Here is a 72,089-nt window from a genome sequence, read left to right as displayed (position 1 = left end):
GAATCAAAAAATTTCTGATTTCGCAAAAAATTTTATGAAATTTCAAATTTTTGAACAACAGGAAGACAAGAATTCCTCAACTTATCCTCGAATTATCAATCAAAACATTAATATGTAGTACCAAATAATGCTGAATTTTGAATCAATTGAAAATTCGAGAAAAATTTATCTGAATTCTTCTTATTTCTATTAAAGTTTTCTTTACTCAACTGATCCATTAAATGTCCATATTATTCGTATTCGTTTTATTAATTTTCATAAAATAATTGCACTATAATTTACAATTTGCATAGATTTTTCCATAAAATTTTGAATCTTTGATGACATATTCCTTAACCCTCTACGGATACACTGGGGTGGTTTATCATCCTACCAACATTGCTACATTCATCTTACACTAGAAATCCAATACCGAAGTGTTACACCTTTATCATATCCTCTTTTCATCAGATTTATACCCGCAGATGTGTGCGCAGTTCCATTCAACGACAAATTCAATTAAATATTAAGAAAAATGTCGAAAATTTGAAAAACGTCCTAGTGTCGGGTTTGGACGTGAAGTATTAATTTCCTTCAGATTCTCAAAAGGAGATGAATACGGAATTTCCCGGTATATCAGGAGTTTACTAAAAAAATTCGATTCTTCCACATTTTTCTATCATTACATACTTACGATTTTTTTTTATGACTCGTATCTGAAAAATGATGACTTCCGAATTTTTCAGTTTTTTGGATATGACCCGCTTTCTATTTAATCTATTCCAATCTCCAAGGAATAAAGTATATGTGTTTTTTCTACCTTGGTATATTTCTTTACCTGTTTTTTTTTCCATTTCCCAATTTTTGTTGAAAATTTACGACGATTTTGCTTATATCATTGAGTACCCTTCTGAAAAATACATGAAATTGTTGAATACATAATTTGCAGAAGTATAATTGATGTTATCTACAGAATTCCCGAAAATTTTCAATGAAAATATTGAATTCTTTAATTCACACATTTACGGAGGTGATTGGAAAGAATTAAATGAAAAACCTTACGATGAAAAAACAGAGAATTGCGTTATTTGAAATGATAGGGAAACTGATCGGGCTAAAAAAATATTGGACCACATCTCACACTATTGTAAAATGATTAGTACGAACAATGGCTGGATAGTCGAAAAGATAGCCGAATTTGCCATAATCCGATATGCGGCCTAAGGATTTTCCTATCCGTCAATTGATTTTCGGTGAGTCATTTTTTATAATCAAGTTCCTTAACTAACGCAAGAGTATGTTAGGTAGAACCTTCACACAGTTATTTTTCTTCTAACTACAAAAATACTTTTTTCTATTCATTTTCCAAAACAGAAACTGTGAACTCAGCAGACTGTTAATAGTAAGTTACGTTTAGTCAAATACATATCCCCTTCGTCTTGTTTGGCGTCAGAGGGGGGAAATAAAAATGAAACCAATAAGAATTTTATTATACGTTAGATCATTCCAGATTGTTTTATAGCCGTTTGGAATAACAACGAAGATTAAAGCCAAAAGAGGGTTGAATCTTCGGTGCTCTCCCTACATTTGCGTTTTGTCCGCGCATTGTATACAACACTGCCAACGATTCGTAGTTTATGACTCGATCGCGTCGTGTCGTACGACTTTCCACTGCGGCAAAATGCGAACAAACGTAACCAGCGTATGCCAAGAGAAGGCGGCTAGATCGCGCAGAGTAATGGGCTTGGTGAACGGGGTGACAGGAGATGAGGAAAGAGGGGTGCAATGGTTTGAAACTACCGGCTTAGCCCCTCATGCAGATACAATCATTTCACAAACCTCATGTGGGCCCGCACTAAAGTGCACCTAGGCTTTAAAACACTGTACACTGCTTGTTACTACTTCCTAGAAAGATACTTCAACTTCTCCCACTCCCATTGCCATACACGCCCATCCAGAGGAACTTACTTCCGGCTTCTATGCATTTTATTTGTCTCTGCGAAGCAACGTACCTGTAAAAATAAACGTTGTACTGAGCGGACATGCACGAGAAAATATTTCCACAATATTGATCCTTGCAAAAAATGAAGTGCAGTTTTTGTTTCGCGGGTAATTAGACGAGGGTGTCTTTAGTTCGCCTTCAACACGAGTAATTGGACCGACTTCGATGAGTTTTCGAGAAAGTTAGAGTGAGAATGAAAAAGAAAGAGAATGATTGGAGGGGAATAGGAGTGGTAGTTCCCTGACCTGGTTAGCCACTCATAATGAGCTCTTAGGGGGTGAGTCACTACGGAGTTTCTTTCCCTCGAGCCATTGCCGGTTTCATTAATGGCAATTGAGTATTTCCAATGAATAATTACGTAGACATTTTCTCTTGACGAACTTTGTATGCTTTATATCCTTTTCGTCTATACATTGAGAAGAGTTTTTGCATCACACTGTCCGTAAACGACGCTTTACGGACACTTCGTGTCCGTCAATAGTATATTTCGTCATTAGGCCGAAAAAAACTTTTCTGACGAATATGAGGTTTGCAGCACACTGAGAAAAAAATAAATTTTTGCCAAATATTCATTTACTTGAGAGAAGTATTTCTTTTTTCAAAATCGTATTTCTCCAATCGAGTCATTCCCAGGTGAGCCTCATTAGGTTTCAATTATAACAATAATGGTGCTTTAAAGGATGATTATGTTCCACATGACCTTGGAGGGACTCCCCTAATGATTATTCACTTTTCCTAAATTTCGTATTTTCTAGAGAGAAGAATTTCGATCAATTTTTTCATGTTGATAATTATTGAAGGAGGTCACTCAAGGTCATAACCAACAGGTTTATCTTCTAGAGCAATATAATTGACATAATTAAACATATAGAGAAATACGGTGTTGAAAAAATAAATTCTTCCCTCAAGTAAATGGATATTTGGTAAAAATATTTTTTTTTCTCAGTGCACGAGCCGAAAGCGAGGGCTGCAATCATATTCGTCAGAAAAGTTTTTTTTGGCCGTATAACGAACAATATTATTTGTCATGACGGCCGTAGGCAGAGATTCGGACGCTCCGCGTCCGTGAATCTCTGCCTACCACTGACGAAAAACCAAATAAACAACAGAGAAAAAAAATAGGAAAAAGAAAAACATTCGTACATTTTCTCAAGTTGAAGAAAGTCACAAGAAAGATCTAGCACTTTCATCAAAAAATCAACTGGATTTCTATTAAAACTCTATAAGTCTATTGGAGTTCTGTGAACAATCTATAAAATAATTGTATTGCAGATTATGCAACTTTGCCATGTCACATGATCGATGCACAATAAAAAATATAAGGAACAATTGACGAGCATAAGTAACAGGACGGAGGAATGAAGAACCGAGGCAATGTGAAATAGCTGACTGGAGGTCGGATATTTAACGAGTCTAGGAGCGTTAACACGCAACCTGAAGTCAGCTGTTTCTCTTTATCAAGTCCAGGGTTGGGTCGTCCACTGAAAATCGCGGTTTTCTACGGTATATAGTAGAATACTGGTAATTTATCTCTAAATGGTAAAAAAAGGTAAATAACTGGGAGAAAACCCCTGAACTTGGCTATCAGTGCAGTAACCTTTCATAAGGTCATACGTCACAAGGGTGAATACTCGCGAGGGTCAAATGTCGTACGGGTCATATTTCGCAAGGGTCCTGTTTCATGAGGGTTAAACGTCGCAACGGGCCAACCTTGCAAGGTTCACACGTCGCGAGAGTTATACCTTGCGAGGATCATGCCTCCCGTTAGACCCTTAAAAATTTTCCTTCCTGCTCATTTTGTTCGGCCATTATAATCGTTGAAACCTTGCGATTGTTCTTCCTGCCTCCCCGGTTGTCGCTTGTTGTCGTTTTATCTTTGAGATTGCCCTACCTACATCTATTGTTTGACTATTCCGATGTTTGACCCTTGCGATGTTTGATCCTCGCGCGGTATAATCATTGCGATGTTTGACCCTTGCGAGGCATGACCCTTACAAGACTTGCTCCCGACACGAGAGCTCAACCCCTCTGTCAATGGGGTTGTTCTTGCGCCAGAACAACTGTGTTGTCTTCAATTAAATACACATGCGGTCAAAAAGGTCTAAAACCTCCTTGATAAATTACTTGCTTTTTTACATGTAGAAAATTTGGTAAAATACCGGTGGTATTTTACTTGCCCAACCCTGATCAAGTCCATGGCTGCTAATCACCACCTATCGGCCGCAAAACAGGACGATAGGTGACAGTCAACGGGACTCAGGGACGATAACAGCTATTTTTTTCTCAAAACATTATTTACTATACTAGTTTCGAGGAAAGAACGTGTAGAAAATCGCATATATTTTGGATTTATCAATAAAACTATTGTTTAATTCCATATTCTGAATATTCGGAACGAACAGGCCAGCTCCTGGTCCAAAGTGAATTGGCAAAAATATATTCAGTGCTTGAATATACATCAAATTTAGAATTACTTGTCAACACTTTTGTCTTAATAAATTATAACAAAAAGGATAAATGTTTGTCAACAAGATACTTTTTCAGTTCATTTTCTCTCAAATTATTAAACACAGAATATCCCACAACTCATCCTACGAATCGTGAGCGTATCTCGGGAGGGTTGTTGGGAGACGAAAAGTCTAATAGAAGTTTTGTCTCCTGCACTTTGTTAAGGAAGTATTCGCCAACAAAGTAAAACACCACCGCAAATTACCTTCTTTTTAAAAATTCATATCTTCCTTCTCACTTGGGATGGAGGAATGAAAATGATGGCAATCGATTGGGTATTTAATGAACAATGATTTGGAAAAAAATGTTCTTCTATCATTGTAATAGGGTGAGGAACTCGCAAGGAATTTCACCGCGATATAAGACCTTTGGTTTCTACACGCAATGTGGACCTAAAACTCAGAATCAACATGAAAAATTCATATCTCCACTTTCATTTAATATCGATGAATGAAATTGATTGGAATCAATTGGGCGATTGATTGGATCAATAATGCCATCGTTTCTTCACCTTAAATGGAAGAAAAAATATCATTTCTCTATTGGGAAATTGCGTTTGATCAGCTGCCTTTTTTTCTTTGACTGCCCTTTTTTTAACCTTACGCTGTGTTTTGGGACACCTTGTATATATTTCCAGTGACGGTGGCACGACTTTTCAACTAGGCGACAATTCAACTATACGACTTGAAATGTCGTAGTTTAAACATCATAATGTTTAAACTACCACATTTCAACTGTTATTTTAAATCAGTACATTTTTAAGAATTAGCCAAAATTTTTCAATTTTCATTTCAATTTTTTATTTTTTGCTTTTTAACGGACACTGAAATCGAACTTAACTTAACCACTAAACTAGCACAACATTAATTAATAACATGCGAAGATTTAATTTTTTTCCTACTACCAATTGTAAGCGATCCATAATTTAATATTAATAATTTATGTAGCAATTTATTTCTGAAAATTTGATTTCAATTTTCAAAATCAATTTGCAATTAGCTCAGCTTAATCAAATTGAGTTTTAGTTAACTTAACCATTTTCATCGCACTTCGATTATTCTTTGGGCCCACACTAAATAAATAATACAGAATATATCAATCAGACGCATAATAATTAAATAATACAGAACTAGGGACAATTGTTGCTTTAATCAATAACTTAATAAACACATAAAGAAATAATAAAAATCACTCAATGATTAATTATCAAAATTTAGCAAAACAATTTACTTTTCATATAATTTCATAAGATCTCATGAGATTTCATAAATTTCATAACATTTCAATCTCATCTGTAAGCCAGATTTTATGAATGATTACCCCCTTAGTATCTACATTCTCATTTAATATCGGGAGATGAAATTGTTTGGAATCGATTGACCATTTAATGCCATCAGTTCTTCCCCCCAAATGGGAGAAGGGATATGATTTCTCTATCGGGAAATCGCGCTTGATCAGCTGCCCTTTTTTTTTCACGGCCCTTTTTTTACCCTTGTGATGAGTTTTGTCACACTCTGTATATATTTCCAGTATCAGCATAATAATACGCTATTCGACAAGAACAATCGTACTAAGCATAGTCATAGCAATTCTTGAATCCAGAAATTCTAATTCTCTCTTGAATTCTCTTATATATAACTCAAAGAATCTCGGACTTGGTAATTATCAATGAATAAATTTCTTGACGCAACTGAGATATACTTGTTTAAAGTTTCTTTTCTAAAGTTTCTTTTCTCTACCCAAAGAAAGAAAAGTTTTGATTTTCCGGAACAGGTAACTGAGTTTCAGGGATTCATCTGTAATTTTTAGTAATTCATCATCAAATTTCAGTGATAGAAATCCACTTCCAATGAGTGACTAATATCGCCAATAATTGGTGATAACTTCCTAAAAATTGTAATATGTTCTTGAGGATAAAATTTTTATTTTTCTCTGTGCAGTGTGGCCTCTTTGACTCTTCGTTTTTACGATATTTCCATCGTGTTCAATAATAATTGCCAACGAAAGTTTAGCTTAACTCGTTTCACGTGTCGCTAACGATTGGCTTCACCCAGGATATATTGTCAATTCTAAAGCATTATCAGGGATACGAGTTACATCCTCGTGATCCAGTATCTTGTCTTAATTATCTGCCAGTCCCTAGGGTGCCTCTGCGGTAGACTCGGCGTCTAACACTGTACTGGCATTCGTCGAACTATCGGATACGAGCTCGTTACGACGACAAAGCTTCCACTGTATCTATCGGTATATCCCCTTTTCATCAGAGTCCCACACTACCTTGGGTATTCCACCTTGCGGTTAAATCAAAAGGGAATTATCCATCAAATAAACCCAACCAAGGGTGTTAAAAATCAAATTCCATGGGGATTAAACGGAATTACTGTACATCATACAGGTGATTACAGTTATTAAATCCCCTTTACAAATGTAAATTATTCTTCATTACCCTCGTTGTTGTCTCTAAAATTTATCACCAAAGGGTTAAACGATGCAGAAGTGAAAAGAGGGAAAAAAATCTCGAAGGGGGTCACATCACAGGGGATTAGCTAGAATACCACTGGCCTTATCTCGTTCCAAGTGAGCTTACTATAGAATCCACGACCCTTCACCTCTTCCTCTCCCATTTCCCCACCTCTCCTTCACTTCTCTTTTCTCGTTTTTTCTCTTTCACGATCGTCCCTACGGAGGCTCGTAAAAAAAAGCTTTCAATCGTATCAAGACCTCTGATGGATTCAGTGCATTGAAACAAATTTGGATTTTATCCCTTCTTCACTCTACCTTGATCCAATGTAATTATAATAAAATCCATTGAATGAATATACAAAATGTCTTCAACTCTAAAACATTGAGGAATCCGATTTTCCAAGCTCCTTAAAAGTTTGTTATATCTACAAAGAGGTATTTTGTGAATCAGAGATTGTGAATTATTAAGGGAAGACCGCGGTGAAAGTTGAATTTGTAATTCATTAAGTGGCTATCTAAGTTGGGCGGCAGTTACCATCAGAGTAGAAAACTTCCATCGAATTTTTTTGTAGGGTGAAATGAACATTTTGAAAGATCCAAATTCAGACGTCCTGTGTAATATCGTTATGAAGCGCGTAAGAATTTGATTTTTCAAAAATGATCGGTTCACCCTAAATAAAAATGGCATTATAATTTTCTACTCTGATGGTCACTGCCGTCAAAGTTACACTTAAGATAGTATGTACTTGGATTTCGTCCATATTATACCAAATCAGGGCACATCAGTGAGGACAGAAAAATATAAATACATATAAAAAATTAATATTTCTAAAATCCGCCTTTAGTTTTTCTGTGCATATTTCAACTGTGTGTAATCCAAATTTCAGTTCAATCAAGCAAAAACTGAGGCACTAGGACATTTTTATAGATTTGACCGATTTTGACCCGTTCTGACGCTTTAGAACATTCCGAAAATCTTCAAGTTCGATTTTCTCTCACTGTTTTTTCAAATACAACATATATGATAAACTTTACGATAATAACCCCGAGATTTTCAAATTTCACCGCGGTCTAACCTTAAAACAAAATCACAGATGTCTTAAACTTTCTATCTACCCAATTATTATACTTCCATTATCCCTCAGCAATAATTATTAACTGAAACCATTAAATGATTCAGCAAAAATTATAGGGAGAATGCAAAGACGAAAAATAATGAATAGAAATATGATACAGGCAAGGGACTAAATCTCATTGGCTTTTATTGCGGCAATAACAAAACGCAAAAGAGATGTCAAGTAATGCTATCTGCAACGTAACATTAGCACTTGGTGGCTCCTATCATTCCTTTTATCTACAATATCCTCCGTTTCCGGATATTTTCGTTATGTTAGCCACAGGGAGAAGGAGCGTGGGAGGATCAAGGAGGAGTGAAGGAAAAAATATGGTACCTTCTACTCATAGTCAGTCGGGCAGTGTATAACGATGACACTAGGAGCATCTTTAATGCCAGTAATGCACTCCTCTTCTCCCTTCACTCCTTCCTCCATCAGGTACAATTCTCTTGGGTAAAAAAGTCTCAAGTTATCCAGAGCTTCTCCATCTTTGGACTGAGCCCAGCAGAGAGGAGTTGAAGATTCAAGTATTACGATCTACGTTGAAGAATAGGAGGGAGATGAAAAAGTAAATGAGAGGCTGATGGAAAAGGCTTCTTTTAATGTATTTTTTACTTCGTCTCCTCTAAGAATTTCCTCCTCATGAATTATAATACTTATGATAGTTCCACTTAGAGTAAAGAGGCGTACAGTATATATATATATATATATATCTCGTTTTCATTAAATGGACTAATGCGTTGTTCATTGTAATAATGTAATAAAAATTGTAATTGAAAATTTGTAGAATATCGGCTTTCTTGGTCACATGTCCGTCGAGAAGTCCCTGAATCGCCTAGCAAAACATTACATACATTATATTGATCCCGTTTACCTATTAAAACTCTTAATCCCCGGTGTAAGATTCACCGCATTGAGGCATTCAATCTTATAATTGTCGCTATGACGATTAAGGCAAGTACTACCGCAAATAGTATACCAGTCGATCGATTTCCTGAAAAAGGATGGATTGTTATTATTATGTGGGAATTATTTGATTAATTGGTCATTTTTTACTTTGCCGCCCTTTATTATCTTAAGAAATGAAGTGATATCGTATGGATATACATCTGTAATACCTTTTTAATATCTGGATATTGACTTGAAATGCCCAAGAAGTTTTTGCTATACTGGAAATTTGTGACATTCCGTAAATTAAGTGAAGAGTCTGAACTTGATAACTTGAGTTACTTTCTAACCTCAAGAACCGATAGGCCTATCAACGTAGGAAATTTGCACTATTGGAGCCGATGAAGAGAGATAAAATAGAATATTTCGTAACGAGCTAAAAAACATTTTTTCACGAGTTACGAACAATATTTTTCATCACAATGTGGCGGAAATTGGACTTTTAGGCACGCGGGGCGTGCCGAAAAGTTCACTTTTCGTCACAGCGTGATGAAAAGGTGATTTTTTAAATCCTCTCCTTTTTAGAAGGCATGAATTCGATAGAAATACATTGAACATAAAGTTTCAGCTTTTAGTGATGCAGTGATTTGATCATTAATTTCCAGTCTCAATAATTAGAAATGTGAGTAACAAGTATGATCACTCAAATGACAGTCAATAACCACCGTCATGACCGGTAATCGCCGCGCCGAGAATCTAACTCGACGGTCAGAAAAAGAAATGCTAATTGGCCATAAGTCTGAAATGACCGAATAAATTTTAACCGTCAATTTTCATCTATATCCTCAATTTTCGCGTACTAGTTCATCGATTCCTACACTTAAAAAAAAATTTAACTGAAATGTTTAGTATATTTTTCTGAAATTTTTATTACATTCAAGTTCCACTGAAATTTCAAAGAATTTCAGAATTGAAAATTCTGAAGTTCGGGAAAAAAATCAAGCAGAACGGAAAATTTTAGTTCAATTATTCCGTGAATGTTAATAGCAAACCGTAAAATTCCCATAACATACTTTTGAATTTTCAATTATTTAAAAATTCTGGGTAATTTGGCACTGAATATTCATGTTTTCATTTAAAATTAAAATAAATTGAAGAAATCTCGTTTTTATGCTTCTCAAAATTGTGGTATTTCATTGCATTTGTAGCGAAATCTAAAATTTCATGATGTTTTTTCTCCTTAAATTGCATTTAATGGCACTGTCCTAAAAATTACTAGTGAACTGCCCATGAAATTTCACTTTTTTTAAAATAACCGAAATAAAAATGACGGCCAATTTGAAACTAAATAATTGTGATAGTCAGAAACTGTTACATCTGACCTGACCAAAAGGGAAAATTACTGTCATTCCACATCTCTATCAATAACCATGATAATTAGACGGAAAAGTTCAGATTTTTCAATAATCCTTGACTAGGATTGAAAAGTATTATACTGATGTATATCATACGAAAAAGATAAAATAATAATAGTCATAATTAAAGTTGTCCCTTATACATAGGCCTTTGTGGCGATTGTGGTGTATGAAGAAAAATTTCCCAGAAAAATTGTTGTGCAGTACCGAAATAATTATTGAGGATACCATAATTCATCTGGCGCTACACAATAATCTTTCTGATGAGGACCACTATCTTTTCCGAGGCTGCAAATTGCGCCACGTTTACGCTCCTAGCATATAAAATTTCAAGGAAATTTTTCCTCTTGTGAACACACTACGCCACCATCTTGAAGCACTAATGATTTAATCACTTGAAAGAATCTAAAAGACTTTGGAAAAAAAACATAATATGACGACCAGTAGAATGGCTTGTGTGGATTTGTAAACGATATGATGATACATTTCCGTATGAAGTGAACCCCTCAATTTACTATTTTTTTTGCTCCAAAATAAATTATTGGATTTTCCATCTATTTAGAACACCTCTCACTGTGATTCAATGACATTTTGATTCTAAATCTTAGGGATTCTCTCCCTAAATGTCAATAATAACAACTCCCAATGCTAAAGGTAATTCTAAAAAGTGTAAAGTATCCGCAAAAGTTAATGATAGCTTTCTAAAATTTAAAAATTTATTGCTAAAAATTAAAACTTGTCCCCTGTGTATTTTCAAATAAGCCAGGCTTCTAGATTAAACTATTTCCGTATACCTTGAAATCTTTCTTCAAACTCAGTTAAAATTATCAATGGTTATCGTGCAGTCACAAACTTTCAGATTAAGCGTAGATTTTTCATGGCCCTAGTTCCCTAATCATCATGATCCGTCAAATGCCAGGAATCAGACGATTGAAATTCAACATGAAACTTTTCAATTTAAGTATCTAAAAGTTCCATAACGTCTCATGAAATTGATATGAAATCTATTTTTTTCAAATATCTGTTCTCGAAGTTTCAATACGTCGAGGTTTTCGATTCTCTCTACAGCATGCAACGGAGGTTTTTCTCTTCAATCTCTTCCGCACTCAGCTTTACTCAATCATACCCAAGACTTACGTCAAATCATGCAAAAGTTGGTAAAAACTGGGATGGCTTAAGTAAATAATCACCAATCAATCGATAGATGTGAACGGATACTATACTGCAACAAGTATTACTGCTTGGAGCAGACGTCACGATGTGTTGAATGTGTGTTGGTGGGTGATGAATGACTGGAACTGCACCAGTCTGATATTGCTGATGCGTTTGGTTTCCGGACACTGGCTGTGAGAAATCGGTGAAATCTTGGGCAGGTACGTAGATCTGTGGCGTTGGATGAGGAACTTGAGTTGGATACGGCGGTTGCTGTGTTGGATAAGGAGTAGTATAATTGGGCCCCTCAGTTGGATACGGCAGCTGTTGTGTTGGGTGAGGACCAGGATGATTGGGCCCTTCCGTCGGATAAGGTGGGCCAGCGCGCATTGCTTCTGCATAAGTTGGAAGGTGTGCTGCTTGCCCGTTGGGATTCCAAGGGTCAGAATTACCTGAACAATTCATAGATGGACATCAATGATTACTTTAGTAATATCATGAGAAGTTGCACCTTACAATAATTAAGTTTTTACTTATCTTCATTGAAATTTGAAAAATAATATAATAATTGGTAATTCAAATTTCTCAATTATTGGTTGATAAAATATTTAAATTGATGCTTAATTTACTAATCAAAAAATTGGTGAGTAATATTAACAATTGACTTATTCAAAATTTAAGTGTAATTAAAAATTATGATTATGCCGATGTCTGAAATAATATCATTGACTTAAAACACTATGCCTCATAAGGGGTTGTATATATTACGTAAAAGGATTCGTTTACTATCTTGAATATCCCCACGTCAAAAGGTGTAAGATTTTTGTGACCCCGTTCCTCTCCCACGAGATCCTACGTAAGATAGGATGAACTTTTCGTGTGAAAAACTTAAATAAGAATGATACGATATAATCAAATGAAAAAGAGTCAAACGAGGAATGGTCAGAACTCCTTGGAGAACTTCTTTGTTGGAGTACGAAAGGTCGCTTATGGTCGGCAAGGGATGCAATATTAATCCGGTTCAATCTTCGAAAGAAAATGTAATATAGTATTGTTAAGATGTGTCTTATTTGACACATCTGTATGTTGTATGAGTTTTGAAAAATGATACGTCTTTTTAAACTATAAACATAATGTAACTTGGCAAAAGAGGTCGGTGACAGAACACCTGTCACGTAGTTTTGTTTATAAAGGATTTTTTGTAGGATCATTCCTCATTCAACTCTTTAACTTTTCTCCATGTTGTTATTGATAAGTTTGCCTTCTCTATTGACAATAGGAATATCTGACAACCCTGCCTCGATATTAACTCTTACGCTTTACCATGATTCTGATATTGCAGAATCAAGCTTTACTTTCATGAATTGGTCTTGGAATTGACCCTTCGAGTCCAGCCTGTGGTTGACCCTTATGCTTGACTCTATTCAATAGAGTCTATTGAAATAATTATGTTTCCTCATTACGTCAGATTCTCGTGAATCTCTCACCCGCCCGCCCCCCAATATAAGAAAAAGTAAAACTCCTAAATTCCCTCTCCCCCTGAAAGTCTTACGTACAATATGTGGACAGCTCCTAGTAGTATGCAGTGTATTGCGAGTAGAGATCCACGTTTTGATGGTTAAGGGAGGACGGTGGTGAGATTTGAAAGTCTTTGATAGAGCTACCGACTCATGGATATGTTAAAAACTGGGAAAAATGATGACCCCAATCGATTTTACTCCATACATTAACTAAAAACGACATTTCCTATGTTTTAACCTTTAAGGAAATCCAAATCTCTTTACAGTTATATCTCTTTTACAGTTTGGTACAGACCAAACTGTAAAAGATAATCAGAATATTGAGCGTCATTCAAATTACGTTTTGCACAGAATTATTATTTTTTTAAACATTCTTTGTTCATAAATAAGTCACTGAAATTGTTTAAACTTTCGGAAACCTTATTTCTTTCGGCATAAAATCGATTTCTGGTAAAATTATGAATATAAATAAATTAGTTACGATTCCGAACGAATGATTTTTCCCATGCACTTTCCCACTTGTTAACATATCCCATCCGGAACCGACGGCCTGGCCTCACATGCGAGAGGTTTCGGGTTCGATTCGCGGTCGGGTAGAATGGTAATGATCTAATCATTCAAAGTCTTGATTAAGCGACCGCTACAACAGATATTGATAGATTTAGGTGGCATAGGGCGCTTCGTGCGCCTAGTCGCTCTATTCTAGAGTTATATGGGTGAAGTCAGAAAGTTACGTACGCCTAACCGCCTTGCTCTAGAATGCCTCCTTTTAATCTTAACATATGCCATTATGTATGAAAATTAGTGCTGCCGCAAGAGCACAAGAAAAACAAGACAAGACAAGAGTGCTGCTGCAAGAGGCAGGACAAGACAAGAGGGACGTTCACAAGGGGCAAGAGAAAAAAAGAGATATGGAACAAGAGAAAATTAATTAATTAAAAAATTCATCAAGAACACTCAAGTCATCAATAATATAAGGCCTTTTTTAAAATAACACTTTATCTATCCCTGGATATTGGGAAGAATTATGTATTCCTCGACTATATTAATCTTTCTTTTCGAATAGCGCATGTTTTATTATGGGAGCTCACGGAGATGAGAACCATGAATTGATACACAGCAAGTAGTCAACATTTTTGTCACTCAATCGACTCCGGTGTTTTCTGATGATAAAACCAGCTTTAGAAAACAATCTTCTGAAGGAACATTGAATGCACAAATTGTCAACTAATCACGAACCATACGAGCCAAACGAGGAAAATTCAACTCATTGATCTCACGGAATTGAAAAATTAAATTGTCGAGGTGGACAAAAGCACGCAAAACAAGAATTTTTTTCTCTTGCTCATATCCAACAAGACAAGAGACGAATTTTCTCTTGCCAATTATGGAACAAGACAAGACAAGAGAAAAACCCTGAAATTACAATACAAGAAATACGTGATTCTTGTCTTGTCTTGTAATTTCAGGGTTTTTCAGGGACAAGACAAGAAATACGTAATTCTTGTCTTGTTTTGTCCTGCGATATCCCTAATGAGAAGTCGCACAATGGGTCCCTAACTCTACCGAAGATTTCTAATCTCACCGACGTCCCCCTTCAAATGGCAGAAAAGAAGACGAAATTTTATTTACGCTGGCGATAACGAGCATTAATGTTTGCGGGGATTTCCCATGTGTCACAGGATTACTATATTCTGGGGATGGGTGAAAGGGGGTGAAAAGCGAGGGATAGAGAGACTGTCGCGTGTGCTGAACGTAACTAGACTAGGTGTGCAACAGGTGCACAGGTGCCCCAGTATATGCGCTGCAAGCCAGCGACGTGTAAGGCTGAATTTTTGGTAATTTTGAAATTCATTATTATCTTTGGTGAAGGTAAACTAGGTTCAACGTTATTAGCGAGTTTCCAGCTCACTCATTTATTTATCATGCGGAATAATCGTGAATTAATGGATTTATTTCATCAGTGGGTTTTTCGAGGCCGGATAAATGGAGAATAAATGGAGTTTAATGAGAATCGAAATCCATTGAAATTTCATTAATGTTCTGAAAGTTACGAACGATTTTATCTGTTTGTATTAGTGGGTTTTCGTTATGAACGGAATGAGCTCAATTACTGTCGGAAGCAACAGTGAAATCATCGCCTAGCCGAAGAGTCTTATCAATATGTTCGTGAGGAAACTGACACTTCGTGTACTCTCGGCACATAAAATATTCATGACGTACATGTGGAGAATGCAGATAAGATTAGGATTCCGGGAAAACCCAACATCCTCATGCACCTTATTGTTAAACTACGTACTTGTATACATTTCAATTGTTATGTCAAAAATTTATTTCATCGAATGATAAAACTCAATTTACCTTCGGGCGCCTTCATATTTGAAAATACTGATTTATCTCCCACCAAAATGTGTTATATTTTTGGTAGCAGCCGGAGTGTAAGGCGTCGGTGACTGCGTGAATCGATGGCACCAATGTCACACACTTGATCCAACTGAACGTACAGCGGAAAAATCAACACTGTCGCCAACTCAATGTCACTGGACAGCCAACAAGATCCCCGGGGGAAAACACAGTATCTTTATTTTTCTCCTTTAGAGCCCCAAGAAATAGACGGAATAAACTTCGACAATATCCTCAATGAGCAAGAATATCAAAACAGAAAAATGGTTGGAGCAGAAGTGAAGAGAATACGACACGATTCAAGGTTAGGGGGCACTGCGCATGCCTTCATCGATAGAGTAGTCTCCTAGACACCGCTGTGTTTGCGAATCGCTCTTTCAACTCGGTCGATAAGCTAGTAAATCTTCAAACTTTTGCCTCGTCAACAAAACTCCCCCCACCACTTTGGTACTAAGTTCTATTATATTTTTGGCCTCACGTGAACCACTGTAGCGGGGAAAATGAAATGAAAGGATCCGAGGAGAGCAATGAAATTCTGAAGAGAAGGGGGAGAACATACCCTGCAGTTGCGGCGCGTAATTACGTACGCCGAATTTAATGCCTGATAATTACTCCTGGCGGTCGTCATTAATTTCATCCCAAAATAAAGGGTCAACTTGGTGTGAAATTGTTGATTAAGATTCGTGGGATTTCACGGGGAAATTTCAACTTCCGACTCTCTGTGATTTCTCCCTTTGCATGAAAATATCGTGATTTCAATGAGTACTGTTGCAACTTCTCGTTGAATTTCTGGAGTGACTCACGGAACAATTGTAAACAGTGCGCAAATGTGAACGAAGAATTCGCATCAGGAATAACAATAGTTATCACAAATCGTAAACACTTTAATATTTATTTTCATCCCAGTAAAATAAAACCTTTGGTCCCGCAGAGACTCTCAACAGGAGAAAACAAGTGGGGAATTGCTCTTGTATTACATATAGTTATGTTTGCTAATAAATTGCAAAACGTAACAAATTAGGAATTAAATTCTATATTCCTTTGCAAATTAGGAATATGCTTCCGAATGGTTATTTTGAACATCATTTCCTTCTACGATAAGACTTCTTTTCAACTAATTTTGTCAGATTTTCAACTTAATTGAATGTTACTACCATCATTATTCTTATTACATTGTTGAAAAGTTTTGTGTAAAATTTCCGGTATAGTTTTTTGACATTTTTATCGAATTTAATTACCACTCAAATTTCAAGGAATTTCGGCATTGAAAATTCAGAATTTCGTGAAAAAATCAAAGAGAACTGTAAATTTCAGTTTTATATTTCCCTGAAAATAAAAAGAAAACCGGAAATTTCCGCTAACTAAAGCAGGGCGTGCGTTTCGCGCGCATATTGTTTTCCATAAGTGTCGGAATAGTAAAACCTTACATTTCTCACTTTCGTTAATTTTCATCTCAATAATAATGCAGAAAAAAATGAATGGTTTCACCGAAGTTTTCCACAATGAGAATGGAATTGTTGAATTTTCTTCTTCTTCTTCTTCTTCTTCTTCGTTTCTCCTTTGCTTTCTGGGTTCTTTGTTATTTTTAGGGATGTATTATGTACTACTATATATATATATATATATATACTATTCTATATATTTTTTTTACCGAACTATGTTATTAATTGTTTTAAACAGAACTATATCACCTGTTTACAGTAAAAAATATATATGCATATAGTACATAAGGCATGTATTATATACCATACATAGTCTATATTATATAATATATACATGTATACCATGTTATATATCTATTTTTTTATTACAGTGAGAAATGAATTTCTCTTTTTTTACAATTACTGTAAACAAAAGATAACACACAGACATAAAAAAACATACATAGACCTCATATTACATTACTTGATAAGCGGTATAGAGGCTTCAAAAATCGTTACACTGGATTTTTAAAAAATGGGATATATTCTGGAATTTTACTGAATTTTAAGTGAAACCTGATATTTCATGATTTTTTTCCCCTAAATCGCATTTAGTGTCACTGTCCTGAAAATTAGTGGTCAACTGCCCATGAAATTTAATTTTTTTTCTAACAGTGTATCCCTTTCTTCTATGCAACCGATTGTCTTTTTTACGATTCCCTTTGCCCTTCGATAAAATGTTAATAGAAAAATTTTATTCATACATACTTCAATCAATTTGAAATATCACATTTGAAGAAACCGTAAAAAAACTCACTTTCAGATGAATTCATGAAAAATAAATTTGTCAACAATCCTCATGAAAATCAAATCAAGATAGCTATCGTAATCATCTTTCAACTTTGACTTAATGGCATCAAAACAAACATTTTAAGCTATGATTCAATTCATTTGAAGCATGATATTCAGAGATATCCCCAAAATTCCGTTTTTCAAAAAATACAAAATTTGTGCAACTTATCAAATAAACCAAAATAACGATTATTGCTATCGCCTTCATCTACGAACTCGGTCAAAAGGCATGATTTTTTAAGCCATCATTCAATCAATATTTCTCTTTAGTTACCGTGGAACAACCGATTTTCAAAAAATTCGAAAATGAAAAAAACCAAAAGATGAATCAAATTTTAATCAATGGCTGTTGATAGGCTCAACAATACCTACATTTGAAAAAAAGGCGATTCAATTGCATCAATTCATTAGCGAACAATTGAAGAACAACTTTGTTACATACTTACCCACACATACACGCACCCTGAGTCATATAACATAAAACATCAAAAACTTAAATTTCAACGATACCATTGCCTCCATTCGAAGGCAAAAAATAGCAATTATATTATGTATGTAATCATTGGGCCATTTAAATCCCAATGGTTACATTAGAAACTGTTCCGCTACATTATCGTTGAACTAGATACAATTATTTGGAATCTCCTCACGAACCCATGAAATCAATGACGCATAATACAACCGTTTTGCCTCGTTGAAAACCTGTGGAACGGACGTACCTCACCCAAATATACACTAAGTTGTATTGTGTTTATTTTTATACGACTATCATGAATTGAGTGGCCGTTGTCAGTCTGTGGAAAACCGTCGATCTCGATTCAACCGAGAACCAGTATTTGTCCTGTGATTTCTGTTTGAATAGCAGTGTCTTGAAACTGATATGTCAACTGAGGACACAACGGGTAGATAAATATTGTTTCAGCTATTTTCCAAGTGGATGGGGCGGACAAATGAATATATGCTAATTAGTGTATCCAATTTGTAGAATTGGATCAGAAGGAGAATGACGTGAGAAATGAAACTAGTTATCAAGTGGAGGAGGAATCACCTACAACTACGTCGGAGAGGAGTAGTGCAGTTTCATGGAATACCCCAGTGTCAACAACAAAGTCAGAGAGTAGTCCATCATCTGTGTCATGGGATACGCCAAGATCTAATGCCGGTGAAAATACACTTGTACATTCACCTTTGATGAGTACCATTATAAGTCCTCATGATGATCCTCCGCCGTATTCCTCTATTGAACGGCAGAGCTTGTGGTCACCTTTGACGCATATTCGGGATCTGTTTTGTGATGACTCTCATTTGTCGTCCAATCGGAGTCCGGAATTGGCAAGTAAGGTTTATTATAGTGAATTATTTATTAATGCTTAAGGCTACAATGTCCGATTGCACCGGGAGAGTAATTACAGGGAAAACTTTAATTTGCTATTAAATTACCATAATCTGTACCTTCGCTTGCCTATTTGGGATATTTGCATTGGCTATATAAAATGTATAGTTATTTACAAGAGGTACTAAGTGAGCTCAATGTCAGAATGGTGTCTTCTGTTGAGGCATTTGACGAAAAAATTGCAAAAGATTTTTGTGTCTCGAAAATTATTGCGAATTCAGAAAAACGCTTTTCAAAACGCGAAAAATCTTGTGGTGAAATTGAGAATTTCGGGAAGAAATCAGAATTGAGATCATTGTAAAAAGGGAATGTAAGAATGAGGTGTAAAAGACCGCCGGTTTCCTTCATATCACAGCACTCACAACACTTTCTCGGATTTTTCCCTGAAGAGTATAAGAAAAAGGTACAGGAAAAGTTGTTCGCGAGTCTGATTTGAGTAACAGTCTTTTGTGGAAAAGGCTGAGGTCCTGACACAAGTACCGAGCTAACCATCTGAAGTTATAGTTACAATGATTACGATAGCCAAAAATGAAAAAATCACTCACTTATTTTATTATTTACGGCGTGGACACGTTTATGAACAATAGAAATAAATTTTTCTGCTGGACAGGACGAGAGGCTATCCGCATTCGTAATGACAGTGTCACTCTCTGGCGTAATCAAATTGTATTCACAGAGAAATCAATTGTCATTGCGTAATCACTGAAATCACTGGAATGAAATGATTACATTTCTGGTAGTTCGTTCTTGGAATCAAGATCACATCATTTGAAATGAATGTAATCATTTGCAATCGTTTCAATCATGCGCATAAATTTTAGTTATCCAAAACCGAAACTCATACCAGCCGTTAATTATGCAATAATTGTGATGATAGTTTCCTCAATGCGGATTTTGACAAATCAGAATGCAGAATTAGGAGTCACTGGGCTACGGAATTATCAAACTGATTCCTTCTTTTGACAGATATTCCCCACAGTTTGGTGAAAATTGTCACGTAACCCCGAACAACAATCTCTGTTCGGCTAGAATCACAATTGAAGAAATGATCTTCCGAATAATGCTCGACCTTCAAAATTCATCGGATATTTACCTCTAACTTCCATGAAAAGAAACGAGTATGTCAAGTTCTCCGAAAAAATTTTAAACTGCTATACTTGACATCTTCATTTGTTTGCAACAAAGCTTTCGACAAAAAGCCGATAATTTTGAGGTCTCGGGGTATTGCAATTAAAAATGCTGAAAAATGGATGGAAAATGAAGTATGTTACCTTCATAAATCTAATCTCTTTGGTTTTTCACGGATTTTCACTTTTCTAGCAGCATATTAATTTCTAATGCTTTCTTTCAGCTTTTGAAAAATTCGAACCCTTCTAGAGGTGTTCGGCTCGCAGCCACTCATCCTTTTAGTGACCACGCTCATCACTGTTTAGCTTCCCAAATCTACGCCCCGTAGGGCTTTTTTTTTGTTTAACCGTGTTTTTATTCAAGAATAACAGTCAGTATTTACAATATTTATTTAAACCTTAAAAACTAGCATCAAAGAAAAGTTCTATGAACGTTTTTTAATGGAGTGTATAAACTTTTGGCCGGGAGAGGCTCTCGAGTTTATTTAATATCCAATTATTATTTTAATGGTTTCAATAACATAATATTTCTCTGTGAGATTGATGCGTTATTTATTGCAAACAGTATCATTATTTAGTGCTTAAAAAAAAGTTGTTGAATTTGCATGAATTAAAAAAAAACAACAATATTTGCAGGAATTTTTTAAAAAAGAAAAAAAAAGATTGTAATTGTATTTCAATTCCCTGTTGTAAATCATCGAATGAAATTATGAGTCACATTAGTATCATTATAATTAATGTATACTTATCCAACCAATATTTCATATAAAGAACAGTCTTTGTATTGTTGTAATACACGGAGAGAAATTTTTTAGAAAAATTCTAGTGCTAGCACGGGAAAAGAGGCTCAAAGTGACGGCCAGGACAAAATGCCAGTGTCGGCACTAGAAATTTTATTGGGGAAACCGTGAATTTTTCCCCGTATTTCTGTGAAAATTTCACAGAAATCCCCAGAAATTTGACCAGAAATACCAAGAAATTTTACTTTAACAGCACTAGAATTTTTCACAGCCGGTGGATTGTGATTTTTTCCAGTACTCGTACTAGAATTTTCCTAGGAAATTTCTCTCCGTGTACTTGTTTTTAGCCCTGTAGGGCCTAAAAACAAGTGGTCAAACGCAAGAGTCAAGCATATGTGTCAAACATGAGGTTCAAGTCGAAGTGTTGAACAAAGACTTGTTTGTTTCATAATTTAAATCATTACAAATATTTGGTTATCGATAGCTGTAATCAATAGAACACTTTTAATAAAGTAATCTCATTTTTTGGCAGTGATCATTGTAATTACTAATGACTGTGATCAGGGCCGTAATCAAGGGAAACGTATTATACCTTGTAATAATGGTGTCTCTCAATTCGAATGTGAATAGCCCCTCGGGATACGATTAAACCCTGAAATGAAAATATGTCAATAATAAAACTGAGAATTTATAGTCATTAAGATGATGATTGAAAATAGTAAGAAAAATAAATTTTGTTGTATTATTTCTCACAGGTTTGATAGAGAATTCTACTTATGCTACGAGCACCCCAGCCGCAAACATATCCAAAAGTTTTCGTGCCGAACATCCTGGAAATGTGAAGGAAGAAAATACATTTGCCCGCAGTGAGTAATAATTTCACAGAACTGTTTTCTGTTGTTAATTCTGCCAGGTCAGGAATTGTTTGATTTTTTTTTCAGAATATGGGACAATTTGCATAGTCGCCTTCTTTATCGCCTTCCTAATGGTTCTATCCTTGTTTGCAAAATTTTGCGTCAACAGTACCTTTAGACTTTGAATCATTCCCCTAAATTATAAAAAGTGATACAAATTTATCACAGAATTCCAATCCCACATTTTTTGCACAAAATGAAATATAAAAAAAGATATGTCTGTTACGTTTGTTCATTGATTGGCATGAGATTTACTTTACATGAGAGGTACGAGAGGAGTTGAATTGCGATGAGGTGAAGAAGATCTCGGAAGCAATCCAACCTGGTGGGATGAGATAACCGGAAATGAGCTCGACATCAAAGGCATCAGCTGAATAATTCATAATTTTTCTTCATTACTTGACTACCCTCAGTGTAAAAAAAAAGACAGATGTGAATGCATATGAAGGAAGGAAGATAATAAAATCAAGCGCACTGCTCTACTTGTTTCAACGTCTTAATTATTTGTTAATCGTTTTTTACCTTAATGGTAGAAAGTTTCACGTAGGTGCAAAAACGAAGATTGAAACCATGGCGAGGCTGGTTAAAAACGATGAGCAAGCTAATTGAAAGTTTTCAGATTTCTAGTCTGAAATATACAAGGTGGAGTTTGTTTGCAATTAGGGCTGCACACGAGACGAGACGAGATTTTGAGAAGTCTCAGCTCGGTCTCGGGAAAAGTTGAAAAATACAATATCGTCTCGGTATCGGTCTCACTACTGACCGACATGGTCTCGTCTCGTCTCGTTTTGTAAAATGTTGGTCTCGGCCTCGGTCTCGGTCTCGTTTCGCTATCAAACATGTATGTCTCGTCTCAGTCTTGTCTCAGTCTTGTCTCAGTCTCGTCTCAGTCTCGTCTCGGCGTTATCTTGTTCTGCTTTCACAGGAAGAGAAGATACGGTTTTTCCACGAGACAACTTGATTCCTTCAACGTTTGCCAATACAAGATAAGACAGGAGTTCCAACATTTATCTTGTCCTGGCATTTACAGTAAAAAAAAAAACATGGAACATATAACATGGAACATATAACTCTCATCCGACAATGACGGGACTTTCAGTTTGGAAGAGCGTTGCAAGTATCAATATGTGTGATTATTGTCATTATCGCCCCTGTGAGATCTATCGTATGTTGTCAACAAAATGTAGAGATGAAAAAATTCATGTACTTAAGAAATGAATATTATTATTATTATAATTATTAACATACTTTTGTTTTACATTTTTGGATAAGCTTTCTCAAATAGTCAATACTTAAAAACCTCTGTAACTAATGCCTTCACAAGTCATGCCTCTATTAACGCCTTCAAATCACATGGCGCCCACGAATGCAGGCATAATAAAGCTCTAGCCGATCGATCACTCATAGAGCTGCGAAGACGTGTGATCTTTAACTTTAAAATTTCAAAAAATTGAATTGTTTGACGACTATTTTGCTTTTATACTTTCATTGTCTATTAATTGAAAGTTCAAAATTACCCGTAAACGAGGAATAAATTTTTTCTTTTCAACTTTTTTTTTCTCGAAATCGTAAAATACACGGGGCGAAAGCTGCGACCAGTTAAGGGTTAGTTTTTAGTAACAATAGATTTTTAGTTTCCACATTAGGGATTTCTTGTTCAAGCTCATCATTTCCGAAGAATCAATGCGATTGATCATTCTTTTGAGTGATTAGGCTTATTAATCTCAACACCAGCGTATCGGGGGAAATCCTCGAAGTTGGGAAAGTCGGGGTGCCTTGTTGGTCGCTGGCTGCACCCGCTCCCATCGTGTACACGTTAAGAACAAGCGCAGATGGGAGTCAATCAAATGGGGGATTTTAAATGGAAATTCCACATTTGATCTTCTGGGTCATTAAGTAAACTTCTTTGTTTTGGGTCAGAAAGTTGAAAAAAAATACGTCTCCCTTCGAAAGTCTCGGCGAGACTCGTCGGTATCTTCTCGGTCTCGTCTCGAAGATTTTTCCAGCGGTCTCGTCTCGGTCTCGTCTCGAAATACCGAGACGAGACGAGACCGAGACCGAGACTAGTCTCGGTCCCGTGCATAGCCCTATTTGCAATGAACCTATCGGGAAATAACCTGTGTACCTATGCTCGTCCCTGTCCCTATGCTCGTTCAGATATCGCGAGCTACGGCATTTTAATCATTTTGAAAGTCTCAAGAATATATTAAGAGTGAAATACGATTGGAGTTATTAGTTTAGTCGATAAGGAAAATTATCGACACCAATGAACAATAATTTATTGAATAACAAGAGAGAAAAATCGCATTCACATCAACGGGTGCTACGACAAAGTAAATTCTTAAGCCGCAAGTTGAGAAACTCACAATTTTAAAAAGTTGATCTCTCCGTTATAGTAGTAAAATGGGATTGTAAATCCCTTGACTGAGGTTTCGGATACTTAAAAATTCAATAAAAATACTTAAATTCTTCTAATATCTGAATATTTCACTCAAGTATGGGCAATTAGAAGAATAGGTACAATGGAAATGGCTTGATCCTATGCTCTTTTTGCACCCAACTGTCAACTAGTAAGGCACTCAAGAGATGAAAAAATCATTTTAAAAGTTGGACTCTAATTGAAACATAATTTTGTGCCTCGGAATATTTTTTAATGTTGTTTTATCACAAAATAGGATACTCACGATTCGGATATAACCTTTCCGTATAAATAAAATCCCGAGACGAGCATAGGGACAAGTTTCCACATTTGCGAACGATGATTTATTAAAAAATAGTAATTATCATGATTGGTATAAGTGAATTCTAATTCTGAAGGTTTCCCTTCTGATACCTAATTTAAACCATCGCAACTTCACGCTCATTTCGATAGAAATATTGGACTAATGATGTGTTCATCTTAGCTAGATAAGCGTAGGGTCATTGACCTTATCAAGATGAAAAATTATTAGCCGAATTATCAAAAATGATCAGTTGAATACCGTGTTGACTACATAAAAAAACAATCGAATAGCGCAATTCTATTGATTGAAATTTGGATCGGAAAAATTCTCGCTAAAATTCTAGTGCTTCAAAATTATCAGATATTTTCCAATAGCTTCGTTGCCTAGGAACGATTGTCTCAAATTTTGAAGAAAAATCCCTCGTGCTTTGCACTCGGGATTTTAAACCTGTAAAATTTGACACACTCGTTTCTAGGCAGGGAAGCTTGAGGAAAATATCCGATTAATTTTGAAGCACGAGTGGTATTTGACGGATTATTTTTCCACTCGGATTTCGGCCAGGCAGAGTGCAGTGAACAGCATTCGGATACATTTACACAGCCATACATTTACAACCCACTTTTTTCTTTATCTGTCACAGAATGTTAAACGTGAAATGCATTGAAAGATGAGAAACATTTGAAAAGCTACTAGTGAATTTCCGTCGGAAATTTTTTAGAAATTTCCGAAATAAAACTGTTTGACAGCCTCAAATACTGCGCTCTGATTGGCTGAAATCCGAGTGAGAAAAATAATCATTGAAATTTTTGACAATTCCATTTGCTATATCACATAAGTTATACTAAAAATCCCTATGTCGAATCAAAATTGCAGGCGGCTGTATCTTCGATACAGCTGTAATTGTACGTGGATACATTCATGGTCTTTCCTTCTTTCTCGAATTTTCTAGAAACTCCTTAGATTCCCTCGAATTTTCTGGAAACTTTTTGAATTCTCTCGAATTTTCTAGAAACACCTTGAATTCTCTCGAATTTTCTAGAAACTTCTTGAATTTTTTCGAAACTTCAAGAAAATTCTCAAATTATCTTGAAATGTCTAGAATTTTGCGGAATTCCGATAGATGGCGCTGCATATAACGACCGCTTGCCAAAATGACCCCCATATTGAAACCATAGACGTATCCACGTCAAAAAATATTGTAATAAATAACGAGAATTGATTGATCGACATACCGATTACTTTTACTGCAGAAAAGCAATTACCAGAGAAAGTCTTCCATTTCATAATTATACTTTGATACAACTCCACATGACCAAATGTTTGAATCCCCAAATTTGGATTTGAATATCAATTACTAGGAACAACTGTGCAAAGATGGATATTCCTATCTCAGTGCTCATTGGGGAGAACACGTTGAATGGTAGTATTCCACCTCTCCCTCTTCTACCACCCCATTCTCGGAGTCGATCGCGTCTGGTCATATCCCGAAGGTATTTTAAACACCGTGTGCCAATGGTGCCTGTCCTGCGGAGTCGATTGTACCCTTGGAACAATCGTTCGATTGTCGTATTCCATGAATGGCGAAACTCAACGAGTTCAGTCCCCTCCTTCTTCCTCACCCCATTGAGAATTCCTATGTAAACCGAGGTTCAACCATAATGCTTCAAACTTACATGCACGATAAATGATTCCTTCTTCTCCATCAAAAGAATAGGAATTGCGTTCTCTTCACAAGGGAAAAAAATGCGAGGCAAAAAAAATTTATCCCCTTTACCCCGATTTTTCTACAATTTTTTATTTTTTTTAAAGGAAGCACAGAAGAAAATGGATGAAAGACCGGAAGGCCGGAGGGAGCAATATTTTCACGCGAATGCTTATTCAAAGGGACGCTCCAGCTATATATCAAGTCATATACAAATGTACGTATGTGTATGTGTGCATCGTGTATGGGAATGGGACGAAAAGCTCCTCTCAAACCGTCGACGATGCCAATGGCTGCCTCTCTCGCCCGATACATCATTCGGCCACACACTTGAAATCTCATATCGCTTTCTGATCCTCGGGGCTATATTCGACGGCTTTTCGTGCTATGTGTGCCACCGTCCTCTTTCACCTTTCATCCTTCTTCATCCCAGCACAAAACACTCTCCCCCCTTCCCTCAGCCTTCCGTTAAATTTCAGCATCTCCCCCTCCCTTAATGTTTTTTCCCCATGCACCTACTTCTTCATTCCCTTGATTCATTGTTATCCTTGTATTTAAGCATGAGCTTTTCATTCATTGTCAGCCAACTTCAACGTCAAACAATAAGACTCGAGATCCCATATCTTTTTTTTTTCAGGCTCTCAGTTGAAATAACAAAGGCCAAATGGGGAGAGAGAGACTTTCACTAGGTCACTGGGGTTTGAGGAATTATCCATTCCATTTGTTCTCCGAATCAACCCAAATAGCTTTAATAAACCCTGACACACGTGAAATGAGACCTGTAATTCAGCGAGTAAAATGATTCAGAGTCCCGTAAAACCTCCACGTTTGAAGCCAGGAAATGCCCACGAGTTGAGGAGGCTAAACGAGCAGGAAGCTCTTCGACGGGGTCATTTCCGGCCAGACTCGATGCGTCTTGGCAAGTCGTGGTCGACTGGAGGGTAGTGCGGGGCGAACCGAGGAGCGGGTATACAGCACACCCCCGACGTTATCGCGACAATTGGATGGGACTCGCGCGCTCTGCCGCCCGCTGGTCGACCTCGATAAGCTTCAGAAACAGCCCTTAATGGTTTCCCTCACGATTACCGGTGCTTACCCTCTTCCCTCCTCCCTCCCAGCCGTCTCTCCGCGCTTTACACACCCCAAAACTGTGCACACAGAGCAACCAGCCAACACACTTGAAGAACCTACTTTGAGCCCACGATTTCGCCCTGAAATAGAAACGTCTGCTTTGTGCTTCGAGTGGTTGTGTTCCATTACCGTTTTCCTTTCCTCTGTTGCTTCTTTCAAACATTTATTGCTTAGAAAAAGGGGAAAGCAACAAAACGATTTTGATAAGGAAAAAAAGGAATTCAATTTTACCGAGTCAAAGGGAATGAGATAAAAGGGGTACAAAGATGATAACTCGGATAAGCTTAAGTCGATCAAGGAAGATTCCCATCGGTTGTACACATCCTCGAGACTTCTTGGGGAAAGTTGGCGGTTAAAGACGTTGGGATAATACAGAAGGTTAAGGAGGGAAAGGGGAGGAGGGAGGGAGTGGCGTAGAGAAATCGCAACGACAACGATTCGGTTATCTTTATCCCCTTTCTCCGACTGCAAGGGGGTTCATACAGGATAACTACAATCTAATGGGTCTGGGTTTCCATTCTTAGAGGGCAATTACCAACGGAAGTGGCACACGCGAAACGTACCGTTTGGAGATATTTCAGATTATTATCCCTTTTCTTCATTGAAGTATCAGAGAACAATGTATGAAATTGCTGGCGGAAGTGTTCCAGGAAAGAAACCGTTGCTTCTTGATTACATTATCGAATGCAAAAGGTGATTTCGTCACTGAAAGTCTCTTCAGAATTATCGGCCATTGAGTTTGTCTATAAAGGAGAGTGCTATATCAAAGGGAATGAGAACGAAGAAATGGAGAATCCATCAGTTCAGCTTATTACCACCAAACTTTTAGTTAGTGCCTTCTGCCAACGCATGTACAAATAAAATGTCCCGAGAGTGCATTTTGTTCAGAAGGCGGAGGAAAAAAAACATCGAGAATCGGGAAAACTACATTGGACTCTTGTGCACCAGGGAGACGATAAGGAGTGAGTGGCAAAGGCTAGACTTGAGCGAATTTGCATAGTGAAATATATCCAGCCATCTCACTATAGTTAATCGATATCTAAGGGATCTGGAGGAGTCTGATAGAAGGAAAGATGACATAGACATCAGAGTTGGAGAAAAAAATACCGGTGGACTTGCTGTGAGGGATAGAGAGGAAAAAAACCAACACAAGAAAAACCAAAAAACCTTATTTCCCTCTCACATTTCCTGTCTTCAGTTTATGCGAATTTATTTCCGCATACATCGAATATTCATGGGCATCCGCGGTATGGACATAAAACTTATCATGAATTTAGCTTTTATTTTCTCCTGAAAACATTTCGAGTTATATTCAAAAATGTATGCGGGAGTATACACACAAGCTTAGTGGCTACTGAGAAAGTAATTTTGAAGCATAACTGAAAGTACCCGCGCGAAATGAGTGGAAGTGACAGTCCTTGTGTGCATTACAACTGTACCAAAGGTCTTTTCGGACTTTCTCCAGTACTATATTCACGTCATGGAGTGATGTTTACTCGTCTTTCGTCACAGCTCGGGTAATTTAGAAATACATTGAGCCACACTGACTCAACCCTACTTTCCTACCAACATCAAAGGAACTCCCGCAAACTACCCCATTGCATTATGTTAACACAAATGCAGTGTATACGTTCCACTCTACTCGCACATTTACACAAGTAGAAATGTAACCCTGATGTTACACCTTCAGCGTTTCAGCTGCGTAATTACTGACGGGCATCCTCACGAGATGAGGCCCTTTACCTTCCCCTTAGACAGAGCATAAATTTCATATGGCGTCGTAATGTAACTGGGTTCACTTGCGATAGAAGGGCCCAAGGTGAAATAGGATAGCAGGGTAAAATTGTCAATGAACTAATGATAATTATGGGTAAAGTTGCAATAACTCTGTGAATTTAATGTAACTGTGACTATTTATTCAATCGCACCTAGAAGATCCATCTCGATCTTTACTTCACGGCCATCCTCATTGTACAAAGTAATACAATTAAGGGGAGACTATTATGAGTTTTAAAAATCGTAGGCTATTGGAGTGAGATTTTCTACACATTGAAGATTGATTATATGGGTATTTTCGCCAATTATTGGTATGGTTTTGTACCTTCAAAAATTTAATTTTGTTGAGGCTTCTTAAATAGCTTCCTTATCATTCAAAAGGCCTAACAAAATTTGTTCCAATTTTTTTCAAAATTTAATACGCACACAACGGTAATTTTTGACTTTTGTGAGTTTTTGCAAAAATTTTCAGCACAGATCAATTTTGTTCGGGTTTTCAATAAGTATTTCCGATGGAAATTTTTCGTTCTTTCGATTAAGCATGGTACCAATTAGTTGACATAATCGGAAATGCTTCAGAATCACCAAAACAAGTAGGCGGCAGCACGTATGCGACTGCAGATGTGTTACTAAGTCGTATGTGAATCTCTTTTTTTGCCATCAATAAATTGATGGTAACCTTCCGAATGATTTGGGCAGGATATTTTTTTAGTAGAAACCTATCGCAAATTTCGAGTTAATATCTTCTTTTTTTCACGAGTTAGAGCTCCTACAGGCATTTTGAAGGAATGCAATGCTTCCATTCTGAAGCAAAAAATGAACGGAAATTGAAAATAAATCTGTAATTATAGTATACTTACGAAATGAAATACAAAAATTCCATTTTTTCCTTTCATCTCAACTTGCGGCATTGCTCAAAACTTTGTTGCAATCATTTGCTCCTTACATTTTCTAAGTTTGCTTGGAAATGAACCGAAAAATGCAAATATCTCGAAAACTTTGTACGAACGGGTTTACATATTTTGATTGATATAGAAGATCTCGAGATAAACATTTTGAAAAAAAATATTGAAATCGGTCGGATAGTTTTTGAGATATTCCATAAAATAGATTTACATATATTCCATACAGATATTCCATAAAATAGATTTAATTTAACAGATCCATGTTCTTTTACATTCTAGAGAGAGTCTCCGTTGCATTTCATTATTTTCACATTTTTATTCTTTCCAATTCCCCCATCTTAGCTGATCCAATAATTCAAATAATTTCTTTTCAATATAGTAATACGTATGAAAACACTTGACAGAAAATCTCACCGCTTTCTCTGAGTTCAAATTCTATTGAATTTTTATTGGAACTCTATAAGAATTCTATTGGAGTTCTATTACAATTTGATTGGGAAATTTAATTTGTTTTTTACGCCAATTTTCTAAAACTCTCTGATGTCTTGCATTTTTCAATTCCTCTCTCTCGTCTGTTCATCTTTACGGTATTTATCGCGTGGTCAGGTCGAAAAAAGTCAAGAAATTGATGATTTTTGAAATGCATTTTCTGATTTTTTCAAAACCCCTATGCAATATCCCAGATAACCTAGAAAAATGGGTGAAACACAAGAATTTTTCTAAAAAATGCAATTCAACACTGGCTCTGAGTCGCCATTTTCCTGAAACTTCGCACGTGGATGGAGTTTTCATAGAGGAACATAAGAAAAATTAACCAAATGGCCTAGGAGAATTGTTTAGAAGAAATAATTGAAAAACTCATGAAAAATAGCAATTCTGCGTGCGCAACATGGAATAGCGGCGACGATGAGGTTAGCAATCGTGGAGGGATATACTGGCGACAATATGAGAGTGATCTTTCCATCTAACCCCTACTTCCCCCACCACCGACGCGCGCATGCGCAATGCTGCGGGAGCACACCCTCAATCCGCCGGTGCTATTTTCTTGGGTTTTGAAGACGAAAATTTCGTNAAGTTCGATTTACAATAAGAAAATAGTTGAGGCATTTTGGTGAACGATACGATTTTTTTTGTATGCGGCACATAACATTATTGTAACTTCACAAGCGTAATTTTTGTAAATCAAAATGCAGTTAAACTAACCAAAGTTCAAAAGTAACCACGACAAATCTATCGTGAGCAGAACTATAAAATAGTTGCAATGACTACATTCCATTGTAGTAATTACTTCTCCGGCCATAGTTACCGTAACCCATGAAAAATTGTTGAGGACTTTTTGACTATAATTCGATGGTAATGGAATATAGTCAGAAGAATTATATTTTTCTCTCAGTGTAAGCGCCGCAAATATGAACGGAGTTGTGATCATACATTTCGGTATAGGAAGGAACATAACAGCTAAGTGAATCGGTGCTGTCAAATTGTACCTCGAACGACACGCAGTCATCACTTTTTCTATCCATATTAATTATTTTCCAATTATCCAAAAAACAAGCTAGAAAAATAAAAGAAGGAAATACAAAATTGGCTGGAAGAGATTGAAAATTTGTAATTGAAACATCGTTTATTTTGTTCAGGGATTGGTTTTCTTCCAGAGAACAATAGATTTCCCTTCGTTTCACCTCCTACATGCCTAGCCCGCCATAAATACCTTAAGGTTATTGAAAATTATGTCGGAAAGTTTTCAGCGTGCACGTATTTATCCTAAGCAACATTATTGACTAGTGAAAATAGATATGGCGTAATCAAGCTTTCTACTCTTACATTTTACCCCGCTCTTCCCTATACCATTTGATGTTTGGTTTTCAACGTTAATTAAGTGATTCGTTTTCTTCAAATAAATTTGATAAGTTTTATATTCATCCAGAAGATTAAAAACCCAATTCCTACCTTTTACCTTCTTGCGAGAAATAAACTGAATCTTTCACTTTAATCACTTGATTGAAAACAACATTTTTTATTTACATTTTCCCTCGTTGCAGGCAAACAGCGTCAAGGTGGGTTGATTGCCAGACATAAAAATATGAGGATTTGCTTGAAATATTAGCGTCAGTATTTACTAACGCGGTGGAAGAGGGCACTGGAATGTGGAGCATTTACTCAACTTTTACCTTGCTATAATTTCGGCTAAAGAAGGAAATTTCAAGAATATTCAGAGATGAAAGGCGTTGCTACCTTTTGCTTTTACATCTCTCTCCCCTCGCTCACTCTCTCCCTTTCCACTGACTTCTGAGGTATCCTTTTGACCTGAAGCAAAATACGATAAACTCCGGTGACTCGAGTGAATCCACCAGTCACGACATAAAGAAATATTTGCTCGGAGCTTGATGTGAGTCTTTTGAATGATTTATTTGCTTTATAATTCTGGAATTTTTGAACGTTTAAAGCTTGGTTCGCGCTCGCAAATTTGTTTGTTTTTAGAAGTTGATTTGTTTACGGAGAAAAGCATTTGTTAATTGATGGAGAGAAAACGCACACCGTTCACTTATTGACAATGAAATGATTCCCGGAAATGTCAATGGACAGTCAACTGGTGCATAAGGCAAGCCACACTACAGGAAGTTCCCCGCCTTAAGGTGTTCCGCCTGTAGATCACAGTCTTATTGTTCTTATTGTTTTCGAACCCTGATTCAATCACTGAGCACGAAATTTTCCAATTTTCAAGTAACCATTCAAGTGTGCATTTGAACATTTTTTGAATATTGATTTTATTTATCAAATTGATTGATTTTTCTCTCATCACCTACGGGAGTCAAATAATTTTTATTTCATGTTTTTCTAATTATTGAAATAATATTAAAATGCGACTCGAATTGGTAATCCTGTCGAGTGTTTTCTCGCTCTCAGTTCCGTGATCCAGCTCATAGCTTTTCCATGATGCTCACTGACATTCGAATCGCATTCCTGCGCGTGAGGANGTTTCCCAACTTTTCACAAGAAAACTTCTCCCAAGTAGAATGCAGTACTGATGAGTAGTAACTTTTTTTTAGAGTGTCATCCACTAGTTTTTCTTCAATACTTAATTATTTTTTTAGGTGCCATGGAAATCACCCTAATTGAGAGTGGGCTAACCTCGGAGGTTATAGCTGGAGGAGTTAGAAGAACATCCAAATTTTATTATTTTTTTTTTTCGAGACTGAGATCTGAAAAAATGTGCAAGAATTCTTAATGATGCAGTATACTCAGAATTTTCTCCCGTTAATTTTCCAATTTTTTTCATTATTTTGGCTTTTCAGCCGAAACACCTTAAGCGACGTGGACAGGGCAACCGTAGATTGGTGGGATTTTTCTTTAGGATTTTTCTTAATGTGTTATAAGTTGAATTTAACTCACAATTGAATTCAATCGTAGAGAATGGATTGCAATATATTTATTCCCCAGACACTGGGGGATGTCCGTAAGTTTCGGAGAACAAACCACCACCCGTAGTTTTTGAATCTGTGATCACTCCTGACATTTTAATGTCATTCAAAGGCATACAAAAGTTTCAAAGTTTTTTCGACAAATTAATTCTTCCACCTATTCTTCCTGTTTAACTGTGAGGACCTTACGACTCTCAATTCTTCTACCGAATACTCCCGTGCGATCCCTTTCATTGGTCCTCGTAAAATGCGTTCCTCGTTGAAATTTGTTTACGATTCACAGGGTTTTATTTCATCAGTCGGTCCGATTTTGCTCAGTTGCCCTGAGGCAATTGCGCAGGATAGGTGAAATCGAAAAATTGAAATTAGCTGAAATCATTTGGAATCATGTGAAATTATATAATCATTTTATTTTATGTATTAAAAATTGAATTCGAAAATCATCGCAAAGAACGCGATCAATATATAAGAACTGACGTTATTGAAAAATACTCAAGATAATATGAATAAACTTCACCAATGACAAAAATGCTACTATGAACATGAAAATTCTCAAACCGTTATTAATATCGATCATGACAATATCGCGAATTTTCTCGATCACCAATAACGCAACCCAAATCACGACAAACCTTGAAATATTCATAAATATTAAATGTATAATATAATAATTAGCGAAACATTCATAAATATATTTAAAAATAATTTTAAAAACTAAATTTAATCATTTCCATTCAGCAAATTTTACACACAATTTAATTAGTTAAATTTGTCAAATGCTTGATGTCCTCAAATTATTATATTAAATAGGTTTCAACATTATATCACCAGTATATTTACTGATCGTCATCCAAATAATTTGTTTTAGCCAGTAAGAGAAAAATTACATGTCACAAAATACTTATCGCATAATCAAGTGGAACGACAGTTTTACATAAAATCAAGAAAAACAAATGAAAACTATTAAATATTACACATTTAGCGATGAGATACAGAAAAATATATTTCGAAGTGATACGACAACCGAGCTCGCAAAATGAAAATACTCAATACTGTATATTACGCAACAGGCAGTGCTACAATGCTGACGATCATTCCTTGATACGCTGCGATTACAAAAATTATCCCTACTCATTATCCTTTCTCCCTTCTCCTTTGCTCCAAATACTTATCAATACATGCAATTTCTTCGGTTCGATCTGTCAGTCAACTCTCCTTTACCACACTCAATCATCATGAAATCGGAGGCAAAATTGTATGAAATCACTTGAAATGACAGTGAATAACCCCTCGGAAATTTATGTGATATTTTCACAATAGCAATAGTAATAGTCAAGTTATGCCGCATAGAGCATCATCAAAAGCCATCGCATGATTTTTTCGGTAAAGAATATAAACTTTATTATGTGACGAGTCACCGAGTGTATTACCGAGGAAAATTCCAGTGTTCCGTTGAGATTGGTGCACCTCGATTTTCCGGGAATTTTGTGTGATCGTATAAAAGCCCATTCCCCCATCCTTCCTCTCTTTTTCCACCCACGGTAGATGGCTCGTAAGGGATTCAGGCACGAGTTAACTGCCCGCGAAGAATGTTGATGAGGGCTCAAGCCCAAGTGTGGGTTATACATTGGACATAGTCAAACGTGTGGATTTGAATTTGAGTGGAATAATAGGGGTTTTTCGTTCAACCTCAAAGACAACAAGTACGGATGAAAATGATTCAGATGACAGTCTTAATGCCCCTCGTTGGGTATGTTCAATAAATTGAGTAATGAACACGATACTCCAAGTGAGAATCAAAGTATTATGAGAGTTTGAAAAGTACTTTTTGATGTTGGAAGAATAATGAAGAAAAAATACATTCAGTAAAGAGTATTGCATTTCACGAGGGAGTAAAGCCTCACTAGGGGGGAATTTAATGCCTGCTATGTATATATCTACGCAGAAGAGTATTAAAGATGAGGCGAAGAATTGATGGGAGCTTCCTCCGCGCATTAATTAATCAGAAAAATGGCGTTGATCCTCGCTATTTTCCCGCCCTTCATTACATTATTGTGAAATGTTAGAGAGTCGGGGGGAAAAATTCAATGAATAACACAAAAGATGGATGGAGATGATACTGTGTATGGAAAAGAGTGTCGAACAAGGATGGAGAAAACATGGAAACCCAGGGGTGATGATCAATTAAGCAGAGTTGCACACAGAAGAAAATAGGTGTACGAGAATTTTTCACTATAAATCCAGACAAAAATTACCGTGCTGCTCAGTGGAATGGATTCAATCTCCTAACGCTGGCAAAAATCTGGTGCTGGTACGATAAAATTTTACTGCCAATCCGGGCAAAATTTTCATATAGACAGTAAAATGTCTTACAGCCACAGTATTTAACCCTCAAGTGGTTGCACAATGACGGAATCCCTGCCGTTTTTCGATTTTTTCTTTTCACACAAAAACTTTGTGAATGAAAATTTTTTTTTCAATTGTTAAATTGTCAAATTCAAAAAATTGTATTCCTACTTTCACATATATTGAAAACTTTGCAATTTTGGTTTGGGCCATACTTAGATCAGTACATTATTAAAAACGTTTGAAAACTTGACTCGCTGATGGCAATCCTCTCGTTTAACCTGTAAATTTTTAAATTTTGCAACCAATGGAATCGATTGCTTGGTCCATCTCACGATTCTTTTTATTTCATATCCCCATTTCTTGGCCATTCGAATTTTAAAATTCCTCGTAAACGAAGTATAGATGGATTTTCGCCATTTTTTTTCCGAATGGAAGCATTGTAATCGAATTTTGTCGTTCAAATTCAAGTCTCGGATTTCTTGCGTTATATCAACCTATTATGATCCAAAAAGCCCGAATATGCCATTTTTAGACCCTGTCTGTATCTGTGTATGTACGTTGAAAATTTTTTCATTAATTGCTCGCTACTAAATCGATGGAATTGAATTTTTTCTCAAATTTAAGTATTGTTCAGCTCTATCCGTTGAGATTAATTAAAATTTCATCCATACACGGAAAAAAAATGAACTTGAATCAAGTATATAATAGACTTGAATCAAGTATATAATATACTTGATTCAAGTCTAAAATATACTTGATAGTAATATACTTTACTGTTAAAAATTGTTTGGGCATTAAGTAATAGTTGCACTTGAATTCTCAATGTTGTGAATTTGAATTCAATTTAAGATCAAATCGTTCATGGAATCTCTCATTCTGGTTGAAAATTCAGAATAATTGGGTTTTTCATGTTAGATTATCACTGATATATCAATGACATCTGAAATTTTCAAATTCATTGCGGAAATTAAATATCACATCCAACTGAATTTTCTGTGGATTGAAAATTCAGAGAAATTATTCCTTGAATTTTCAAATTATTCAATAATTTTCATTATCATGTGGACCTGAAAATTGCGATTCCACTGAATACTCCAGAATTCAACAGATTTTTCATAAACAAAATACATGAAAATTTCGTGTGCATGAGTGATTGTTAAAAATTTCAATATTTCTTACTTGAAATTTCAGGAGTAATTTTCTAACAGTGTAGGGTAAACTGCCCAGTAGATGGACGTTTGTTTTTTAGCAATTGAAAAAAAAATTGATCGAAAAAAAATCGTCACTCCGGGGTTAAGAATCACAACAGTTAGTGAAAATTCAAAACAACAATTCACATTTCAGTATTTTTTTGCGTAATTTCCTATCCAAAAGTAGCTCGTCCATCTACAGGGCAGTGTCCATCTACTGGGTAGCTTACCCTATGTTCATTCAGCTTGTTTAATATTTTTAAATTGTTCATGTACGGATGTGCAGATTAAGGGTGTCATATATGTCGCTGAATATTTCACAAGTTGACAATTCACTTTGCCGATATGGGAAAATACATCCGTATGCGTGAATCATTTTTATATAGGAAAGAATATCAGAATTTGCACTTTCGCGTATCTGGCACACACAATAACAGTAAAATTGAATCATGGTATAACACGTCTTGTCATTCTCAATTTCATCGCCGCAACGCCACTCAAGCTCTCACAGAAGATTTAAAAAACGGTGAGAGTCTCTTTCCATTCCCTGGGGTGTTCATCGATCACTCATTTCCTCTACCACTTTTTCTGCAATTCTCATTCTTTACATATGTTCCAAGTGTCCTTCGCAACTCCTTTAAGACACCGCTATTCGTCTACATTTTTCCAGAACCGAAATGAAGACACTCCAGGGCTTTTCAACTCTTCCACCCACGGAGATTAAGGGTGAATAATCGTTGGAAAAATTGCCCCTTACCTATCTGTCTCTTGTAATTACTCCCTAGAGGCTCCATACTTTCTTATCTTACATTGTCTCTATAACTCGTGTGCACTCTCATTTGCCCCTGCCGGAAAACATCTCACTTGCCAGGTAGAGAAATAATTTAAATGCTCCACTGATTGGTAGTCACTTTTCAAATTCCTTGCCTTCGTCCCAGAAACGTGAAGAGACGTTCTTTTCCTTATTCCTCTCCCTTGATGGAGTGAGGTGAAGATGGTATGAAGGGTGGAGATCGGGGCAATGGGGTTCTCTAATGAATCCATCGACGGATTCACAAGCAGGAGAAAGCCGAGTCTCTCTCTCCCCGTCAGTCCCATTGCGAATGAATGAATGAATTTCGCGCGTGCTTCCTACAATAAGTATTGGAATTTCGTAATGGAAGCTGTCTGTGAAATATCCGGAGCATCGCTTTCAGGCGCCATCCCTCACTTTGACAATTCAGAAGGTGCCTTTCTCCCCTTACACACGAGTTTCTCATTTTCTTGTCGACTTTTGTTTTCTTTTTATCCGTTATTTTAGTCATTTTAATGTGAATTTTTCCAGTGGGACCGTAACTGACCGTCGTCGTACGTCTTTAACCAACCGTCTATAATATTACACAAGATATAAATAAGGTGAAAGAATGGTGAAGTAAAAAAAAATTTTTTTCCTTTTACCGTCGGAAATTTATGCACATCTAACATGGATTTATGTCACAAAGAATATGGATTGTTGCAATAAACAGGAAGGATCATAATAAATTAGGTGATCATATCCCACGTAGCGAAAAAAATTGAATCGCATCGTTTGCTCTAGAGAAATTGTAGCACAAAATTTTGGTCACCTACACACACATCCAGACATACAGACCGGTCTCTAAAAAGTGTCGGGACAGTTTCTGGGGGCCATGAAACGTGGAGAAATCATGAAATTTCCACAACCGATTTTCGGGATCATCATAATAACTTGCTCCCTTCGGATAGGGAAGTTAATAAAGTCTATTTTACCGACGGCGGTGGCTGTGGGGTTAGAGTGTGGGATTGGCATGCGGGAGACCCGGGTTCGATTCCCGGCTGGGGGGGCCAAAATTTGTGACACTCTAAATCTCACGGTTTTATTGTCGAGCGGGAGTCTCGCAAGAGACGATTGTACCTGGGCAAGTTTTTCCCTCAAATGAGGTTTTCCCCTGTCCATCGGCGAATGCGGTACAGGGGATTAGGGGGTGGGAAGGAAACAAATCGTAAAGACCCGAAAGGGTATACGAGAAGAAAACATTTTAAAGTCTATTTTCAATTCATTTCTGTAATTCTTGAAATAATGACCATCAATTAATGATAGCAAAAACCTTGTTATCCCCTCTACAAAGATAGTCATAAATGTTCGCCACATCATCCAAGCTAAACCCAAACCAGGCTCGATGCGGTAGCCCATGGAACACGAGCTTGCATAATTATAATAATCCTCAGCTGTAATGAATCGCCTAATAGGTTTTGAACTAATTAATGCAACTAATTAATACATTTATTCGATTTGCAATAGTTTTATTCATAGATAAACATCACCTTTCATACTTAAGAGAAATGTTTCATCGTAAGAAGTTTCAGATGACTTAGTGGAACCGCGCTGCACTACGGAGCAGAACGACCCCGGATCGGATCCCCATGAGTAGGAATAATTTTTCAAATGGTCAATTTCATTTTATTTTAATTACAGGTACACAGATGATGATTCACTACAAATAACTGATAGACAATAATAATGCTAATAATTTTTTAAAATCCATTATTAATTAATCATCAATTAACGCTCATCGGGTTATCGATCGTTACTAACGGTCCTCACCCCCGTCTTTTTTATGAAGTTGTTGAAATTGACAGAAAGGTTGATAAAAGAATCAGAAATCGTTCAAACAAAAGCCTATAAATAATAATATAATTTGTTCAAAAGAAGCACGATTGAGCCTTTAAAATTTCTTAATTCAAGGCTTGGATAAGGCCTTGGCATCTAGCTTTGTTTGAGAATTAGAAATTAAGCCTCAACTCAGGTTATCATTGAGGGGTTGAATAAAGGCTGATTCAAGCTTGGGCCTCAGCCCTGATTGAGCATTTTCCAGCCTTGGTTCAGGCCTCATGAGCCTTGTTTCCATCCATGGAGAGAAATATTCAATAAAAATTACGTATCTTTTTCGTAATTCCGGAGCGAAATGTGGTTGTAGGAAATTTTACGGAACTGTCACGGAATTTTTCCAGAGCGTTCTGTAATTTTTATCTGAATCTCTTGTGAAAAATTACGATACCGTCACTTAAATTTTCTGAGTCGATTCCGTAATCGGTGAGCGAGTTATGAGTTCCATCATTTTTACTGAACATTTCTCTCCGTGTCGTCAATTCCTACCTTAGGTATTTTATGTTTACGATTATACCCTTACAATTTTACCGACAACATTTCATCCTAACTTGATTATTATTCAGATTTCACCCTTAGATTTCACCTCGATAATTTCATTCTCACCCTTACGACTTAACTCTCACAATTATACCAACAGTTGGAGCTCAATAATCAAACTCCGAGTCACCGCTCGCTGAGGTCTGATTATCACTTCGGCATGCGAATGTAAGGGTCAAAGGATAAGGGTCAGAATACAAGGATCGACTATAAGAGCCTGAACCGAAGGTCAACATATAAGAGTCCAAAAATGAGGGTCAGAAATGCTTAGGGTTGAGCTCTCCGCAGCCATCCTGATAATCAGCCCTGAATAATTTAAAATAGTGGCAATCAGTTCCATCGATGGGCTTAAGTTTTAAGATCAATTTGAGTATACTTAAAAATTCGGACAATCCCCCTAGTGGAAAATCCAAAATTATAGCGTTACATGATCAGAATCTGATATGGTAACTTGATCAGTGTCTAATCAAGACCTGACCAAAATTTCCACTTGGGTATGATTCAATTTGAGAGTGAAATTCGTGTCCTGGTAGCTCAGATGTTAAGAGCACCCGACCTAAATACTTTTAAATTTTAAATAAAGTTAATGATTAAACAACAAAGAACTGAATGTTATTGAATCCAATATATCACGAAAATCAATATAATTCAATCACTAATATCACACACTCACACACTGAGATGTCTCTAAAAAAATTATTTTTGTTGTAAATATAAATGCCCTTTTTTTCACTCTAAATACATTTTTCTTTTTTTTTAAATCTTTTTTTTGAGCGCGTAAATCAAATTAATTGTGTATGCTTCAGGAAGGACCAAATTAATCATAAAAATAAACAGTTATGGAAAGATTCTAAGAAACAAACAATACTTACTATACTGAGAGAAAAATATAATTCTTCTGTGACTATATTCCATCACCATCGAATTATAGTCAAAAAGTCCTCAACAATTTTTCATGGGTTACGGTAACTATGGCCGGAGAAGTAATTACTACAATGGAATGGAGTCATCGCAACTATTTTATAGTTCTCCTCACGATAGATTTGTCGTGGTTATTTTTGAACTTTGGTTAGTTTAACTGCATTTTGATTTTGAAAAATTACGCTTGTGAAGTTACTATAATGTTATGTGCCGCATACAAAAAAAAATCATATCGTTCACCAAAATGCCTCAACTATTTTCTTATTGTAAATCGAACTTCAGATTTTTCTCTCAGTGCAGGTGTGAATTCTTTTGACTTTTGTCATCTTTCTCGTCGATTATTAATATTTTCATAAATTTAAAATTATTTATCCATCTTCGAAGGAAATCTGGCTCAGAGTATGAATAAGATACAGAGCAAAAGTAGACATGTTCACCATAGATGATGAGCTAGATAGATACTCAAGTATTCGCGTAATATCAACTCACCCTGATTAATCAAAGACTGAGTTCATGCCCTGGGGTACCTGGCCAAGTCAGTAATTATGTGTAGAATAGTTAATCTGAATAAAATGGAAGACATCGATGAAAGTCAAACATAATTGACTATGTACAATGAGAAAAAAAGGATAAAATAATTACTGGACTAGCACAATTCAGTGGATTCATTTTACCAGTTGCTGAAAAATTTGGGTGTCAGCAACGTGAATTTTGTTACGTGTCACATTGACTTTTTCTCCATTTAATGCAAAAAGTACTGTATCGTGTAACAAAATTTTCAGTGACGGCAGCCGATTTTTTTAGGAACTGTTGGAATCTGCTTTACTCTCCTCCGGAGTAATCTTCTGGTATTTTTTCCTCGGCAATATTACAATTCCTTTGGCGCCGCTATTTGGCCATTTTTTCTCACGAATACGGGAAAAATAAAGCAAAAAATCCCTCAAATTAGTTTCTGGGATATGGGCATTTCAATCCTTATTTTTCAAGATACGAACCGTAGCATAACGCTTCTTATACTTGAGATACCAATTCATACACTCACATTCCCACATTTTAATTCACTGATTGTATTTACAACCTCAAAACAACAAAACTCAATTTTAATGAAAAGTTTTTTGTTGGAGACTTTTTTGACTGGATTTTTTTTCTGAAAAAATTGCAACAACAATCGCAAAAATTCAGTCAATAAAATATTCAACAAAAAAATTTCCAGTCAAAAACACGTTCAACTAAGGCAGACCCTTGTGACTTTCATGATCCTAGCGACTCCTTTTTGTTTACCCCTGTGAACTTACCGTAAGTTGATGTGCATATTGGGAAGGTTCCGGGTTCAAATCCCGGTCTGGACTATTCAATTTTTTCAGTAAATTTTTCTTGTAAACTAATATTGAGAAATATCGTGGTTCCCCCCTACCTACTTCAAAATCCTATCCAACAATATCCTGTGATGTCACAAGATGTAGAACGCATGTAATTGAAAAATTAAATATTCCATTGATTTTTCAGTTCAATTATTCTGTGAAAATTCAGAAAAATCAGGGAAATTCAGGGAAAAATTGAAAATTGATGTCATTTTGTTTCTGAGTAATCATGTTCCACTTAAAACATGAAATTTCATAACCATTTTTACTCTAAATCCGATTCAATGTCACTCTCATGAGATTTACTATAATATCTTCGCTAAAATTTCAAAAAATTTCCAACAGTGAATATGAACTCCTATCGTCTATGAAAAATCTCCATAATTCAGACAAAATAATGAAGACGGAATTTTTTCATTATTTCTCCCTTAATACTGAGGAAAAATGGTCCGGAAAACATGTTAAGCCGTGGCGCCAATAAAGGATTCATACTCATGCCTTTCTGCTCGTGTGAGTCTCAATAAGAAACATAAAATAAGCCTAGATTCGTTTCAGCATAAAGAGCGAGACGCATAAAGAATCAAAGCAATATCAATTTATTCTGACCGATGTCAGCAATTGACATTTGCAATGAGTATACAAACTCACAACCCTTTCTATTTTTTTACAAACACAATTCAATTATCGCAGACCACTTGATCGTTATCCAATGGAAATAATCGTAATTATAACAACATGTGACGTTAATCAGAGAGAAAAATTGGAGTGTCATACTGGTGGAGAGCACATATCTGGGCTTCACTCTCTGCAATTCGTACCACACCGCCTCGCCCACCCACTCCCCCTTTTCCCTTCCATCCACCCTTGCCCTCGGTTAACGAGGTAATCTCGTTAAATAACGACGTGATCCGAGTGCAAATCCTGTTGCACGGTGCGCGTTACCCTGTACACGGTGGCACTGATTACGAAGCAACCAACCGAACAGTCCTCCCCTCCCCGTCCTCTTTCCTTCACCCTCTCTCAGCCGTGCACCCCCCTGGCCTTTCATCGGGCTTGCACTTCCGTTTCCTCCGTTCAATTGTGCACCAGTGACGCTGTCCGGGCACGCACGTACCGCCCAAAGTGCTGGAGCCCAACTTCAAGCCCCACCAACCGAAACTTCTCGAGCTAACTATTATGAGAATTGAATTATGTGCCACAATAACCACTGATTTCAGGGGATCTTTTTTCGCAGCAATTTTGGCTGAGGTGAACTTGATTTTAATTAGTGGAGTATGGACGGATTGTACGTGGATCAGAATCAGAGAGAGTTGAAGGGATTTTTAATGAGTGATGGCGAATCCCGGAGACAGTTGGTCGCAGAGGGAATTAGGAGGAGGAGGGAAGGATTTAATAATGGTGAGTTCAGTTGGGGCCAGACGATGGGTACACATGGACTTTTGGGCGTCTTCAGTATCCAAGGAGATCCCACAGGCTCGTATTGTCTGAACCCGACAGCAGAGACGCTTGCACCAGCCTTTGAAGGTTCCTCTTTTCCTTTTTGACCTGACGATCATTCTTGCGGGCTGCTACGCGATATTTTAGACGTTCCTGGAGTCGAGCAGTCTGACCTAAATAAAATGAATGCCGATTGAAATCGAATCCTATACACCTACGCTGAGAGAAATATTGTCATAATATCACAATAGTATATTTCAGCACATGTGGGGCAATATCGTCTTTAACGTGTGTGGGGTTTACAGCATGAGCCGAAGGCGAGTGATGTAACCACACACGTTAAGGACGAAATTTCCCAACAAGTACTGAACAAAATTTTATGTCACGAAGCCTAAAACCGGCTGAATTAGACACGAGACGCGAAGTGTCGAGTGTGTAATCCAGCCGGTTTCAGGCATGAGTGGCGTAAAACTAATTTTTGTGATACCTGCCTGAAAAGTTCACGTTTTGAAACCGTTTAGTGTGCGTAAAGTGCTTCTTTTACGCACGGCGTGCGTAAAGTTCAGAGGTCATGCGGAAAGTGAATTTTGAGTGCGTGAAGCGAAACTTGAACTTTACGCACTTCGTGAACAAAAACAACCACTTTATCCCCACTAGCGTTCCAAATAGTGAACTTGGCAGGTATCACAAAAAATAGGATGTGTAACACGTGTTTGCAAGAAAGTGGTTCTTTACACATTTGTAAGACAATATACTATTCTAATCATCTCATCTCTTGAGGATAAATTTCTTGGGATAAGAATTCCGGATAATATGTCAGACAATGTCAAATTTCGGTGAAGTGTTCATGACTTGAGCATGAACATTTCACGATAAAGTGAGAATTTCTTGCCACAAGAAATCGGTTTATTCGTGTCAGAACATGAGAAAATTACTAAAAATATTCAAAGCTTCGATTCAGTGAATCATGAATCAAAGACTTTCATATTGAATGAATAGAGAGTTTATGCAGAGGAAAACCTCCAGACGTTAAAAAAATATAACCGCCGCTTACGTTCAATCGCTTTGAGTTCGAAGGGAAGCACACTAATAGACTGGTTCATTTATTCCAAACAACATTCGTTAACTATTAAGGCATGGTAGAGTTGACTATGACCAAATGAATATCGTTAAGTTAAAGAATGGTTCATTTGAAAAGTAAAAATCGAGTCAAACAAGGCTCCTCAAATGTGCATTTGTTAACTATTAACGAATAAACATTTGGTGAAACCGAATAGGCCCTCGTCTCCAACCAAATCCATTCGTTAACAATACCTAATCCTTTCTATCAGTGCAATATCTTCTTTTCCTTCTGTCAAACTATTTTTGTTTTTCAGAAATATTATCTCATTTCGAAAACAACCATCACCTTTAAATCTACCATAAATTGAACAAATATGTATGCGACGTTTTTCGCTCAAGAAATGATTTTTGTGATATTATGTCGATTTTTTTCTCAATGTACTCGATTTTTAATGAAATAAATTTGTATAATTGCGCATGCAACGATAAGAGAAAATGGATGGAGAAAAAAATCACTCCCGAGAGAGCCAGTTAAGTGGGCGTTTATATCAGGTAAGAGGAGGGTAGGTTGGAAAAGGGAAGCGTTTTCCCGCGTGTCCGGGGCATTCACGATGCAAGCATCGGGCGTCGGGTGGACGGATGAGTTCTATTTCAATTCCACCCAGTTAATTGGAATTGTTTGCCGCAGACACCGCGCCTGGTTGCCGGTTGTGTACTTCGTCCAACATCTATGCTATATACCCTCGGTTATCATAGCTGGATGGGAATTAATTTCCCCCTTTCTATCTCATCGTTTTCAAGCATAAAATATGCTCCATAAACATCGGGATAATTGTTTTGGATTTGTCAATATACGTACAGTTGAGTATAAAAGTTACTTTCGAGTTTATACATTCAAATAAATCGATTTTTTTTTTCGTTTCATCGAATGAACACAGTGATAACAAAGAAGGGTGAGATGAGGCCTAACATGGTCAAGCGATATTGTACTTTGTTCGCAGTAGTAATAAGCGGTAATAGACATTTTTGCTGCGGCATTTAGGCATTGAAATCGTTTTATTTTTAGATTTTCTAGGTTGGCTTGGAAATGATGGAGAATGGTTCGGAACGTAAAAACACGAAGTTTGACGACCACATGTGTATGTGCGAGTATCCATCTCAAAAGCTGGAGAAAAATTATCGAACAAGTCAAATAATAGTGCAGTGAACTTCAGTACTTTTTCATCCTATTCCGGAGAAAAAGGGCGAGACGAATAGTGAATTTTTCTCCGCCGAGCCAGGAAAATTGATTGGAAGTGACGGTAACTTGTGCCGAAACTGTAAAATTGACCGTGCATTCAATAAAAAATTATCCCAGTGTTCTAGAATAGTTGACTTTCGTTGTCAAGGGGGCTTCTTTCATACGATTAACGATTGAATTAGGGTTCGAAAGAGCGCATGTAACAGTATTAGGGAGGATTAGCTCTGTGCTGAATTTCAGCCCAACCTACCCAGGGGTTTTGGATCGCCAATTTGCCTAATCGCCATTTGTTTTTAAATCGTTTTTCGCAAAAATTTCGAAAACTGTCCAAAACGATTTCAATATTTTTTTTTTCAAAATATTGGTCTCGGTATCTGCTACCTCAATTAATCATGCTTACCCGTTCCTAAAACGTTTCCGAGAAATTCGGCATGAAGTTTCTTCTTAGCACTACAATGTTTCGTATTAAAGATGGGCTGAATCGGATGATTAGCTTAGGAGATATTCAACTTTGTATCTAAATTTATTTTCTTGAATAGCTCAAAGAATAGTCAACGGATTTCAATCATTTTTTGTCAAAATATTCGTCTCGATGTCTTCTATTTCATTCGATCAAAATATGTATACCCGTTCATACAAAGTTTTGGAGATATTTCCACTTTTCTGTTGTTTCCCTCAGAATCCAAGTACGCACTCTAACTGTTGAAAGAATCAAGATATTGACTTGCAATTTTCTACATTCCATATTTGCAGATACCGATTATTAATGTGAAGATACTTATTATTTATTGTCCGTTAGCCGTCTACAAGCCTAAAATGATATAATTGATACAAAGATTCAATGTACTCAATTTTTGAGATACACAACTTTTTGCCCTCAATATTGTTCAAGACATGTGCAGAAAAAATACTACAAATCAGTAGTTAAAATCAGTATAAATGTCCCGATATTTTGATCTCGAATTATTGCGCACATTCAGTTGTTTTTTCATATAAAAAAAGCAGAAATTATAGTAGTAATGAGTCAAAATAAAAAAAAGCGATTCATAATTATTCTTCTGCACATTTTTTTCAAAATATTGGAGAACATAAAGTTGCTTATCTCAAAAAGTGGTCTATACAGCTAACGGACAATAAACAATGAGTTTTTTCATAGCAATGATCAATTTTTGGATACGTAGAATATAGGAAAAATATAGGGGGTTTCTCACTTCAATAACACGTGTTATTTCACATACGTAATGTTCAATATTCACCGGAGGTCCCCCTTTATTGATGTAAATCAGTGAAAAACATAAAAATTCCAACAAATATGTTCACTTTTATTTCGTTTAATCTGACTTCCCGATAATTCTCGAATATTTTTTATTCAAATAGTGTTTCTCAATTCACCACAATGGTTTTTCTGAATGCCCAGAGTGCTAAAGAATATATTTCTGTTTTCTCACCACGTAATATACAATAATCCCGGAAATATCTTTGTTGGCAGGTAATCCCATTGAGATTCCTCACATGGGGCACTTCTTCTTCTTCAAAACCCTTGCCCAAACCTGGCGGTAAACTTTTATCGCCACGACGCTCGGTTTGCTCTTTCAACTCATTCTCTCAACACTCTCCCAGCATGCATACATGTATACATGTGGATTCGTGGGTTTTCTTCCCCAGGATGTACGACAACGCGACTCGTAAATTCAGCGGACGGTGAAGGAGAATGACTCAGTTGCAGCAGTGAATCAGGGGTAAGTGTAGAATGTTGTATTACGATTGTTCCAGTAATGCCACTGTGAATTGTAACAACTTTAGAATCAATTTCGGAATTTGTTATTTATTGCCCGAGATATTTGTCAGTAGAGTCCCTGAGTGAGATAGAGATAAAGTTTCCTCAGTAATTCAACGGCTAATATTACTTCAATTTCGTCCTGTTTCGCCCAGTAGTAGTGTCGGGCTAAAACGGCATTCTCCTCGATTTTTTCACAGAGATCGATGAATACAGCGGATCTCAATGCTTGGATAAACATTCTGAAACTCATAGAGTACCTCATTTTGTCACAAAGGAGAATATGAAGCTCTTCTGAGGGTATTCTCCTCAATATTTTGTTTATCATGACTATGAAACCTCCTGTAGCAATGCTGGGCTGCTCCTCTTGAAATTGAGGTAGTGATTTCCATAGTTCACGGATTTTTGTCTCCCAATTGTCAATTTGTAGCCCCAGATTCTGGAGAATTTTCAGGAACATCCAAGTTTCTGGAATAGTTTCCAATTCTTTCAATATAAATCTCTTCTGATCGTTGATGAAACTTCGGGTATCATCTAATTGCTTGTCATATTTGAAATAATTAAAAAGGATATGACGGCTCTCGTCAATGGGGAAGAAAGCCAATATATCGTTGAAATCCTCCTCGAGGGAACTATCATCTCCGTTATTCAGGTTTGGATCCGAATTTTGTAATCCATTACGCTTATTTAAGAAAACTGATACGAGAAACATTGATGTGATCACTGCAAATGCGATGAAAAAATTCATTCCCCGTATTTTGCACTTGAAAATTTAGCCATGTTGATGCTAACCTCTTGTATTAGTAAACAAACTCGATTTCACTAATGGAGTGAAGTGAAGAACAACAGTATTGGGAGGTAATGTTGAGAGGAGATATACGTAGGGAATACACATCATGGACAGAGCTATGCATTGATTTATTCTTTCTAGTTAACACATTACAATTACGAAATAAAAAACTTCATAACATTAATTTTCCAACGAAGAGAAATTTAGCCTAGAATTCATGGGTCAATGACTCCCGGTGGAGTTTTAATTCCGAAAACTCGAGCGAAGAAGTCAGAAATGGCCTTCAGGTCAACACCGTGAGCTTTTGCCTCACGCAGAAGCTGCTGGAAATTCTCATTAGCAAAAAGAGTATTTGTTACAGTCTGGAAGTTATCAGACTTGATGAGCTGGACGAAATCAGCAAAGGCCTTGGAATTCTCCAGTTTGAAGTAGTACAGCTGCTTTATTTGGGGGTAAGGGAGGAGCTCCTTGAGTTTCTCAATGAGTCCAGAGACACCAGGCTTCCCAGGCAGACTTTTTCGCACCATGGAGGGATGCTTATCATCCAAGCCAATGAACTTGTGAATTATTTCAATTGTTTCGTAAATGTCAAGACCCGCAGCATCCAGTGATTTCAGCATTTCGTTGTATTCAGGGATCTTGTCAAGCGTCCTGATAATATTTTTGAAGTCCTCAGATCGGATGTACTGAAATGTCTCTTTTGTTTCTTTGTCATAAAAAGTGTATTCGAGCACAGTCTTGGTGATTTTATCAACTGGGAGCAAATCAAGGAATTCTGCTAAATCATCGCGAAGTTCACTTCCTGCACGGTAGAGGCTTGCAGGTTTCGGTGGGAAGGGGACTTCTGGAAACTTGAGGCCGAACACTTCCTGCAAGAAAGTGACGATATGGTCTATGCTGATGCCATGCTTGTGTGCCTGGTATCCTAGTTCAATAAATTTCTTATTGACAACGAGTCTGTCAATAATTGCCTGCATTTGAGGGGCTTTAAAATGGTGAATGAAGGCCCGGAAGTCCTCCGATGTCTTGAGCTTCTCTTCGTAAAGTGCATGGATCTTGTCATGCGGGAGAATAGCCCGGATTTCGTTGAGCATGCCTTGGACACCTGTCTCTCCAGCTCTGGAAATTCTAACGGGTCTTGGGTAGTGGGGAACGCCGAGGAAGTCATTAAGGAAATTGACGATATTGTAGACATTCACACCAGAGTCATTCAAGTACTTCAGGAAGTCACTGACGTCCTGTTCTTCCTGGAGCTCCATGAGCAGGTTCTTGAATTCATCGGTTCTAATGTATTTGACAGCTTCCTGGACGTCAGCATCGTTCATTAAGTACTTGATACCGATCTTCGTGATTTCTTCGACGGGCAGGAGCATGACGAAGTCTTCCAGGTCTGATTGTACGCTGCGACGCTGCCGAGATTCTGGGAAATGAAGACCAAGGACCCTGGAGAGAAAATTTGCTGTGGCCTTGAGATCGATTCCAGCCGCTTTGGCCTTCTTGATAATATTCTGGAACTCCTGGTTAGCCATAAGAGTATCTATAACAGCTTGGAACTTTGGTGAGCGAAGACGGTCGACAAGATTCTTGAACCGTGGCGATTTCTCCATTTTTTCGTTGTAAAGGGCCTTGATTTTGTCGACTGGTAGGATAGCCAAGATGTCGTTGATGAGACCAGAAACACCACCTGAGATTCTCTCAGATGTAAGATATGGTTTGAGACTTGGAAGACCTATAATTTTGTGGATTTCATTGACCAAGTAATAGATTTCTAGGCCAGATTCATCCAAGTAATGAAGAAATGCCGATACATCATCTATTTCCTCAATGTCACTAAGTAGTTTTCTGAATTCTGGAGTCCGAATATATTGGTAAGCAGCTTGCACCTCTTTATCCTTGGCTAAGTACTCGGAGAAGATTTCAGCGATTTTCTCTTTAGGCAGAAGGTTGAGAAAATCATGGATGTCTACGTATAGACTGCGGGCTATGCTTCTTCCGCTCGCTGAGGGGAATTTCAATCCGAATATGGTGGACAACAGATCTGCTATCTTCTCGAGATCGATTCCAGCTTCTCTGGCAGCTTTTAAGATTTCCTGAAACTCTTTGTTAGCGAGAAGTTTGTCAACAACGGCCTGAAATTTAGGGGAATTCAGACGTTGGACGAGTTGCTTAAATGCTGGCGAAGTTTCCATTTTTTGATAGTACAAAGCCTTGATCTCTTCAAGGGGAAGGATAGCTTTGATATCCTGGATCAGGCCATTAAGTCCACCAGTGATAATGCGTAAGAGCCTCTGTTGGATTAGAGGAGGCAGACCAATGAAATCATGCAGTTTGTTAACTGCTCCGTAAATGTCCAAACCTGAATCCTGGATGTACTTGTAGAAGTTTTTGACGTCATCCATCTCTTCAATAATCTTAACCAATTGCCTGAACTCAGCACTCTGCATGTATTCGACAGCTTTTTGGACGTCCTTGTCGTGCTCCAAATATTGCACCACAATATGCATAATCTCATTTTGGGGGATGAGGGCCAGAAAGTCAGCTAGATCTTCTTCAAGGCCAAGAGCCGCACGACGCAGTCTATGGCCTGGGAATTTAATTCCAAGCAATTTGACAAGTAAATCTGCAATGACATCCACATGGACTCCGTGTTCTTTCGCTTTTTTGAGTAGGTGAAGGAAAGTATCATTGGTGAAAAGCTTGTTAATGATAGCTTGAAATTTTGGAGATCTCAGACGTTCGATCATGCTCTTGAATTCCGGTGATGATGTCAATTTCTCCTTGTACAGAGCTCTGAATTTCTCAACAGGCAGTACGGCTTTGATGTCTGCTATAAGACCAGCAACTCCACCGGTGATTCTTGCTAGTGCCACACGGGGAACCAATGGGGGGAGACCCATCAACTCGTGAAGCTTGTTGACTACTTTATAAACATCTAAACCAGATTGTTGGAGGTAATTATAGAAGGCGAGAACGTCTTCAATGCTTTCGACTTCAGTCACGAGGTTCTTGAAGTCCTGAGATTGCACGTATTCAATTACATGTTGAACTTCTTTGTCATTCTGCATGTACTCAGTAACAATAGGAATGACTTTGTCAAGGGGTACGAGGGCCACAAAGTCTTCGAAATCATCGTGGAGGGATCGGACACTTCTGCGAAGCTCAGATTTTGGAAACTTGATTCCCAGAACCTTGGAGATGAGATCGAACAGAACATCAACATCAACTTTATGCGCTTTCAGGGTTTTAACGATGTACTGAACTTCCTTGTTGGCGGCTAGTGTATCTACGATAGCCTGGAGTTTTGGGGATTTGAGACGTTCGATCAAATTCTTGAAGTCCTCTGAGGTCTTCAATTTGTCGTAGTACATGGCTTTGATTTCCTCGTATGGTAAGAGACTCTTGATGTCTGCAACTAGGCCGGCTATGCCACCGGAAATGGCAACCCGTGTGATGGGTTTCATGGGTGGTAGCTCAATCAGATCATTCAATTTGTTGACTAAATCGATTACATCGAGGCCTGATTCTTTCAGATATTTGAGGAAGTTCACAACATCTGGAATACTCTCAATTTGCAGTACCAATTTCTTGAAATCTTCAGTTTTCATGTACTCTAATACTTTTTGCACCTCCTTGTCATTTTTCAGGTACTCTTGGACCAGGGGTATGATCTTCTCGAGGGGAAGAAGCGATAGGAAATCATCCAAATCATCTGCAAGCGATTGAGTCTGGTTCAAAGGGCTGCTGTTTATCGTGCCGGTCAAGCTGATCACCAGCAAGAATGCCAGCGAGAACTTCATCTGTGTGGATTAATGAACATGGTGAGATATATCATACAATATAACACTTAATAACAGAAAGCCACTGATACTTACTATGAAGCGGTTGAGCAAACGCTGATAATTTTCGTTCTGATGGCACCTTCTTTTATACTGCTTTCGAATCAATAAAATGAGTAGATCTGACCTCTATCTCTGGTCCGTTTGACCGATAAGATTAGTACACGGAGGTATAATGTGACTCAATGATCGATTCGTTTTCCTAAATTTCATATCATAATTAACATTGATGTTCAACAATAGATGTAATCAATGCAATGATACAGGGAAAATCATCACAAAATGTTGCTTTTTATCTACAGAATAACGTTCCTTACATAATAGTGCAAGTGTACGACATTTATATCTAAACAATCCCGAACTTTATCTCGTCATTTATCATCAAATCTTCTCTGAAATTACAGAGATACAACATTCAAGTGCCCATTGATAAGAAGAAAAAAAAATAAAACAAATGGCAAACAATGATTTATCGTAATTTTTAAGGAAATTTTTGAAGTCTCTTGTTTTTTGTTACTGAATATCGATCTGTTGTCAACCAGTGATCTCTTATCGGCCATCCATCACAAATACCTGCAAAATTGAAAGACAAATATGGGAATCTGTACGAACCACATTGTATCAATGATTCCTTGACTCCGTTCTTCAAGATTTATTGGTCTTAATTCATTATTGTTTCCGAATGAAAGCTTTGTAATCGTCCAAATTTAAGTTTCGGATTTTTTGTGTTATATCGATCTAGTATAATCTCAAAAGTCCGAAAATGCAATTTTTAGACCTTTTAGTATGTAACAAAGTTCATCTTCAATTGTTCGCTAATGAATGGATAGAATTGAATCTTTTTGTTTCCAAATGTAGATATTGTTGAACCTCATCAATTACGATTAATTAAAATTTAATTCATCCGTCAGCTTTTTACTTCCGAATTTTTTCAAAAATCGGCTGTCCCACGATAACTAAAAAAAATGTTCTGAATTAATTGAATAATGACTTAAAAAATTTATTTGGATATTCTTTTGACTGAGTTCGACGGTGAGGCCAACAGCAATAATCCTTATTTTGATTTATTTGAAAATTTTCAAAATTTTGGTATTTTTCATGCTTCAAATGAATTCAATTATATGAATGACGGTGATTACGATAGCTATATTGGTCGATTGGATTTTTATTTCCCTAAATTTCCCTGAAAATGACCTTTCTGATGGTTTCTTCAAATGTAATATTTCAAAATCATTCATGTATAAATAAAAATTTTCTATTAACAACGGATTATACATGATGGAAGGAAATTATGTGCAAAGTAACAATTCGGAAGTATATTCCTAATTTATTATCAAAAATAACTACATCATATGCAATACAAGAGCAATTTCCCACTTGTTTTTATATCTCTCTCATTCACTTCGTATCTTTATTTTTTGGAAACCCAGAGGAAAGCGCGTCCGGCAACTTCGTTACAGAACACAGAGATGTGAAAAGGGCGAGTCGGGTTGGAAAGTTTCCATTGGAGGAAGATGGTTTAGGGATCGAATGAGAAAGCAAAGAGCACCGTGTGCTGCGAATAGCCTGTGCCCGCGTAGCCGCTCGATAAATAAGAAGAGGCTCCGATGTTTCAGCAGGTGGCGCTAACTTTTAAAACCAAAGTAAAGAAAGTAAGGAGCCCTATATGTCCCTCTGTATTTTCGTAATTTCTCTCTCCTTTCTGCTTCTCCATCGGGAAAGAACAAAAACCGAAATGAGGAAACTGGGAACCAAGATGGATGAGTAACTGAAAGCAACTGAAGCTAGACGATGCTAATTGAAATTGTGGAAATTTAATAAGCCCAGCAATTCAACTCCATTTCGCGTAACCTAATGGAAAAGTCAGATGGGGTCATTTTAACACCTTCATCCAATGCGCAATCGTCTCACTTTGTCAGCTCTGACCTTTATTCTCTACTTTTACCTCTTGTCTCATTTACAATTCACCGTCCTATATATTTTCTTAGCTTTTATACTCAATATAACCCAGCGTGCAAAATGTTTTAACGCAATTTTGCAAGCCTCCGTATCTACCGCGTTTCACGGAGACTGGAGGAACAGTGGAGCAGTGTGAACTGTAATATTAATGCTAGATGATATTGCTATTCGGCTTCATGCTTGTGTTATAAAGTTATAACACGCCCTGGAATGAAAAAAAGATTACACTCCTTCTGAGAATAATCCGAGTAAGAACTTTTATTTTACTTCGCAGGTATCAATTTTACATAAACACAATTGAATGTGAAATGCGTTTCTTGATATTATTCATTCATTTTTCTCGGACTTCAATCTGTACATTGTCATCCTGATAATTTGATGACTATTCAATGTGGGCAGGAAGAGAATACTCTAAGTATTCATCAGAGATTTGATAATTCAAGTGGAAGCATTCATAAACTTTACTACAGTATTTTGACACCATTCTCTCACTGCAGTCATAATGATATTATTGCTTTGATCCTTCTCTCTCTCCTTTTCTCTCCCTCCCCCTTTGTAAACATAAGATTATTTTCTCCACACTCGAACAAACTTTTTGGGATTCTCCCCCTTGACTCTCTCATTCCTCTACCCATTTTGCCCCCCCTTCCCAGACTTTTCGTATTGCCAATATTATAGCGGCACGTGGTAATAACGGCTCCCACAGTGTTGCTCGCATCATTACCGGTAATACTCTTCCTCCGTGGTATCCTCTCACGTTTCGAAACAAAAAAGAAATGAAGGAAGAAAGTGACTTTTAACAAGAGTCATTTAGATTATTGAAACAATCAATTATCCCGCTTATTACATGCTATTCTTCTTATTGATCAACATTGCATTAACTTGGATTTTATCCCACTTGAAATATGTGCAAAGTTCGAAGCAGTGAAACACGGTCTTAATCAATCTTTTATAAATGCCTGTTGATACCAATTTCATTATCAGGTAATCAGTCATTGTATGTAATAGATAGAGACAAAACTTCTGGAATTGAGGTTTTAATTATGACTTATCCCCAGAATTTGTTATCTCATACTGGATGATAACAATCACAGAATAAATCGCTTGTTCTTCTTTAATACCGGAATCATTCTATTTTGGGAGCAAGAAGCAATAGGAGTGAGTTGAGAGGCAGGCAAAAAGGAGAAAACACTGGCTCGTAACTGGGGTCGGGTCGCTACTGGGTTTTACTGCTGAACACTCAACTCTATTGCGATTGGATTTTGCTTCTATCTTCTTTCACTGTCGTCAATTTCGACCTGACACAATCCTAAATCGTGTTATTGCGTAGGAGAGAATGAGATATGTCATTGATATAAAAAAAATCATCTGATTCGTCGATTCAACTCTTTAACTGCACTATTCGACTGAAGCACATAGAGAAATTATTTTTTTGAATTATAAAGGGTGATTATCCACTTCCCGGAGAATGTTCCTGAAAAATTCTGTGATTTGTTAGAATGATTGGGGAACATATCTGAAAAATATTATATTTTCATTACGTGCACTAAGAGAATAATCGACATAATATCACAATAATCATTTCTTGAGCGAAAAACATCGCATACATAATTGATCAATTTGTGGCAGGTTTCAGAAAAGAAATCGGTGCTCTTCGGGTTAAGGAGGAAGTTACTGAATGAAAGTGTGATGTCTTTTTTCGAACTAAGGTAATATTTCTTAAAAGCCAAGAATAGTTTGACAGAAGGAAAAGAAGATATTGTTTCTCTTCGAACTCAAAGTGATTGAGCGTAAACGACGATTATATTTTTTTAATATCTGGAGGTTTTCCTCTATATAAACTCTCTATTCATTCAATATGAAAGTCTCTCATTCATGATTCACTGAATCGAAGCTTTTAATATTTTTAGTTATTATAATATTCATATTCATCTTCTACAAATCAACTTTTATTTTCCTTTTTCTATGTATGCATTCACCCCATCTCTTTTGCTTTATGTAAATTTTTTTTCTTTATAAATAGTCGCTAATTACCTAGATGTAGATGCGACTAAATAAATAAAGAAGGAAAAAAATATTTTTAGTCATTTTCTTATCTTCTGACACGGAAAAACCGATTTCTTGTGTCAAGAAATCCTCACTTTATCATGAAATGTTCATGTTCAAGTCATGAACACTTCACCGAAATCTGACACTGCTTCACACATTATCCGGAATTCTTATCCTAAGAAATTTATCCTCAAGAGATGACATATTTGGCGCAGAAATTATATAATTTCTTGCGCCAAATATCTTTCTTTCTTTAATATCACAAAACTATAGTTTTGTGATATTATGACGATATTTCTCTGTGTGTCGAAACATGGAGAATTATTAATCCATGTTAAGAAATATTCACATGTTGATGGATGCGCATTATTATTGATTGAAGCTGTTAGTGTTTATTTATTATCCACTTTTTCAAATCATTATTATTCATTGAAATATGTTGGTATGTTTGATTTTCATGGATCTAATCATGGATTTTTTTTTCATAATATATATGAACAGTGATAATTTGGAACGATAATTTGTATTGTAATATTTGAAGGTGGAATAACATTTAAATGAAGTTTTCCTGTGATTAAAAAGAAAAACTCTGCACAAGGTAAAAAATTCTGGAACATTTTTATACTCATATATTCATATTAACGGTGTTTATAGTGCCGTCGGTAGGTGAAACTACGCAGACAAAGATTAGTCTGTACCATGGAAATAGCGAGGACCACGAAGCATGCCCACGAGAGTGACTCGGCTCGCTAGTGCTATACTAGATCCACTGAAATGGTAACATTCGGTGCTTATATTTCAACGTCAGACCATCCGGTTGACGACTGATGTGGTCGCACATCCCCTTGCACATCCGTCCCTTTACCAAACACCCCAGCAATCCGGTCTCTTTTCCCCCGGTTTTATCCGTAGTCCCTGCCTGTTTACGCAGTTCCTGTAGATGGCGTCGTGAGCAGTTCTCTAGAGGATAGAAAAAGACAGTCATTCCGTATTCCGTCTCAACATCTCCTCGAGGGTTCAGTCTAATTGCCCTTCCCTGCTCCATCCTATACACCCTCTGCCCCCAGAAATCTTGCTGTTAACCATTCACGTATGAGTTTCTTCTATTAGCAAACCTAACGTCGGCTCAATATCACTGAAATTCCACAACTTCTGATAGGTGAAAGCATTAAAAAAACTGCAATCCATAATGTTGGAAGAAAATCGGAATTTCATGAAGGGTTGACTAATGACTAGTAATAGTTAGGTGAATCATAAAATTTCAGAAATCACTGAACTAAATTTTCCTGATTCCTATCCATTTTCATGGAATAAACGAACTAAAATTCACAGTAGCCATTGACTGTTCCATAAAATTTTGAATTTTCAATGACATAATTCAACATCAAGGAAATTCAGTACCGAAAATGTGCTGACTGAGTTTCAGTGAGAAAAGTCTTTAAATCCAGAATTGTCATACTGAAATGACGAACCCTGAATTCTTAAAATAAGAATTGTTGGATGGGTGAATGCAAATATTACGTCACACAATTAAAGAGGCAAGGGAGTTACGTAATTTGTGACGGAGGAGGGAGGGGGCTTTGTCTAGGGTTTGGTATCACACGGTAATTATCAAAGATAGTTTGAGTAGAAAAATCTCAGAAATTTTTTCACTGCGTTTTCAGAATATCTTGCCATAGAAAAATCAAATATTCCATTGATTTTCTGTTGGAATAATCTGAAAATCAATAAAATACTCGAGTTTTCAGTTTAATTATTCCGTGAAAATTCGAACAAATCTGGAAAATTCAGGGCAAATTTGAAAATTCATGTCATTTTGTTTCTAAATATTCATGTTCCATTAAAAATTTAATCAAGTTACGAATTTTCCCTCTTACTTCCACTGAAAACTCATGAATTTCGTCGAATTCTACCTAAAACTTGAAATTTCAGAACATTTTTTCCCTGAATCGGATTCAATATCAATCTCATGAGACTTACTACGCTATTTTCCATGAAATTTCGAAAAATTCCTAACAGTAAATTTAAGAATCCGTAGGCTTCAGTGCCCAACGGTTTTCCTTTAAGGACACAGGGTTCTTGATTTCAGAACCAAAGTGCCTTGAAATAAGAAAAAATATGGTATGATTCAAGTCCCACGATAACAAGAAGAACCAATATATACATATGCATATACATATGCATGGATTATATGCATGCATTATATACATATGAATGGTCTAAAAACATGATATTTTGTTTATGTCATAGGTGCCCAGAATCACGCGATTCTAACCTCGCTTCACTCGGTAGAATCGCGGATTTTGGGCCCTATGACATAAAATAGTATACGAAACTCGTGCGTTATGGTGTTTTTTGACTCGTGGGATTGTAAAACTCGCCTTCAGCTCGCTTTACAACTTCCCACGAGCCAAAAAACCCATTACGCACTTGTTGCGTAATATACTATTCCTGAGCTCAAAATTACTTATTTTTACACAAAAAACTGGAAACTTGGATTTTAAAGATGACAATGCTTCTATTCGGAAATAAAAATTTCAAAAACAAAAATATTCAAAAAACATAAATATGCAGCCCAATTTTGCAAGTAAATTTTTTTCCGCGCATCATCAGTCGTAGTTTTGGAATCGTTCAATTTTGAAAACGAACAGGCACAAACATACCCGGCTTCTTGGAGAATGTAAATTTTATAATACAAAGAAAACACTACGCGGACTTTTCACAATCTTATACGAATTTTACGCATATTTGAGCGAATTTTCTGCATCCGCTTACACGTACACCAATCAAAATCTTGCGATCTTATTGGTTATACAGACGCGTCTCCGTGTGGATTCTGTTCCATGGACAGTTACGCTTATACGTAGATCAGGTGTAATTATAGTGCGTAAAACCCGCATAGTGATTGCGGAAAATACGCACGGTGTTTTCTCTGTGTAGAGAAGGAGTAATTGTAGCATAATACGTGAATTTGACGCTGAATAGTAGGAAGATCATCAGGTTGGATCTGCACATATCGTGCCCCTCATTCGTGCTGCATTAGTCCGTTGATAACGAGCAAACTTTCGTCTTCTAGCCACACTTCCCAAGTAATTAAGTACTGTATTTCTCGAGTTACATTAATTAACGCCAGTGAAGCAACAACTCCCTTCTCATCCATCGTAGACCATACGCGAGACCTCCTCGAACTTGGTCCTTTTCTCAGATTCCGAAAAGATCCCTTTCAGTGAGCACGTTATTTTGGAAACTTCTCAAAGGCTTCCAACTTGACTCGTCTTATACGGGACTAGAAAGGTAGAAAGACGAGCAATGGGGGTGAGCGGGAGGTGGAGAAAGACTGGCGGGTCCTCCAGGCCTCGAATAGCCGGAGTGAGCCTCCGTGCAGGAATCCCTCGGGCGGCCGCGTCGAAAATCACATTTCGTCTCGATACGCCCCGGTGTCCACCCCACCAATTTCCCGGATAGCAAACGAGTCGAGCTTCCGGCGTGCATGACATTAAACTTTGAAATGGACATTCGGTGTATGTACCACAGGAGGAGTCATCCCCAACTTTAGAGCGGGGGATGATAAAACTCTGATTGATATTCTGTAAATTAATTGATAATAACATCATGGAAAAAAATATACCTGAATTGAGTATAAAATATACTTGAATTAAGTATATTTTATACCCAATTGAAAAATTAAAAAAAAATTGAATAAAAAGACAAAATCAAATTAAATTGAATAACTGGATTATTTTTAATTTTTTTTTTTTTGAAAATATATACTCAATTCAAGTATATTTTATACTCAATTGGGGGATGAGTATTTCAATTCGAAGATGATTCTTTTGCATCAAGCCGGGTTGTAGCAAGCCTCTTTAAGTGTAATGTAAGGGTCAGATACTAAGTGCCAGAATGTAAGGGTCAAAACATTAAGGTCAAAATATAAAAATAAAAAAAGTGGGTGTCAGGCAATAAGGGTCTAAAAATAAGTTACATATTATGCTTGATCACCGTTTTTAGTCCTTGTATGACCTTCATTGCCTGACATCCACTTCTTTTACTTTTATATTCTGACACTAATATTTTGATTCTAATATTCTGACCCTTTTCTTTTAACCCTAACATTCTGACCCTCATTCTCTTCACCTTTACATTCCGGCTCTCAGTTTTCGACTCTAATATTCCGACTCTCATTTTTTAACCTTCACTTTTTGACCCTTATTGTACGGGGTAATTGACGCGATAGCTGAATTATTTTTAATGTCAACCCTTCCCTGGGGTTGTAAGGCCCAGGTATACTCCTTGGTACGTCAATCTGGTCTCCGGTACGGCTGCTGACGACGAGTGACCCGAAAGCAACAGAATTAAAAGTCTAAGGAACGGGATTGCAATAATTAGCCACAATTCACTTAAACTCACGATATAATTGATAATAAAAATGTTGATAAAATATTTCACAAAGGAGTTCACAAAAACAGAGTCTATTGATAAAGAAAAATGTTGATAAATTAATTCACAAGATAATTCACGAAACTAGAGTCTATAACAATGACTATTGCACTTTTAAAATAACCTTATATTAGATAGGATATTTGATTTTAAATACGAGATCAGAACTGAGTGTTGTGTCTCGATGTTTTCTCTTTGGAATCTTCGTTGGTACTAACTTAAAATATTTCCTATGTTCTCCTCTTCATGTACAATGTAGAGTGAGGGTAAAGAGGGTTGTTCCCTTGTAGAGAGAGGGTAGAGAAATTTTCTTATTGGTGGAAAACTATTTGAAGGCGTGAAAATATTTTGGGACTCAGCAACGCTGGCGAAAGGTACGTTGAGCGCGTGGGTGAGGCCCGAAGAGACAAAAACAAATCCGAAGAGACAAAAAAAGGTCCGGACGGACGCTCGGAGTTAAATTTACGATTTTCGTCTGGCGACCAAAGGTGTCTGGACAGTAACAATTAGAGAGAAAATAATTTTTTTTTGTGCCTATGAGTTGACAAGGGTTTTCCAGAGACAAAATTTCGGGATTTTATGACTTGTACGTGTGTAAACTCAACTCGAAGAGATTAAGCTGCATCTTTCGGTTACTTGGGGAAACCGAAATTGTTTCGTGGGAAAAATTGGAAAGTTTTTTGGAAACGAAAGTATTTCAATGGTCGTCTTAACTATTAATTTACATGTACGACCGAACACTTATATTCCCGTACTTAGTATCTGATCCTTATAGTACACTTGAGAGCGCTTGTTACAACCCAGGCTGATACGAAATAATCATCCTCGAATTGAAACACCCATCCCCCATTCGACTATAAAATATACTTGAATCAAGTTTATGTAAATACTTCATTCTAGTATAAAATATACTCAATTCAAGTACATTTTCTTCCGTGATCTAATAGCATTGACAGATAGAAAAATTGAATCAGCCACGAAAAATGGCATTATGGATTCCCATTCTTACCAAAGTATCATTCTCATATGTCTGTTGATATAATAACTGGGTACAATGTAGTTTAATCCATGTCCATGTTGCTATATGCATATACCTTATATATATAGTGTCGCACAAAAGGTGTGAGCAACGGAACTAAGCTGATTAGCCGAAACCACCCTTCTGGTCTTTTACCCCTTCCGGGCACTACCACTTGTTCCCTCTCGTGCTTCACCATAGCAAAACCACCGCACTTCATGATATTAACCTGCTGCAGACAGAATTATATTATTTTGTGCTTGACAAAACTTTATTAGATCAATTTTCCCTGTTATATCATTCTGGGAGAAAATAGTTTCTCATTCAATTCGCTTCCTCAATTTTTAGCTTCCTGATAGGAAAGCGAAGCATTTACGAGGAAAATAAAAAAACGTAGATCTGCGACAGTATGTCTTTGTCAATTGATTTTTAGTATTTATTGGCTCTTAACACTTCGTTCGTCACGATGGACTTACAAACGTCGTTGATCGTGCTTGTAGCACCACGCCGCATGGCAATAATCGACACGGCGTCATTTTATGTAATGACAAATTTGAAAGATCTAGGAAAAATCTGAAAAAAAATCAGCAGTGATCTAGGTTGTCTACTCGCCGAAGTCCCGTGGGATTTTTCGTCCTCAGTGCTGCCCTTAATTGTATATTCAAAGGATAAACATTCCAATCAAATTCTACACCGGACTTCAAGATTTCAATATCTTGAAAATTTCGAAGAATTTAAGAAAATTTAATATATTTCAAAGTATTTGAAAATATTTAAAAGAATTTTAGAGAATTTCGAAGGCATTCTGAAAATAGCTATTTTCGTAACAAGGTCGAAACAAACTTTTCTGACGAGTGTGAGGGTTGCAGCAGTCTGCGAAGCTGAGGGATGCAATCGCACGAGTCAGAAAAGTTGTTTTCGACCGAGTGACGAACATAATTTTTTTTCACAATGTCCGTAAACGGCGTTTGACGCACTGTGTGATGAAAATTTGATCTCTATACAGATAGGGGGCTGTCAACATATGTGTACGTCCACGTGAAAAGGGCCCACTTCGTCGCATCTAGTTTCCGAGATATTCACGTTTTTCTCTCCACATCTCCCATTTAAACCAATGTTAAATTGTTTTTTCGATCGTCTATACTGACGTCAGTTTTCATCTATCGGGTTGATTTTGGGCTCAAAATGTGAGAAATCTGATCAAGATTATCGGAACATACATAACTCCAATACCGTCAAAGTGGGCCCTTTTCATGTGGACGCCCACATATGACGGTTGATACTTAAGAGCGAGGGGGGGGGAGTAGGTTGAGATATCTGACGATTTCTTATTCACCCTGAGAAAAATCCTTATTTAGAGATTCCAAAGATTTAGAATTCAAACTTTCAGAAACCTCAACTTGAGACCTTCAGAGGGTTGAAATTCATAAGTCTCAAATTGAGACTTATGACTTATGACTCGAAAGTCTCAATTTGAAGTCGTAAGTCTCAAACTGAAATTGATTTTTCTCTTGGGTGTTTGGGGCGAGAAGATGTCCCCAAAAATCATCCGCAAGTTGTTCTCGGATTATTGTTTTAGTAATCATGGCCGCGAAAGCCTCAAAACCACCAGAAATGTTGAAATCAGACCCCTGGTTCCGATCTTAGAATTGCGATCTTGGAATTTAAAATCTAATAGGGGTCTTATTCCTATGGACAGACTCATGAACGAACTTAAATTGCGTAAGATCTCATGTTAAGATCGGAAACTGATGCGATTTTAAGACCGGTTACCGGACTTACCATTTTAGATCTTCGTTTTAGACCGCTCGTAAAACCAGAGTTGTTGCAGCAGACACAAGTTTTTTTTCTTCATTTTGTTTTATATGTTTACTAGTGGGAAAAATTCAGGGAAGTTCTTGCAGATCTACTGAATCTATCAGCTTTAGAAACCCTGTGAATGTTTCAAATTACCTAGGACTTGAACAATGATTGTGTGACCAAAAGTGACGTGTTTTCGCACCCACATACACCCTCTATCGGGAGCTGTGGCTTGGCTAACTTTTACGACACGCTGACTAAAGAGGCACTGAGGGGAAAAAGATGACTTGCACTTTCGTCTATTTTTTTTTAATTTTCCTCTCAAACCTCCTCAAGTAACAAAGAAAAAACTTTCAGGTGTTATATATTACTTTATCTGCCTCCTTGGTCTTCGTGAAATGGATGAGAGGGTAATGAGAAATCATATGCATCAAGATAAATTTATCTATGATATTTTCAAGTGGATTTATTTTCTATCCATACACACCAGTTATATGCCTGTTAATGATAATAGAAGATAAAAAGTGAGTGAGGTCAGGATCATACGTCATATTCACCATATGTTAAGGCACGTTCTAATTCTAATTCATTCATATTTACTCGTACAGAATGAGCTTTTACGCCAGAATCCTGCGACTAAACCGGTGCTCGTTCCAGCGGATCTTAATCATATTTCTCCGTACCATGACTTCTACCGTTTGAAGTAGAGAAAAATTTAATTAATACATGTGAAAATGTTGTCTATCGATGATTATAATAGGGAAGGCAAGGGCAAAGAAGACCGCAGTGCAAAACAGACCCCTAAGGTAAAACGGACCACTGACAGAAAATGGAAAAATTATTGAGAAAAAAAATTGATGCATCCATATTTCTCCTTTCATTTTCACATCAGGATAACTGAAAAAGCCATATAACATGAATATATGATTCTATTATATGAAAACAAGCATTGGGAACCATTCGGAAGCCTACTACCGATGAAATTGGTAGAAATGAAAATAAGAGAAAAAAAATACGTGGAGAGCAGCAGTGATATGTATTCCGTCAAATGGCTTCTGTCGCGCTGCTTGTTTAAACAGGAAATGAATATAAAAATATCCGTTTTGTCTTTAGGCACACAGATTCATAGAAAATATTGGTTTTTCAAAGTCATTTGTGATTTGAGGTGATTAGCAAATCTGATAAAATTGCGGCTCAACGACACTTCTTGTCCATAAAATCCCTGTGACGGTTACGATCCAAGAAACTCACTTTTCATTCAACACATTCAGTGTTCCTGATTTGAAGGAAAGAAAAAAAACAAAAATTACCAATTTTCTGTCATTGGTCCGTTTTGCCCTACCCTTCCTTGCTATAACTTCGCTCTTCTCAAGGCAACTTGCAATAAGCCGGGCCATATTCAACCAGAGACACCTAGAAAAATGTTTTATTTGAATAAAAATGAAGTTTTTTTTTCAAATTAATTACAAATTTTTATTCGAAGTTTTGTTTATATTAAATAAATGTTGTTTTTCTATCAATAAATATTTATTTGATACTAATAATTTATTATCGCTTTGAGATGGTAATAAACTCGAAAATAATTCTACAGAGCTCAAATCGTCCACCTTTCACGTTTCCTGGAGTTCACTTAGTTGGTCTGAAAAAGTTCAAAATGGTTAATACGACTTTTTTTCGCATAGCCCGTGAATATTATGGAAACACACTTTCGAAATTCTTTCACAAAATACATAAAAATGTTATTTTCTTGAAATAAGAAAACTATTTATTTGAAATAAATAAATTGTTTCTTTAATATAATTAAATCCTTTTTCTCGAAATAAATAAACAAGTATATTCATTTGCAACAAAAATATTTTAGAATTGTGTAAAAAATTTCAAAAAAAGTTTTCTATTCGATTTAAAAACACCATCTCACTTTAAAAACACGTTAATATTTGCAATATAGCCTTATCTTAAAAGATAGTGTAAAAAAGCTTTAATGTAAGAAATCATTTTATATACGTACTTCAGTTCTTGAAAGCTCTTGAGTTTAATCGATATGGTTTCTTTTTCCTTTAAGGGGAGACGGAACCCCTTTATCTACATCAAATCTTAGAATTATATTTTCTCCTATAATTATTAATTTCTATCTATGAAATTACTTTATCGACTCGATTATCGTATTGTTGAGCCAATGAAGTAGTGTAATGAATGAAAAATAATAATTGCAGGAGAAAACACAATTCTAAAGATTCATATAAACGCAGAGATTCCGTTTCCTCTTAAGGAACAACAGTGTATTGTGTTGATTGTAATGCTCATTCAAATGAATGGATGAAAGTTTTTTTTCTCAGTGTAAGATATTTTTTTCTTGTCCATTTCCGAGCCATGAGTTTCTTATTGATACAAGCAAAATCGTGCTTTTCAGAAAACTATTTCTTTTAGTGGACATTGATAAAGCCGTCGGAATTATTGAGATTCGAATCCTTGTATTTCGGGTAATAGTTGTCATTTTGTTTCGGCGATTCTATACAATATTTGTCTAGCCCTGTAATGAATACCTATAATTTATTTGCACTTCTTTCGACGCTGGTAAAAGCCTGTATAACGGGAAAAAGATGTAGCACCAACTACAATTCGTTCCTCTCTGTGCTGTCAAACGAGTTCATCGCCAAAACTCTCATTTACATGTTCCTAAAACGGTTACATTGTCAATTGCTTTTCCGCAGTCAAACTCCTTTTTGCTATTGTCAATACGAGTTTTCGCACGGAGAAAAAAGTTCAGGAAAAATGACCAAATAAATCAGGTAGGGGAAGGTGCGTCTGCACCGCTCGGGGAGGAATACCGCTGACCCAGTTTTCTTCACAATTACGAGTTTGGATTTTTTTTTCTTTTTCCTAAAATGTTTGATGGATGTGATGTTATTCTTTATTTTATTCGTCAGATGTATACCCACTCGGGTTTTTCCATTTTGTTCCCCTTTCCTATGGAAGCTTGTAATGAAATGATACAACGGCTTAGGCCTTCGCGCCTTCAAGTATTTTTGGAAATACCCAAATAAGGCGCCACGTTCAATCGACCAAGTGTCACACCAGTGATAATTGCACGAGCTCTCTCTCGCTACTCGGACACTGACAAGTACGGATCGTACAAAATTCTCTATTGTATTCGTTCGAGTAGTCTGAGCCTTTGATTTGTCTTTATTTTGGTATAATTAACTTGTCAGAGCTATAATAAATATTTCTAGTGTGCACACTTTCTATCTAACATTTGGAATCGAAAATAATTAATGAAATAAACTGTTAAGTATGGATGAATGAGTGAAATGTATATGAGGTAAGCGTTGAAATTTAGTCTGTATACAATCAATGCAAATAGTAGAACGTTATATGACAAACAAAATACTCTCTCCTTGAAAATACTCTCTACTTGTTCCCCGGAAAATTGTTCCCGGAAAAATGTTTTTGGGGAATATTTTTCCGGGGAACAAATTTCTTGGGGAACAATTGTCCGGAGAACGATTTTCCGGGGAACATTTCTCCTAGAAACGTTATCCAGTAGCCTCTCTGGACTCTTATGTCCAGTAGCCTGTTAACTACTGTCTCGCCACGCCATATAGAATAACGAAAATTCCCCAAGAAAAAAAATTCGTCTTCTGCAGAACTTGCAACATTTTCTCTGCAAGATCTTCCACACTGATAGAAAAAATCTCTGACACGACAGAAGTGGTTTCTTGAGACAAGAGAACGGGANGAGACAAGAGAATGGGGTTTTGACCATGAATCTCTTGATACAAGAGATTCTTAGTTTTACCTAATTGAAGTATATTCTGAGAGGAAGATGTGTGCCCTCAGGACCGATTTACTTGATTGGAAACCCTATCACCTCTGTCGAAAATCATGAAAAACAGAATTATCTATAGCGAAAAGTACGAATTCTTCACACAAGAGAATAGAAACATCATCAGATTGATATTAAATGTAAGCAAGATTACTTTCCGCCAAGAGATTCTTGCCAGCGAGTCTGATCTAATATGGAAAGCATTATGACGCACGTGAAACTTCCTGCTCTTTCCGTCCAATATTTAATACTTTATGCCAAGTTCCCCTATTTCTTTGATCCAAAGTCATGAAAAATTCATTCAGTTAAAACGGCGTTAATGATGTAGTTTCTTGAGCCAAGAACTTGTACTCTACGTGTCAGAGATTTTGTCTATTAGTGCAGAAAAAAAGTTGTCGAAATGGTTACACAATAATGATCATCAAATTTTTACTCAAATAATTCTAATATGGTTACGTCATTTTTCCAATTCTAACCGAATAGTATTTTTTCAACATTCTAGTGAAATACTGAAGAAAGATACCATCAAGCTCTTATTTATTCCATTGTAGAGAGGTGGAGACGGGAATTTATGATCCCCTGAGGGTTAGATATTAAGCATTTCAGCACTGAACATTTCTGCTCTTGTTTCATTATTTTTCTGTGAACCGCCCCCAGGAGGGCGTCCCTGAGTTGCGTAAACACGCTGCTTGAGGTTTCCTTTGCCAAGAAAAGCCAGCACGATGCAATGCATACCGATTTCATTTTCTGTCAGTAAACCTGAATAATGTGAAAACTATGCATACATGCGAAATCAGATTTTTAATTTGAGGGAAGCGATAGGATGTATGTATCACAGAAGGACTAGATCAGGTTATTCATGCTGTGAAGTTAACCCTTTGGAATTTGTATTGAATACATAGTGAGCTGGAAGATGAGATTTACTTCCTTTGAGAGAATTATTACCATAGAAGGTGGATCACATGATTCTTGTCTTCAATTCACGGAGCTGATTTAACATGTTTGTTTATCACATATAACGGCAATACACGGAGAGAAAATTTTCATAAAAATTACCCTACCGTCCTATAAAAGTGAATCATGAGTCATCGTTTCCTCATTTCTATCCCGAAATTTAGTAAAAATTTATATATGATGATCAAATTTTATTCTACGTTAGAGAAAGTTTATGCTGATTAAAATAAAAATTACCGTGCCGGTGGAGTAAAAATTACTGTACCGGTTGAGTAAAATTTACCAACCGTTCTAGAATTTTCGTCGTTATCTACATAAAAATTATTGGACTGGAAAGGTAAAATTTATTATGCGTCGGGATAAAATTTCTCTAACGTAGAATAAAATTTGATCATCATATATTAATTTTTACTAAATTTCGGGATAGAAATGAGGAAACGATGACTCATGATACACTTTTATCGAACGGTAAATTACGGAACGGTACGGGAACGGTAATTTATATCAAAAATTTCTCTCCGTGTACTAAAGAAATTATTTGAATGAAAACATTTTTTAAATAACTTCAATGAATATCAAGAAATTATTCAGTAGTAATACCCCGCGAGCTTCAAAATTATCGGATATTTCCCGATAGCTTCCTTGCAAACAAATGAGGATGTCAAGTGTTACAGAAATACGACCAATTGTCCCTTGGAAGTGTTAAAACATCCCGAGGACTTGCACGAGGGATTTTTCTACAAAAAAATTGGCACGATCGGTTACGGAGGATATCAGGAGAGATTAAGGGAAATACTCGTCTATTTTGAAACTCGAGGGGTGAGACCCAATCAAAGTGCATGGGACAGCATCAGGAAATTAATTAGAGAAGATTTGAACAAATTATGCTAAGAGAATAACTCGATTTCCGTAGACTGTCAAATACAAGATTCGATCTAAAATGAGTCGAAAAAATAAAGAATTACTGCGAACTATTCAGGTAAAAAAATAGAGAGTTACTGCGAAATATTCAAAAACTAAGAGGAAATATCCGAAATAAAACTGTCGGGTAGCCTCAAATACTGCGCTCTGATTGGTCGAAATCGGATTGGGAAAAATAATCAAGGTAAATATACAAATTCCCAAAACTTGGGGGAATCTTATGGGGGATGAAAGAAGATAAGTTTCTTCTACTTTTCTCTACAAGCTTTAGATAACGAGTTATTGACTAACGAAGTTGCAAAATCGCGGTGAATGAGTCGCGACTGGGCGAGAGGAATGGAGTGGGAAGGGTTTCTCCTAAAGGAATACCAACAGTGGTGGAGTTTATTTCGTTCGCCTAAATACATAAGAACCGATCCTCTCTTTTTCATACTCCCTCCTTCTCTAATACTCGTGGAAAAAAATACCGAATTGGGGATTTAAGCTATCGATTTGGTACAGCATTCCCAAATAAAGATTTCAATTACTAATTCGGGAAAAATATAACCAATCTGCTCATATGTTATATTTACACTTCGGGAAAAAAAATTGCAAAATTAATAACATTTTGATTGAAATCATAATTTAAATGCCAATCCTGTATACTGCAGAAGGCAAATTGCTAAGCAATCCATGAATAACTGCTTAGCAACTGTTCATCAGACTTTCTATAAAATGAATTAGTCTCCGGCTAATTATATCTTACATTACCAAATCGGTAATCTTCAATTCCCGAGTCGGTTACATATTTCCTTTTTCCGCGTTGTAATAAAATTTTCACGAAAATAATTCTCATTTTAACTATGAACACAACAAAGATATTAATGGAGTGCTTGAAAAAACGGCCCGACAGTGCCTGCACGAGTTTCTCAGAGCCAAATATAGAAGAGGGATACACGGAAAAAAATATCCTCAAATCTGATGTATATGTGTGTTCCTGAATTCGGTATTTTGGATTCCGGAATAATATTCCGTAATCCGGGATACTGCATTCGCCCTTCCGGAGTAGCATTCCGGGGACTTCCTCGCATTGAAATATTGACTTTGACTTTTCTTTTGCTTTTCGAGAAATTTACTTTTTCTTTGGCTATATTCGTCTCGCTCTCACCGGTAGTTATGGAACCTATCCCTTAAATGACCTAATTAAGTAACAACCAGCATGAGCGCACGTCGGGTATTGCACACGTGAGTCCGGAGGGCGAGGAGCACTCAGGGAAGTATTTTCATACGTTCTTTCTCCGCGGATTCGCCGTTTCGGCGGCAATTAGGGGTTTTGCGAATTATTACCGGGTTTCAAAGGACAATTGGTCGTATTTTGAAACATTCTTCCGGGATTTTTGAATCAGTGGAGGTTTGGGAGGCCCCAAACTTGCACTTCGTCATAATATAATTGTGTCATATTTTTCTTTTGCTTTCCTTTTTTCTCTTCTCTTCGAATCATCAATTTGATGCTATCATCCAGAGAATGAATTTATCCCAATATTGACTGAAAATCTATTTGAAAATTATATATACCGGATTCTGCAATATTATTCCGGAATTGAGAATAAAATATAGCGGATTCTGGGATATTATTCCGGAATCGAGAATAAAACATCCCAAATTGCGGAATATTATTCCGGATTTCATAACATAATATTCCGGATTTCAAAATATAAGATCCCGGATTCCGGAATACAAATATTCCTTATTCCGGAATATTATATACCCGATTCGAGGATATTTTTTTCCCGTAGAATTTTTGTTCAGAATTTCACTATTTTTGATTCCCAGAGGAATTACTTAGTTTCGGCACATCCTATCGGCATTTATAGGCCATTAATATCTAATCACCGTGGTGAATCTACACAGTAAAAAATCCAGAGTGAATTTCGACTCTGAGTCTACACCAAACGGGGTAGGCAGAAAAAATATACCAGGAAAAAACAGCCCACATTCACCAAATGGAGGGCAAGTAAGTCCACACCGTTTTTCAGTGTGAATGTACGGAGTTAATTCATTCTAGAGTGAAATACAGCGAGTGGAGTGCAAATTGACACTGCCATGTTGTCAAAATGAGCGTATTAATCAACACAGTTCGACGTGAAAAATGAAAATTTACTCCATACCAACCTTGGATTTCAGGCGAAAGAGTCAATTTTAACACCGAAATATGTAAACCCCTAATACCAGATACAGTGTAAGACCGATTTTTTTAATGTGTACACAAAAAAATGGATTAGATTTAGAAAGTAGTTCGGTTGTGAATTGAGAATTCACAACCAAAAAAAAAGAGTCAGCGAGTTTTTCAATGACACATCCCCCCCTTGCCCCTTCATTTTTCAGTAAAAATTGGCCATCTCTCTTAGTTTAAGAGATATTTTTGAAAAA

General features: G+C 36.7%; 4 protein-coding genes across 5 annotated transcripts; 1 reads left to right on the top strand and 3 right to left on the bottom strand.

The window, feature by feature from the left end:
- Positions 1-8,648: 8,648 nt before the first annotated feature.
- On the bottom strand, positions 8,649-15,761 carry LOC107048481 (uncharacterized protein Mb2118c). Of its 2 annotated transcripts, none has more exons than XM_015271653.2 (3): positions 15,404-15,761; positions 11,594-11,974; positions 8,649-9,061 (listed from the first exon to the last, which is right to left on the bottom strand). In XM_015271653.2, the coding sequence occupies exons 1-3, from the start codon at positions 15,417-15,419 to the stop codon at positions 8,973-8,975; spliced, it is 486 nt and encodes a 161-aa protein (XP_015127139.1). In that variant the 5' UTR covers positions 15,420-15,761; the 3' UTR covers positions 8,649-8,972. The 2 variants fall into 2 exon arrangements, with proteins under 2 accessions (XP_015127139.1, XP_015127142.1); XM_015271656.2 differs by having other exon boundaries at positions 11,609-11,974.
- Positions 15,762-16,333: 572 nt separating this feature from the next.
- On the top strand, positions 16,334-22,374 carry LOC107048480. Its single transcript, XM_015271652.1, has 5 exons — positions 16,334-16,399; positions 18,344-18,620; positions 18,704-19,054; positions 21,734-21,844; positions 21,920-22,374. Exons 2-5 carry the CDS (start codon positions 18,599-18,601, stop codon positions 22,015-22,017), a joined length of 582 nt encoding a protein of 193 aa, XP_015127138.1. The 5' UTR covers positions 16,334-16,399; positions 18,344-18,598; the 3' UTR covers positions 22,018-22,374.
- A 25,786-nt stretch (positions 22,375-48,160) lies between these two features.
- Positions 48,161-48,841, bottom strand: LOC107048469. Its single transcript, XM_015271638.1, has one exon. The coding sequence runs from the start codon at positions 48,839-48,841 to the stop codon at positions 48,161-48,163; it is 681 nt and encodes a 226-aa protein (XP_015127124.1).
- Positions 48,842-49,098: 257 nt separating this feature from the next.
- LOC107048468 lies at positions 49,099-52,680 on the bottom strand. The gene has a single exon (XM_015271637.1). It carries the CDS (start codon positions 52,678-52,680, stop codon positions 49,099-49,101), a length of 3,582 nt encoding a protein of 1,193 aa, XP_015127123.1.
- Between the last annotated feature and the right edge of the window lie 19,409 nt (positions 52,681-72,089).

This window comes from Diachasma alloeum, unplaced genomic scaffold (genome assembly GCF_001412515.2).
Source record: "Diachasma alloeum isolate Michigan unplaced genomic scaffold, Dall2.0 Dall_scaffold_00194, whole genome shotgun sequence".
Taxonomy (NCBI): Eukaryota; Metazoa; Arthropoda; class Insecta; order Hymenoptera; family Braconidae; genus Diachasma; species Diachasma alloeum.
The sequence above is the reverse complement of the archived record's forward strand: the minus strand, read 5'-3'. Positions and strand labels throughout refer to the sequence as shown.

Bases quoted from the DNA above. Each gene is read 5' to 3' on its own strand.
- LOC107048481 (XM_015271653.2), bottom strand. The intron at 9,062-11,593 runs GTATAGTATCCG...ATCCTTTTTCAG, and splicing joins AAGCAGTAATACTTGTTGCA to GAAATCGATCGACTGGTATA.
- LOC107048480 (XM_015271652.1), top strand. From the start codon at position 18,599: ATGTCAACTGAGGACACAACGG. The intron at 18,621-18,703 runs GTAGATAAATAT...TCCAATTTGTAG, and splicing joins GTCAACTGAGGACACAACGG to AATTGGATCAGAAGGAGAAT. The intron at 19,055-21,733 runs GTAAGGTTTATT...TATTTCTCACAG, and splicing joins TCGGAGTCCGGAATTGGCAA to GTTTGATAGAGAATTCTACT.
- LOC107048469 (XM_015271638.1), bottom strand. From the start codon at position 48,841: ATGAATTTTTTCATCGCATTTGCAGTGATCACATCAATGTTTCTCGTA.
- LOC107048468 (XM_015271637.1), bottom strand. From the start codon at position 52,680: ATGAAGTTCTCGCTGGCATTCTTGCTGGTGATCAGCTTGACCGGCACG.